The 72,089-nt window shown below is 36.3% G+C and overlaps 1 protein-coding gene across 1 annotated transcript; it reads right to left on the bottom strand.

Annotated features, from left to right (window-relative positions):
• Positions 1–37,953: 37,953 nt before the first annotated feature.
• Positions 37,954–38,916, bottom strand: LOC123597745 (olfactory receptor 2T29-like). The gene has a single exon (XM_045477039.1). It carries the CDS (start codon positions 38,914–38,916, stop codon positions 37,954–37,956), a length of 963 nt encoding a protein of 320 aa, XP_045332995.1.
• Positions 38,917–72,089: the final 33,173 nt, after the last annotated feature.

Below are 72,089 nucleotides of genomic sequence, written 5' to 3'. Positions count from 1 at the left end.
CATTAAGTAGGAAGATAGAGTCATTTTCAGACATTAAAGTCTCAAAAGTTTTCCTCACATGCACATGTTTTAGGAATCTATTGAAATATATGCTCCACTAAGAGGGAGTAAATCAAGAAAGAGGAAGGATCTGGATATAGACATCAAGGGATGCATAGCAGAGGGGTGATGGTGAAGGATTCTTTGAAAACATCTGTATAGCTAAGGCCCAGGTAAGTAATCTGAGCAGGAGAAACAGAACAGAAGCTGCAGGTCAGATGGCCTAGAAAGAAATTTGGATAAAAATCCTGAAGTATTCACAATTTACAGAAGATATTTTTCAGGAAGGTATGTACATTTATGGCAGAGAAGCAAATTAAAAACACAAACACACACATACACGTAATGTGGTTTGAAGTGGGGTTTGTGAATCAAGAAGAGCCAAGAAAAAAATTTTGAGTATCTTTTTGGTGCAAAAAGGTGTTTTTATTATAGCACAGGGACAGGACCTGTGGACAGAAAGAGCTGCATTTTAAGGGTGAGGAGTGACTCACTATAGAAGAATTTCTATCCTGTGGAAGGAAGGGTGATATTAGGGTTCCAGAAAATTAAGTCTATAGGTTTTTGAGAGTCTTGCTATTGATAAGATTGCTTTTTTTTTCTTGTAAATTATTAAGACAATTGCAATCTGATGGAGACTCATGTCCTGCATGATTGTAATCTGTATTGGTTGACATGTGTTTTTCCCTTTCCTTTGTTCTTGGACTGCCTGAGGAATGTCACCCATACCCCACCCAGAGAGGGGTTGTGGGGTGTGAGTTTGTATTTTGCCCTCAGCTCCCTTTGCCACCTCATCATTTCCCCCCCGAGAAAGTTTGACCCTTAAATATCTAAGGCTGTTGAAGATGGAAGGTTTCATCTTTGGTAACTTCTTGTTGCTGAGTAGGAATATGGAAATGTTCCTATCTATGGGACAATGTTTGTCACTCAGGGGATGTATATGGAGTTACAAAAACAGAGGCCACTAAATTAACTGAAGATGATAAAGTAGTATCTCTGTAGGTCGTAAGAGTGAGCTGTCCATTCTGTCTATGTGAAGTCATTGTAGCAATGGAGTGTAGGCACCAAGCAGAGACATTAAAAAAGGCAACATATTAAGATTAATATGGCTATAAGAAGGAGAAATCAAAGAGACCTTTAATAGTTGACCATAATCCCCCTACAAGCAAGGAACTAAACCAATAATTGACAGAGAAGGAAGGATTTTATAGACCCTCAGTTTGTGTATTCATATCTTTTTTTAAAATTATTATTATTATTGTTTTAATTTACATGCAAAATAGTTAGTACATAGTGCAACAATGATTTCAGGAGTAAATACCTAAGTGCCCCTTACCCATTTAGCCCATCCCCCCTCCCAAACCCCTCGAATAACCCTCAGTTTGTTCTCCATATGTACAAGTCTCTTCTGTCTAGTCCTTCTCCCAGTTTTTATATTATTTTTGTTTCCCTTCATTTATGTTTATCTGTTATTTATTTTCAAGTCCTCATATGAGTGAAGTCATATGATTTTTGTCTTTCTCTAATTTCACACAGCATGATAACCTCCAGTTCCATCCACGTAGTTGCAAAGGGCAAGATTTCATACTTTTTGATTGCCAAGAAACTCTCCATTGTGTATATATATGTATGTATGTATGTATATATATATATGTGTGTGTGTGTGTGTGTGTGTGTGTGTATAAATATAAACACACACATATATATGTGTATATATATATATAAATACATACAAACACACATATATATACATATCTGTGTATATATATAAATATATACAACACATCTTTATCCACTCATCAATCGATGAACATTTGGGCTCTTTCCATACTTTGGTTATTGTTGACACTGCTGCTATAAACATGGGGTGCATGTGTCCCTTGGAAACAGCACACCTGTATCCCGTGGATAAATGCCTAGTAGTGCAATTGCTGGGTCATAGGGTAGTTCTATTTTTAGTTATCTGAGGAACCTCCATAGCGTTTTCCACAGTGGCTGCACCAGCTTGCATTCGCACCAACGATGCAAAACAGATCCTCTTTCTCCGCATCCAAGCCAACATCTGTTGTTGCCTGAGTTGTTAATGTTAGCCATTCTGACAGGTATAAGATGGTATCTTACTGTGGTCTTGATTTGTATTTCCGTGATAATGAGTGATGTTGAGCATTTTTTCATGTGTCAGTTGGCCATCTGGATGTCTTCCTTGGAGAGGTGTCTATTCATGTCTTTTGCCCATTTCTTCACTGGATTAGTTGTTTTTTGGGTGTTGAGTTTGATAAGTGCTTTATAGATTTTGGATACTAAGCCTTTATCTGATATGTCATTTGCAGATATCTTCTTCCATTCTGTCGGTTGCCTTTTAGTTTTGCTGATTGCTTCCTTTGCTGTGCAGAAGCTTTTTATTTTGATGAGGTCCCAGAAGTTCATTTTTGCCTTTGTTTCCCTTGCCTCCGGAGACGTGTTGAGGAAGCAGTTGCTGTGGCCAAGATCAAAGAGGCGTTTGCCTGCTTTCTCCTTGAGTATTTGATGGCTTCCGGTCTTTCATCCATTTTATTTTTGTGTAGGGTGTAAGAAACTGGTCCAGGTTCATTCTTCTGCATGTCGCTGTCCAGTTTTCCCAGCACCACTTGCTGAAGAGACTGTCTTTATTCCATTGGATATTCTTTCCTGCTTTGCCAAACATTAGTTGGCCACACGTTTGTGGGTCCGTTTCTGGGTTCTCTATTCTGTTCCATTGATTGGAGTGTCTGTTCTTGTGCTGGTACCATACTGTCTTGATGATTACAACTTTGTAGTACAGCTTGATGTCTGGGATTGTGATGCCTCCTGCTTTGGATTTCTTTTTCAAGATCACTTTGGCTGTTCGGGGTCTTTTCTGGTTCCATACAAATTTTAGGATTATTTACTCTAGCCCTGTGAAGAATGCTGGTGTTATTTTGATAGGGATTACATTGAATACGTAGATGGCTTTGAGTAGTATTGACATTTTAACAAAATTTGTTCTTCCTATCCAGGAGCATGGAATCTTTTTCCATTTTTTTTTTTCTGTGTATTCTTCAGTTTCTTTCATAAGCTTTCTATAGTTTTCAGTGTATAGATTTTTCACCTCTTTGGTTAGATTTATTCCTAGGTATTTTATGGTTTTTTTGTAAACTGTAAATGGGATCGATTCCTGGATTTCTCTTTCTGTCACTTCATTGTTGGTGTATAGGAATGCAACTGATTTCTGTGCATTGATCTTATATCCTGCAACTTTGCTGAATTCATGAATCAATTCTAGCAGTTTTTTTTGGTGGAATCTTTTGGGTTTTCCATGTAGAGTATCATGTCATGTGCGAAGAGCGAAAGTTTGACCACCTCCTGGCCGATTTGGATTTCATTTATTTCTTTGTGTTGTCTGATTGCAGAGGCTACGACTTCCAACACACTGTTGAATAACAGTGGCGAGAGTGGATATCCCTGTCTTGTTCCTCACCTTAGGGGGAAAGCTCTCAGTTTTTCCTCATTGAGGATGATATTAGCGTTGGGTCGTTCATATCTAGCTTTTATGATCTCGAGGTATGCTCCTTCTATCCCTACTTTCTTGAGGGTTTTTTTTTTTTTTTATCAAGAAAGGATGCTGTATTTTGTCAAATGCTTTCTCTGTATCTATTGAGAGGATCATATGGTTCTTGTCCTTTCTTGTATTGATGTGATGAAACACGTTGATTGTTTTGTGGATATTGAACCAGCCCTGCATCCCAGGTATAAATCCCACTTGGTCGTGGTGAATGATTTTCTTAATGTATTGTTGGATCTGGTTGGTTAATATCTTGTTGAGGATTTCTGCATCCATGTTCATCAGGGAAATTGGTCTATAGTACTCCTTTTGAGTGGGGTCTCTGTCTGGTTTTGGAATCAAGGTAATGCTGGCTTCATAGAAAGGGTTTGGAAGTTTTCCTTCCTTTTCTATTTTTTGGAACAGCTTCAAGAGAATAGGTGTTGCTTCTTCCTTACATGTTTGGTAGAATTCCCCTGGAAAGCCATCTGGCCCTGGACTCTTGTTTTTTGGAAGATTTTTGATTACTAATTCAATTTCCTTACTGGTTATGGGTCTCTTCAAATTTTCTGTTTCTTCCTGTTCCAGTTTTGGTAGTGTATATGTTTCTAGGAATTTGACCATTTCTTCCAGATTGCCCATTTTATTGGCATATAATTGCTCATAATACTCTCTTTGTATTGTTTTTATTTCTGCTGTGTGGCTGTGATCTCTCCTCTTTCATTCTTGATTTTATTTGGGTCCTTTCCTTTTTCTTTTTGATCAAACTGGCTAGTGGTTTATCAATTTTGTTAATTCTTTCAAAGAACCAGCTTCTGGTTTCATGGGTCTGTTCTACTGCTTATTTATTTTTTTATTTTTGGTTTCGATAGCATTAATTCCTGCTCTAATTTTTATTATTTCCTGTCTTCTGCTGGTTTGGGGTTTTATTTGCTGTCCTTTTTCCAGCTCTTTAAGGCGTAAGGCTAGGTTGTGTATCTGAGATCTTTCTTCCTTCTTTAGGAAGGCCTGGATTGCTATACACTTCCCTCTTTTGATCACCTTTGTTGTGTCCCAGAGGTTTGGGGTTGTGGTGTCATCATTTTCATTGACTTGCATATACTTTTTAATTTCCTCTTTAACTTCTTGCTTAGCCCATTCATTTTTTTAGTAGGATGTTCTTCAGTCTCCAAGTATTTGTTACCTTTCCAAATTCTTTCTGGTGGTTGATTTCGCGTGTCATACATAGCGTTGTGGTCTCAAAATAGGCACAGTATGATCTCAATCTTTTTATACTTACTTAGGGCTGATTTGTGTCCCAGTATATGCTCTATTCTGGAGAACGTTCCATGTGCACTGGAGATGAATGTATATTCTGCTGCTTTAGGATGAAATGTTCTGAATATATCTCTTAAGTCCATCTGGTCCAGTGTGTCATTCAAAGCCATTGCTTCCTTGTTGATTTGTTGATTAGATGCTCTGTCCATTGTTGTGAGTGGGGTGTTGAAGTCTCCTACTATCATGGTATTAGTATCGATGAGTTTCTTTATGTTTGTGATTACTTGATTTATATATTTGGGTGCTGCCACATTTGGCGCACAAATGTTTACAATTGTTAGGTCTTCTTGATGGATAGACCCCTTGATTATGATATAATGCCCATCTGCATCTCTTGATACAGTCTTTATTTTAAAGTCTAGATTGTCTGATATAAGTATGGCTTCTCCAGCTTTGTTTTGTTGACCATTAGCATGATAGATGTTCCTCCATCCCCTTATTTTCAATCTGAAGTTGTCTTTAGGTCTAAAGTGGGTCTCTTGGGGCGCCTGGGTGGCGCAGTCGGTTAAGCGTCCGACTTCAGCCAGGTCACGATCTCGCGGTCCGTGAGTTCAAGCCCCGCGTCGGGCTCTGGGCTGATGGCTCAGAGCCTGGAGCCTGTTTCCGATTCTGTGTCTCCCTCTCTCTCTGCCCCTCCCCCGTTCATGCTCTGTCTCACTCTGTCCCAAAAATAAATAAACGTTGAAAAAAAAAATTAAAAAAAAAAAATAAAGTGGGTCTCTTGTAAACAGCAGATAGATGGATCTTGTTTACTCATCCATTCTGTTGCCCTATGTCTTTTGATTGGAGCATTGAGCCCATGGACGTTTAGAGTGAGTACTGAAAGATATAAATGTATTGTCATTATGTTTCTTGTAGAGTTGGACTTTCTTGTAGTGTTCTCTGGTCCTTTCTAGTCTTTCTTGTTTTGGGTCTTTTTTTTTTTTTTCCTTTTTTCATCTATTCTCCCCTCAGAGAGTCCCCCTTAAAATTTCTTGCAGGGCTGGTTTAGTGGTCACAAACTCCTTTAATGTTTGTTTGTCTGGGAAACTTTTTGTCTCTCCTTCTATTTTGAATGACAGCCGTGCTCTATAAAGAATTCTTGGAGGCATATTATTCTGATTCAGCACACTGAATATATCCCGCCACTCCTTTCTGGCCTGCCAAGTTTCTGTGGATAGGTCTGCTGCAAACCTGATCTGTCTTCCCTTTTAGGTTAGGGACTGATTTTCCCTTGCTGCTTTCATGATTCTCTCCTTGCCTGAGTATTTTGTGTATTTGACTATGATATGCCCTGTTTTTTTTTTTTTTTATTTAAAATTTTTTTTTTTTCAACGTTTATTTATTTTTGGGACAGAGTGAGACAGAGCATGAACGGGGGAGGGGCAGAGAGAGAGGGAGACACAGAATCGGAAACAGGCTCCAGGCTCTGAGCCATGAGCCCAGAGCCCGACGCGGGGCTCAAACTCACGGACCGCGAGATCGTGACCTGGCTGAAGTCGGACGCTTAACCGACTGCGCCACCCAGGCGCCCCTGATATGCCCTGTTGATGGTCAGTTTTTGTTGAATCGAATGGGGGTCCTCTGTGCTTCCTGGATTTTGCTGTCTGTGTCTTTCCCCAGGTTAGGAAAGTTTTCTGCTATGATTTGCTCACATAACCCTTCTACCCTTATTTCTCTCTCTTCCTCTTCTGGGACCCCTCTGATTCTGATGTTGTTCCTTTTAATGAGTCACTGATTTCTCTAATTCTTAAATCATGCTCTTTTGCCTTCATCTCCCTCTTTTTTTTTTTTCTGCTTCATTATTCTCTTTAAATTTGTCCTCTATATCACTGATTCTCTGTTCTGCCTCATCCATCCTTGCTGCTGCGGCATCCATCCATGATTGCAGCTCAGTTACAACATTTTTTTATTTCATTCTGACTAGTTTTTACTTCTTTTATCTCTGTAGAAAGGGATTCTAATCTATTTTTGACTCCAGGTAGTATTCTTATCGTGATTCTAAATTCTGATTCAGACATCTTGCTTGTACCTGTGTTGGTTAAATCCCTGACTGTCGTTTCTTCATGGTCTTTCTTTTGGGGTGAATTCCTTCGTTTTGTCATTTTGAATGGAGAAAAGGAATTAATGAGATAGAAAAATCAAAATTACAAAAATATTAAAATTGAAATTAAAAAATTAAACACACACACACACACACACACACACACAAATCGAAGAAATGATGCTCGATCCTTGGTGTGTTTTGGTCTGGGTGTTGAGAGTGGTTGGGCAGATTAGAGAAAAAAAGGGGGGGGAAGGAAATCGTTTGAGAATTTGAAAAAATGAATACACTGAAAAATGAGATGATGGGAGTAAAATAGAATTGAAAAAAATTCACACAAAAGTAAGGGATATAGTAGAAAAAAATTAAAGAAAAATATTTTTAATTAAAATGAAAAATAACAATGATTTTCATCTCTTTCCACATTCAAGAAAAAGAAAAGACATGAAAAAGAGAAAAAGAAAAGAAAAAGGAAATCATTTGAAAATTTGAAAAAGTGAGTACTCTGTAGTAGACTAAAATAAAATGATGGATGTAAAATATAATTTGAAAAAAATTACATAGATATAAAAAATATTGTAAAAAATTAAAGAAAAATAGTTTTAATAGAGATTGAAAGTAAAAATGAATTTTTTCTCTTTCTGCATTCAAGAAAACGAAAAGAAACGAAACAAAGAAAAAAGAAAAAGGAAAAAAGGAAATCGTTAGAAAATTTGAAAGAGTGAACACACTGAAGTAGACGAAAATAAAATGATGGAAGTAAAATAGAATTTGATAAAATTTATGCAAAAGTAAAAAATAGAGTAAAAAATTAAAGGAAAATATTTTTAATAAACACTTAAAATAAGCATGAATTTTTTCTATTACTGTATTCAGGAAAAAGAAAAGAAATGAAAAAGACAAAAAAAGAAAGAAAGAAAATTGAATAGATGGACCTGCTAACAGATTGAAATAGAACTGAAATTACTTTGTTTTTCCCCTAGAAGTCAGACTATGAGTGCTTTATAGTCCATAAACTAAGCAGGTGGTGACACTTGTGTTCTTGAAGAGCAAGGTTGGCCCAGTTGGGCGGGGCTCAGTGTAACAGCTCCATTCTCCACTACATGGTGCTGCTAGCCTACTGGGGTGGAGTGTTGTGGCGCTCTTAGGTGCATATGCCCATGCGCGGGAGTGGTAAAAATGGCGTCAGCAGCTACACAGTCTCTAGTATCGGAACTCTGTTCTCCCCGATCAGCAATCGTGCACCCATCCTCTGTCTTCAGCTTTCGTCCACTCCCCGCTTTTTCACTGTCTGTGACCAAGCCCCAGGCAGTACCTCTCTCCCGAGTTTTGTCTCAGATGCGGCTGTTTTCCCTGGCCCTTTACTTCAGAAGGACTGTGGCTTTGACTCGTTCTCCTCCTCTGTGGGAGGGTCTCACCGAGCAATGTCCGAATGAGCAATGGGCCGAATGTCGGCTGCACCCAGAAACACTTTCTGGACCCTGCTGCTGCCGGTGCCCCGAGACTGCAGTCAGGTGCCAGCCTGCCCCAGAAAAAGTTCACGAGATAGTGTACCAGCAGCTTTTCAGGGATTATGGAAAATCACAACACACATCAGGCACTAGGCTTCACCCTTAACCACCTTGTTCCAGCACCAAAGAATGTGGCTGTTTTCTGGGGTCTGCTGGGACCAGGTGGCTTCAACAGTCTCTACCAAATGTTCTTCCAGCAGTGGAACCGCTTTTCCCTGTGTGGCCTGAGAACCTCCCGGACCCCACTCTGTTCCTGGGGATTCGCCCTTACCACCAGAGCACCGCTAGGTATGGAGCTGCGGAGTTGCAGACTTTGTGCTTCCCTTGTTTGCAGTCTTAATGGAATTTAATCCCTCTCCTTTCTCCTTTCTCCCTTTTTAGTTTAGTCCCTTCAGCTGTTTCCAATTTTCCACTTTCTCTCCAGCTGCTTTTGGGAAGGAGTGCTTTTCCCATATTCTCCCCCCACCCCCGTCTCTGTCCTCTCTCCACCCGCAAAAGCACCTCCCTTTCCGCAACTTCTCGCTCCCCAAGGTCACCTCTCCATGCCATGTACCTGCTGAATTCTGTGGTTCAGGCTGTGCAGATTGTTGTGTTAGTGCTCCAGTTTTCTATATGTTTCGGCTGTATTTCATGACGTGAGACACAAAAAACTTCCATGCTGTTCCACTATCTTAGGTTTTCATATCTTTTAATAGCCCTCTGACATGTTTGTTATCTCCTGAAGTGTATACATAGCATTCAATTTTAATAATGGTACTTGTACATACAACCTGCATCTTTGTTTTAAGAGGATGTTGAGATCTTCTATACGTTCACAGGAGTAAGAAGGCACAATAAAATAGTTTGCTCATTGGTTTCCTGTGAATAAGGTAAGCTTATTTTAGATATATGAGTCCACTGAAGGGTACCCCTGTCATTTTATTGCAGTGGGAGTACATATTAATATGACCTGATATAAACCTTTCCATTTTGGATTTAAGTCTCCTGCTATATTTGACTTCTAAGCAGGAGCCATCCTCAGTGCAGATTCTGATACAGAGCTTAATCCCATGAACTTGGGATCTTGACTTGAGCTGAAATCAAGAATTGGACTTTTAACAGATTGAGCCACCTGGGCACTCTTTGACTTCAAATCTTTTAAATAAACCATATACCCAGGAGTTACATGTGGTGGACTTTCAGTTATAGTTAAATCAGGTTTGGGATCATGTGATAAGTATATTCATTAAGTAACTTATGAATTAAACCAGCCTCTGGTGAAAAATTTAATAAAGTATTACAGTATTCATCTATAAACAGGTCCATTGTACGAAATGACCTTCTATACAGAAACTCAAAAGGTCTGAGTCCTAGAGATTGTTTTAAAGCAGTTCTTATTCAGAGGAGTTCTACTGGTTAGAAAGTGACCCAGATTTCCTGGGTCTCTAGACTAAATTTAGAAAGTGTTGTATTAAAGTTTGATCAGCTTTCTCTACCTTCCCAGAGGATTTTGGATGCCAGGGTGATGAAGTATCGTGAAAAGGCAAAATAGAAATAATTTCTCACAACAGAACTTTGGTTACTTCCTTGCCTCTTTCAGTTTTATATGGAAAGGGTTGGATCCACTCAAAGAAAGTACAAACAAACTCTAGTAGGAACTTATAGCCTTTGTAAGGAGACATTTGTGGGATATCAAGCTGCCAGTCTTCTGGATATGTTCCATGTTTTTGGACTCGTTTTAAAGGGGGAGGGTGAAGTGCACCTTTTGGATTTACTTGTGCACAAACAATACAGGATCAGTAGACCTGTTTTATTGTAGCTGTTAAATTTACTCCATCAAATATATTTTTAATTAAATTTTTTAAAGAATTTTTGCCCAAGTGAGTACCCTGGCATAAAACCTTTATTATCTTCAATTGGTTATTTTGGGGCATAAAGATTTTTCCCATGAGGTGCCTAGGTTTCTCAGTCAGTTTAGCGTCTGGCTCTTGATTTCACCTCAGGTCACCATCTTACGGTTGATGAGAGCAAGCCCCACATTGAACTCTGTGCTGACAGCAAGAAGCCTGCTAGATACTCTCTCTCTTGTCTCTCTCTGCCCCTGCCCCCCTTACTCTCTCAAAAATAAATTAACTTAAAAACATTTAATGTGTATTTATTTTTGAGAGAGACAGAATGCAAGTGGGTTCGGGGTAGAGAGAGAAGGAGACATAGAATCCTGGACACAGAGAAGTTCCAGGCTCTTACCTCTCAGCACAGAGCCCAATGCGGTGCTTGAACTCACAAGCCATGAAATCATTACCTGAGGCAATGTCGGATGCTTAACCAACTGAGCCACCAGGGACCCCATCAAAATAAATAAATAAATAAATAAATAAATAAAGGAAAAAAAAGATTTTTTCCTCATTATTAAAAAAACAGTCCTGCACATTTTTTGAATATCCTTGTTCCTGGGCTATGAAAATTTCATGGTCTGAATAGACTAGAGTTATGGACTGTATTGGAATTAAGACTGGTATAAGACTTAATATTTATTTTGTCCTGCCTGTTTGGCTGCAAAGTTTGCCAAATTGTTTCCTTTAGATTCTAAAGTCATATTCTTTTGGTGTCCTTTGAGGTGAATTATAGTTACTCCTGTAGGTAGGTGTACAGCCTCCAGAAGAATAATTTCAGGCTCACATTTGATTGGAGAATTATGGCTTGATAACAATCCCGTTTCTTTCTAAATTGCTCCATGGGCATGTAGCAACAGAAAAACATGCTTGGAGTTATTTTAGGCTTTTTTTGCCAGTTGAAGAACACGGGTAAGTACTATTAATTCAACCTTTTGAGCAGAAGTATTTATTGGGAGGGCTTTTGCCTCAATGATCTTAATTAAACTATAACATATCCAGCTTTTTCTCTCTCCGTTATCCACGAAGCTACTGCCATCAGTAAACCAATTATCATCTGCATTTTCAATAGGGGTATTTTTTAAATCTGGTCACAATAAATAAGATCAATAATCTCTGAGCAGTCATGTTTTAACATAGATGTATGATGGTCAGGTCCAGGCATAATGGTAGCTGGGTTTAAAGTGACAAGTTTTAAGTATTACTTCAGAGAGAAGGCTGTGCAGCTGCTGTCAGTGCTGCTATTTCTCCTTGCGGAAGACCACATCATGCAGCACCTGTCGGTCACCCTCAGAACCCTGCACCAGACCTGTGCCAACCACAAGAGGGCAGTGGTGAGAAACTTGTACCATATCCACAGAACTGTTCAGGGTGTTCATCAGCCTAGAAGCGTTTCTGAAGCTGATCTTGTCTGCACTGAAGAAGTCACCCTGCCACTCCAGGCTCCTGGTTCTTGCTTCCAGCACCTGAGGCTGCCCAACAGAGGGCCTCAAGCCCCACCTGAAGGTCATCATTGCAGAGCAGGCCCAGTCCCAAATCTGTCAAGGGTCTGAAAACCACCTTTACAGGCAGCACCTTCTTCTCTGTGTGGGGACTTCAGTTTTCTTGTATCAGGAAGACTGCAGAGGGTCTACCATGCAAGTCATGGAGGTGCTGGTGACCATAATAGCTCTCTTGGTGTCATGGGCCTCGGTGACAAGGTTCAGGATACCATGGATGTGCTGGCCACCATGCAGGATGCCACTGGCAGCAGAGATCTCTACTGAGAGTACTTGGGTCAACTCACAGAGTAGCTGGTGGCATCATACCACCACTGGACTGACCACTCCACAGAGCTTTTGTGGTTCAATGTGGTGGCTACCCGTGCAGGCCCTGCACTGGGAGAAATGCTGCCACATCTCTTATAGGTCCTCAGGAGCTGCCTCCAACTGGCTGGAGACCACAGATGTGCCTGATGTTCTCTTCCCTGTTGCAGGTGCTGCTGAGTGCAAAGCCAACTGTCGACTCCTGATGGTATTTTCACCACTACCTCGACACTGTGACAAAGGACATCTCTCTCCCCAATATTCACTGGCATGTGGAAAAGATGGCCTCAGCCACCTGCATTGTGGCTGTGTCCTGACTCTGGGCATTCATCAACAATGGGGTCCAGTCAGACTAGCAGATACAGGAAGTGTAGGAGATGTTGATAATGGAGGGTAATTTGGTGCCAAATCATTAATATACTTTTAAAAACCTCCCCTGGAAAAAATAAATAAATAAAACAACCTCCCCTGATATGATTGATCCAGATAAGCTCATCAAGATTTATCCTGAGCTCCTAAAATTCTTGGACGACATTTACAATGAAATGAGGCTAGTGGCACCTCCATCTGGGTCACCTGGCTGGTGTGTATCAGAAAGGAAGACGGTAAGTCCTACTACAAAAGCAACACTCAGTTCCTGTAAATAGAGCTCTTCATGTACCTTGAGTACCCTGAGAGGGTGCAGTTTTAGGTGTGCTGCTGCTTTGAGCACCTCTAAAGAGAGCGGGAGGGGTAGAGAGTGAGAGAGAGAGAATCCCAAACAGTGTCTGCACTGTCAGTGCAGAGTGCAATGTGGGGCTTGAACTTGCCAACTATGAAGTCATGACCTGAACTGAAAGCAAGAGTTGAATGCTTAATCCAGGTTCCCCAAAGCATTCTGCTTTTCAATTTCAATCTATATTACAGTCTATGATAAATTAAAAATAGTATGAACCTGGAATAAAACAGATGCATAAATAAGTGGAACAGAATTAACAGCCCAGAAATAAACCCATGTGCATGTTCAAGTAATATTTGACACAGAAACCAAGAATACACAATTAGAAAAGGATAATTTTCTATAAATTGTGTTAGAAACTGGATATCCACATACAAAAGAATGAAAGTGAAACTTTATCTTAGAGTTCCAGTTCAAGATGGATATGCAGGAAGACTCTAAACACACTTCCTCCAGGAATACAGCAAATTAGACTTCTTAATAAAAGAATTTCTCCTGAAGAAGAACTGGGGGCTGACTGAACAGCTATTAAAGAGAACAGCAAGAGAATAGTAAGAGAGATGGAGACATGGCAAAAAAGGAAATACCACCTCAAAACTGGTAGACAGCAATGTGGAGGGATAGTGCTGAGGGACCAAGAACAAATCCTGCCCTTGGACACAGAAAAAAAGAAAACTCATGGGTTGAAAAGCAATTTAGAACACTACCAAGTGGTGGAAAAGCTGCAGGAAAGCTCTTCAGGTCAGAGGGATCAGAGAACAACATGGTTTATAATCTCACCCCACCTTAGAAGTCTAGACTAGACCAGAGTCCAGACACCATAATGGACAGGTCAGGCCACCTCAATGAATTTGTGACTTCAGCAATCCCAGTTTCCACAAGCCCACAGAAACCCTAGATGTACTGGGACATAGAAAAAAAATCTATGCTTTAACAGGACTGAGTAACTGTGACAACACTTTCTCCCCCTCCCCCTTGAAAGCATATCTGGAGCAAAGTCCAACTCAGAGTGAGCTTACAACCTTAGCCAGACCAGGGTCCACAACCTTGTGCTAGCCACCCTGTGCTGCTGGGACACAGAAAACAAGCCATAATATTGCATCTAAAAAATTAATTTTTATTTCATCTTTATTTACATATATATGTGTATATATATATGTATATATATGTATATATATATATATCAGATATAAATATCATGTTTCATATATATATATATAATTTGTCTTCTCTTGTTTTGTTTTGTTTCTTATTGGTTTTGTTCTTTCTTTCAAGTTCTCTTTTTTCTTTTTTTTTTGTTTTCTTTTTCTTTTCTTTTTAAATGACTTCTCCTTTTCCTTATTTTATAAATTTTCTTTTCAAATTTACTATTGTTTTCTTTTTTCTCTCTGTGAATAGACAAAGTTTAAAAGAATAACTAGCATATACCACCACAGTTTCAGTCAGCCAGCAAAAGGAACCAAGCACTCATAGACTACACAATGAAGAGTATACATAAAACCACTCCTTAAACTTGAGAAGTAGCCATTTCCCCTAATCCATAAGGGGAAAAGAACATAGAAAATCAAGCAAAATAGGGGACACAGGAATGTTCTCCATAATAAAAAACAAGAAAAACCTCAGAAATAGAATTAAGTATAACAGAGATAAGTAATATTCCTGATAAAGAATTTAAAGGAATGATCATAAAACTACTCAGGGGCTGGAGAAAAGAATGGAAGAACTCAGTGAGAATTTTAATAAAGAGACAAAAAATAATAAAATTAATCAATAAGAACTGAATAATAAATAACTGGGTAAATAAATAACTGAAATTAAAAAATACACTAGCAGGAATCAACGATAGATTAGACGATGTAGAACATATCAGTAATCTGGATGACACAGTAGTGGAAAACACAGAAATTGAACTGTAAAATGAGAAAATCATTTGTCAAAATGAAAATAGATTAAGAAATCACTTGGACAATACCAAGTGAACATACATTTACATTATAGGGGTCCCAGGAGAAGAAGAGAGAATGTAAGACATAGAAAACTTATTTGAAGAAACAGTAACTGAAAACTTACCTAACCTAAGGAGGGGAATAGATCACAGAGAATCACAGAGAATTGCAAACAAAATGAACCCAAGGAGACCCACACCATGATATATAATAATTGAAATGTCAAAATTAAAAATAAAGAGAATATTAAAGCAGCAAGAGAGAATCTAAATTATCTACAAGAGAAAATTTATAAGTATCAGCTACTGTTTCAGCAGAAACTTTTTAAGAAAGAAGTGAGTGGCATGCTGTATTCAAAGTGCTGAAATGAAAACAAAACAAAATAAAACAAAACAAAAACCTACAACCAAAAAACTCTACCCAGCAAAATTATAAATCAGATGTGAATGAGATAAGGAGTTTCCCAGACAAACAAAATATACAGAATTTTATTACCACTAAATCAGACTTGAAGAAATTTTAAAGGGATTTCTTATAATGGAAAATAAAGGGCTATAATTAAATATTAGAAAAATATAAATAAAAAATAAAATGTCAGGGGTACCTCGGTGCCTCAATCAGTTAAGCGTCTGACTTGGCTCAGGCCATGATCTCGTGGTCTGTGAGTTTGAGCCCCACATTGGGCTCTGACAGCTCAGAGCCTCGAGCCTGCTACAGATTCTATGTCTCCCTTTCTCTTTTCCCCTTCCCCACTCACTTTGTCTCTCTCTCTCTCTCTCTCTCTCTCAAAAATAAACATTTGAAAAAGATAAAATAAGTCAATAAATATATAAAATGCTAAGAAGAGAGGGAAAAAAAGGAAAGAAAAGAATTTTTTCTTTTTTTCAGAATATGTTTGAAGTTAAATGGTCATCAAATTAATAATTAATATGAAATATTAGTTATTTAGGATGTTATATATCAATTTCATAGTAACCACCAACTCAAGACTTATAATGGAAAAACAAAAAATAAAGAGAAAAAAACAAAATTATATAGATACTAATTGAATAAAAAGAAAGAGAACAAGAAAAGAAAGGAACAAATCACTACAAAAATAACCATGAAACAAATTTTAACAATGGCAACTAGTACATACCTATCAATGATCACCTTAAATGTAAATGACCAATGTTTCAATAAAAATATACAGAGTGGCAGGATAGATACAAAACTGGGACAGATCTATAGGCTGCATACAAGAAACTCACCTCTGATGGTCACACAGACTGAAAGTGAAGGTATGGAAATACATTCATCATGCAAAAGGGTGCCCCCACCCCAAAAAAAGCCAGTATAGCAATACTTATATTACATGAAATATAATTTAAAATAAAGACTGTAACAAGAAATAAAGACGGACATTACATAATGATAGAGGAATTAATCCATCAAAAAGATATACCAATTGTAATATCTATGCATCCCAAATTGAAGCACCTAAATACATAAAACAGTTAACAGACATCAAGAGAAAAACTGATGGTAATACAATAATAGTAGTATCCACTTTCAACAAAGGATACATCATCCAGACAGAAAATCAATAAGGAAATACTATCTTTGGATGACACATTGGACTAGATGGGCATTACAGATATGCAGAAAATTCTATTCAACACTAACAGAATACATATTCTTTTCAACTTCCCATGGAATATTCTCCACAATAGGTCACATATTAGGTCATAAAATAGGCCCCAATAAAGTTAAGGTGATTAAAATCAAACCATGCATCTTTCCAACCACAATGCTATGAACCTAGAAATAAATCACAAGAAAAAACATTGAAAATGCAAAACATGGAGGAAAAACAACAAAATACTAAACAAACAATGGGTCAAAAAAATGCAAACAAAAACACAAAAATACATACAGAAAAGTGAAAAGAAATCTCAATGTTTCAAATCTCTTGGACAGTGGAAACAGTTCAAGATAGGAAGTATAGAGCAATATAAACCTACTTCAAAAAACAAACAAAACATCAAATAAAAAATCTAATCTTAAACCTAAAGGAACTATAAAAAGAAGAACAAAGCCCAAGGGGAGTAGCAGAAAGGAAATAATGAGGACAAGAGAAAAATAAATTAAAAAATGTAGACACAAAATCAGAGACTCATTGAAACCAAAAGTAAGTTCTACAAACGATAAACAAAATTGACAACATTTAGCAAGACTCACCAAGTGAAAAAAAAGGACAAAATTAAATAACACCAGAAATGAGAGAGATGAAATAATTACTGCTACCACCAAAATACAAATGATTATAAAAACATTAGGAAAAAGTATATGCCAACACACTGGACAACCTAAAGAAATGGATAAATCCTTAGAAAATTTCAATATTCCAATATTGAACCAGGAAGGAATAGATATTCTAAATACACTGATTAAAAATAATGAAATTGAATAGGTAATCAAAACCTGTCAAAAAATAAATGACCAGGACCAAAGAGATTCACAAGTAAATTCTAACATTAAAAGGAGATAATATATATTCTCATGAAAATATTCCAGGAGGAGCCAAGATGGCGGAATGTCATGGATGTTTTTTGGGTCTCACGTCCATGAAATACAGCCAGATCAACACTAAAGCATTCCAGAACACATAGAAAACTGGAGCACTAACACAACAATCTGCACAGCCTGAACCACAGAATTCAGCAGGTACATGGCATGGAGAGGTGACCTTGGGGAGCGAGAAGTTGCGGAAAGGGAGGTGCTTTTGCGGGTGGAGAGAGGACAGAGACGGGGGTGGGGGGAGAATATGGGAAAAGCACTCCTTCCCAAAAGCAGCTGGAGAGAAAGTGGAAAATTGGAAACAGCTGAAGGGACTAAACTAAAAAGGGAGAAAGGAGAAAGGAGAGGGATTAAATTCCATTAAGACTGCAAACAAGGGAAGCACAAAGTCTGCAACTCCGCAGCTCCATACCTAGCGGTGCTCTGGTGGTAAGGGCGAATCCCCAGGAACAGAGTGGGGTCCGGGAGGTTCTCAGGCCACACAGGGAAAAGCGGTTCCACTGCTGGAAGAACATTTGGTAGAGACTGTTGAAGCCACCTGGTCCCAGCAGACCCCAGAAAACAGCCACATTCTTTGGTGCTGGAACAAGGTGGTTAAGGGTGAAGCCTAGTGCCTGATGTGTGTTGTGATTTTCCATAATCCCTGAAAAGCTGCTGGTACACTATCTCGTGAACTTTTTCTGGGGCAGGCTGGCACCTGACTGCAGTCTCGGGGCACCGGCAGCAGCAGGGTCCAGAAAGTGTTTCTGGGTGCAGCCGACATTCGGCCCATTGCTCATTCGGACATTGCTCGGTGAGACCCTCCCACAGAGGAGGAGAACGAGTCAAAGCCACAGTCCTTCTGAAGTAAAGGGCCAGGGAAAACAGCCGCATCTGAGACAAAACTCGGGAGAGAGGTACTGCCTGGGGCTTGGTCACAGACAGTGAAAAAGCGGGGAGTGGACGAAAGCTGAAGACAGAGGATGGGTGCACGATTGCTGATCGGGGAGAACAGAGTTCCGATACTAGAGACTGTGTAGCTGCTGACGCCATTTTTACCACTCCCGCGCATGGGCATATGCACCTAAGAGCGCCACAACACTCCACCCCAGTAGGCTAGCAGCACCATGTAGTGGAGAATGGAGCTGTTACACTGAGCCCCGCCCAACTGGGCCAACCTTGCTCTTCAAGAACACAAGTGTCACCACCTGCTTAGTTTATGGACTATAAAGCACTCATAGTCTGACTTCTAGGGGAAAAACAAAGTAATTTCAGTTCTATTTCAATCTGTTAGCAGGTCCATCTATTCAATTTTCTTTCTTTCTTTTTTTGTCTTTTTCATTTCTTTTCTTTTTCCTGAATACAGTAATAGAAAAAATTCATGCTTATTTTAAGTGTTTATTAAAAATATTTTCCTTTAATTTTTTACTCTATTTTTTACTTTTGCATAAATTTTATCAAATTCTATTTTACTTCCATCATTTTATTTTCGTCTACTTCAGTGTGTTCACTCTTTCAAATTTTCTAACGATTTCCTTTTTTCCTTTTTCTTTTTTCTTTGTTTCGTTTCTTTTCGTTTTCTTGAATGCAGAAAGAGAAAAAATTCATTTTTACTTTCAATCTCTATTAAAACTATTTTTCTTTAATTTTTTACAATATTTTTTATATCTATGTAATTTTTTTCAAATTATATTTTACATCCATCATTTTATTTTAGTCTACTACAGAGTACTCACTTTTTCAAATTTTCAAATGATTTCCTTTTTCTTTTCTTTTTCTCTTTTTCATGTCTTTTCTTTTTCTTGAATGTGGAAAGAGATGAAAATCATTGTTATTTTTCATTTTAATTAAAAATATTTTTCTTTAATTTTTTTCTACTATATCCCTTACTTTTGTGTGAATTTTTTTCAATTCTATTTTACTCCCATCATCTCATTTTTCAGTGTATTCATTTTTTCAAATTCTCAAACGATTTCCTTCCCCCCCCTTTTTTTCTCTAATCTGCCCAACCACTCTCAACACCCAGACCAAAACACACCAAGGATCGAGCATCATTTCTTCGATTTGTGTGTGTGTGTGTGTGTGTGTGTGTGTTTAATTTTTTAATTTCAATTTTAATATTTTTGTAATTTTGATTTTTCTATCTCATTAATTCCTTTTCTCCATTCAAAATGACAAAACGAAGGAATTCACCCCAAAAGAAAGACCATGAAGAAACGACAGTCAGGGATTTAACCAACACAGGTACAAGCAAGATGTCTGAATCAGAATTTAGAATCACGATAAGAATACTACCTGGAGTCAAAAATAGATTAGAATCCCTTTCTACAGAGATAAAAGAAGTAAAAACTAGTCAGAATGAAATAAAAAAATGTTGTAACTGAGCTGCAATCATGGATGGATGCCGCAGCAGCAAGGATGGATGAGGCAGAACAGAGAATCAGTGATATAGAGGACAAATTTAAAGAGAATAATGAAGCAGAAAAAAAAAAAAGAGGGAGATGAAGGCAAAAGAGCATGATTTAAGAATTAGAGAAATCAGTGACTCATTAAAAGGAACAACATCAGAATCAGAGGGGTCCCAGAAGAGGAAGAGAGAGAAATAAGGGTAGAAGGGTTATGTGAGCAAATCATAGCAGAAAACTTTCCTAACCTGGGGAAAGACACAGACAGCAAAATCCAGGAAGCACAGAGGACCCCCATTCGATTCAACAAAAACTGACCATCAACAGGGCATATCAGGGGCGCCTGGGTGGCGCAGTCGGTTAAGCGTCCGACTTCAGCCAGGTCACGATCTCGCGGTCCGTGAGTTTGAGCCCCGCGTCGGGCTCTGGGCTCATGGCTCAGAGCCTGGAGCCTGTTTCCGATTCTGTGTCTCCCTCTCTCTCTGCCCCTCCCCCGTTCATGCTCTGTCTCACTCTGTCCCAAAAATAAATAAACGTTGAAAAAAAAAAAAATTTTAAATAAAAAAAAAAAAAAACAGGGCATATCATAGTCAAATACACAAAATACTCAGGCAAGGAGAGAATCATGAAAGCAGCAAGGGAAAATCAGTCCCTAACCTAAAAGGGAAGACAGATCAGGTTTGCAGCAGACCTATCCACAGAAACTTGGCAGGCCAGAAAGGAGTGGCGGGATATATTCAGTGTGCTGAATCAGAATAATATGCCTCCAAGAATTCTTTATAGAGCACGGCTGTCATTCAAAATAGAAGGAGAGACAAAAAGTTTCCCAGACAAACAAACATTAAAGGAGTTTGTGACCACTAAACCAGCCCTGCAAGAAATTTTAAGGGGGACTCTCTGAGGGGAGAATAGATGAAAAAAGGAAAAAAAAAAAAAAGACCCAAAACAAGAAAGACTAGAAAGGACCAGAGAACACTACAAGAAAGTCCAACTCTACAAGAAACATAATGACAATACATTTATATCTTTCAGTACTCACTCTAAACGTCCATGGGCTCAATGCTCCAATCAAAAGACATAGGGCAACAGAATGGATGAGTAAACAAGATCCATCTATCTGCTGTTTACAAGAGACCCACTTTATTTTTTTTTTTTAATTTTTTTTTTCAACGTTTATTTATTTTTGGGACAGAGAGAGACAGAGCATGAACGGGGGAGGGGCAGAGAGAGAGGGAGACACAGAATCGGAAACAGGCTCCAGGCTCTGAGCCATCAGCCCAGAGCCCGACGCGGGGCTTGAACTCACGGACCGCGAGATCGTGACCTGGCTGAAGTCGGACGCTTAACCGACTGCGCCACCCAGGCGCCCCAAGAGACCCACTTTAGACCTAAAGACAACTTCAGATTGAAAATAAGGGGATGGAGGAACATCTATCATGCTAATGGTCAACAAAACAAAGCTGGAGAAGCCATACTTATATCAGACAATCTAGACTTTAAAATAAAGACTGTATCAAGAGATGCAGATGGGCATTATATCATAATCAAGGGGTCTATCCATCAAGAAGACCTAACAATTGTAAACATTTGTGCGCCAAATGTGGCAGCACCCAAATATATAAATCAAGTAATCACAAACATAAAGAAACTCATCGATACTAATACCATGATAGTAGGAGACTTCAACACCCCACTCACAACAATGGACAGAGCATCTAATCAACAAATCAACAAGGAAGCAATGGCTTTGAATGACACACTGGACCAGATGGACTTAAGAGATATATTCAGAACATTTCATCCTAAAGCAGCAGAATATACATTCATCTCCAGTGCACATGGAACGTTCTCCAGAATAGAGCATATACTGGGACACAAATCAGCCCTAAGTAAGTATAAAAAGATTGAGATCATACTGTGCCTATTTTGAGACCACAACGCTATGTATGACACGCGAAATCAACCACCAGAAAGAATTTGGAAAGGTAACAAATACTTGGAGACTGAAGAACATCCTACTAAAAAAATGAATGGGCTAAGCAAGAAGTTAAAGAGGAAATTAAAAAGTATATGCAAGTCAATGAAAATGATGACACCACAACCCCAAACCTCTGGGACACAACAAAGGTGATCAAAAGAGGGAAGTGTATAGCAATCCAGGCCTTCCTAAAGAAGGAAGAAAGATCTCAGATACACAACCTAGCCTTACGCCTTAAAGAGCTGGAAAAAGGACAGCAAATAAAACCCCAAACCAGCAGAAGACAGGAAATAATAAAAATTAGAGCAGGAATTAATGCTATCGAAACCAAAAATAAAAAAATAAATAAGCAGTAGAACAGACCCATGAAACCAGAAGCTGGTTCTTTGAAAGAATTAACAAAATTGATAAACCACTAGCCAGTTTGATCAAAAAGAAAAAGGAAAGGACCCAAATAAAATCAAGAATGAAAGAGGAGAGATCACAGCCACACAGCAGAAATAAAAACAATACAAAGAGAGTATTATGAGCAATTATATGCCAATAAAATGGGCAATCTGGAAGAAATGGTCAAATTCCTAGAAACATATACACTACCAAAACTGGAACAGGAAGAAACAGAAAATTTGAAGAGACCCATAACCAGTAAGGAAATTGAATTAGTAATCAAAAATCTTCCAAAAAACAAGAGTCCAGGGCCAGATGGCTTTCCAGGGGAATTCTACCAAACATGTAAGGAAGAAGCAACACCTATTCTCTTGAAGCTGTTCCAAAAAATAGAAAAGGAAGGAAAACTTCCAAACCCTTTCTATGAAGCCAGCATTACCTTGATTCCAAAACCAGACAGAGACCCCACTCAAAAGGAGTACTATAGACCAATTTCCCTGATGAACATGGATGCAGAAATCCTCAACAAGATATTAACCAACCAGATCCAACAATACATTAAGAAAATCATTCACCACGACCAAGTGGGATTTATACCTGGGATGCAGGGCTGGTTCAATATCCACAAAACAATCAACGTGTTTCATCACATCAATACAAGAAAGGACAAGAACCATATGATCCTCTCAATAGATACAGAGAAAGCATTTGACAAAATACAGCATCCTTTCTTGATAAAAAAAAAAAAAACCCTCAAGAAAGTAGGGATAGAAGGAGCATACCTCGAGATCATAAAAGCTAGATATGAACGACCCAACGCTAATATCATCCTCAATGGGGAAAAACTGAGAGCTTTCCCCCTAAGGTGAGGAACAAGACAGGGATATCCACTCTCGCCACTGTTATTCAACAGTGTGTTGGAAGTCGTAGCCTCTGCAATCAGACAACACAAAGAAATAAATGAAATCCAAATCGGCCAGGAGGTGGTCAAACTTTCGCTCTTCGCACATGACATGATACTCTACATGGAAAACCCAAAAGATTCCACCAAAAAAAACTGCTAGAATTGATTCATGAATTCAGCAAAGTTGCAGGATATAAGATCAATGCACAGAAATCAGTTGCATTCCTATACACCAACAATGAAGTGACAGAAAGAGAAATCCAGGAATCGATCCCATTTACAGTTTACAAAAAAACCATAAAATACCTAGGAATAAATCTAACCAAAGAGGTGAAAAATCTATACACTGAAAACTATAGAAAGCTTATGAAAGAAACTGAAGAATACACAGAAAAAAAAAAATGGAAAAAGATTCCATGCTCCTGGATAGGAAGAACAAATTTTGTTAAAATGTCAATACTACTCAAAGCCATCTACGTATTCAATGTAATCCCTATCAAAATAACACCAGCATTCTTCACAGGGCTAGAGTAAATAATCCTAAAATTTGTATGGAACCAGAAAAGACCCCGAACAGCCAAAGTGATCTTGAAAAAGAAATCCAAAGCAGGAGGCATCACAATCCCAGACATCAAGCTGTACTACAAAGTTGTAATCATCAAGACAGTATGGTACCAGCACAAGAACAGACACTCCAATCAATGGAACAGAATAGAGAACCCAGAAACGGACCCACAAACGTGTGGCCAACTAATGTTTGGCAAAGCAGGAAAGAATATCCAATGGAATAAAGACAGTCTCTTCAGCAAGTGGTGCTGGGAAAACTGGACAGCGACATGCAGAAGAATGAACCTGGACCAGTTTCTTACACCCTACACAAAAATAAAATGGATGAAAGACCGGAAGCCATCAAATACTCAAGGAGAAAGCAGGCAAACGCCTCTTTGATCTTGGCCACAGCAACTGCTTCCTCAACACGTCTCCGGAGGCAAGGGAAACAAAGGCAAAAATGAACTTCTGGGACCTCATCAAAATAAAAAGCTTCTGCACAGCAAAGGAAGCAATCAGCAAAACTAAAAGGCAACCGACAGAATGGAAGAAGATATCTGCAAATGACATATCAGATAAAGGCTTAGTATCCAAAATCTATAAAGCACTTATCAAACTCAACACCCAAAAAACAACTAATCCAGTGAAGAAATGGGCAAAAGACATGAATAGACACCTCTCCAAGGAAGACATCCAGATGGCCAACTGACACATGAAAAAATGCTCAACATCACTCATTATCACGGAAATACAAATCAAGACCACAGTAAGATACCATCTTACACCTGTCAGAATGGCTAACATTAACAACTCAGGCAACAACAGATGTTGGCTTGGATGCGGAGAAAGAGGATCTGTTTTGCATCGTTGGTGCGAATGCAAGCTGGTGCAGCCACTGTGGAAAACGCTATGGAGGTTCCTCAGATAACTAAAAATAGAACTACCCTATGACCCAGCAATTGCACTACTAGGCATTTATCCACGGGATACAGGTGTGCTGTTTCCAAGGGACACATGCACCCCATGTTTATAGCAGCAGTGTCAACTATAATCAAAGTATAGCAATTCTCCCATATAGGAGTATTACTCAGCAATCAAAAAGAATGATATCTTGCCATTTGCAACTACATGGATGGAACTGGAGGGTATTATGCTGAGTGAAATTTGTCAGAGAATCACAAAGATTATATGATTTCACTCATATGAGGACTTTAAGGAGAAAACAGGTGAACATAAGGGAAGGGAAACAAAATAATATAAAAACAAGGAGGTGGGTAAAACAGAAGTGACTCATAAATTTGGAGAACAACTGAGTTTTACAGGAGGGGTTGTGGGAGCAAGGATGAGCTAAATGGTTAAGGGGCACTAAGAATCTACTCCTGAAATCATTGTTGCAGTTTATGCTCACTAATTTTGATGTATTTAAAAAAATTAAAAAAATTAAATTAAAAAAATAAATGCAAACTATTTGCACAATGTAAAAAAAAAATTCCAAAAAATATGAGAAAGGAAAGCTTCCAAATACATTCTAGAATGTCAGCATTATCCTGCTATAAAACCAAGGACACAAAACACACAGACACTGACACACACAACACACACACACACACACACACACACACGCACACACACCACAGACCATAACCCCGATGAGCACAGATTCAAAATTTCACAACAAATATTAGCAAATCACATACAATAATACATTTTAAAGATCATTCACCATGATAAGGTAGGATTTATTCCTGGGATTCAAGGGCAGTTCAATGTTCAAATATCAATCGACATCATACACCATGTAAACAAAATGAAGGATTAAAAACCACATGATAATTAAATAGATCCAGAAACAAATATTTGACAAATATACATCCATTTGTGATAAAAAGTCTCAATAAAATGTGTTTAGTGAGAACATACCTCACGATAATAAAGGCCATACATGAAAAAAAAAACACAGGTATCATCATATTTAATGGTGAAAATTGAGAGCTTTTCCTCTAAGGTCAAGAACAGGAGAGGAATATCAACTCTTGATACTTTTATTCAATGTAGTACTAGAAATCTTAGCCACAGCAATCAGATGAGAAAAATAAATAAGAGGTAGAAACATTGGTAAAGATATTAAACTTTTGCTATTCACAGGTAAAATGATACTATACATAGAAAATCCTAAATATTACACACACACACACACACACACACACAAACAAACAAAAATGAAAACAAAAACACTAGAGGTAATCATCTAATCCAGTAAAGTTGCAGTATATAAAATGAATACCCCCAAATTGGTAACATTTCTATACAATAAGAAGAAAGTAACAGAAAGAGAAATTTAAAAATTTCACAATTGCACAAATAGAATAAAATACCTAGGAAAAAACTTAGCCAAAGAAGTGAAAGATCTGTTCTCTGAAAACTATAAAAAATGATGAAAGAAATTGAAGGTGACACACACTAATGAAAAAGAAATATTCCATGCTCATGGATTGAAAGAATTAATGTTGTCCCAATATCCATAATAACCAAAGAAATCTACAGATTCAATACAATTACTATCAAAATACCAACAGCACTTTTACAAAACTAGAACACATAATACTAAAATTTGTATGGAATCACAGAAGGCCTCAAAGAGCCAAAGCAATACTGGATAAGAATAAAGCTGAGATACCACAATTCCAGATTTCAAGATTTACTACAAAGCAGTAGTATTCAAAACAATATGGAGCTAGCACAAGTGTAGGCACATAGAACTTGTAGTTCTATGGTCAGTTTATCTGTGACATAGGAGGCAAGAAGTAAATCTAGACATTCTATGTAAAAGAATGAAACTAAACTACTTTCCAACACAATGCAAACAAACACAAAATGGATTAAAGATGTCAATGAGAGACCTGAAATCATAACAATCCTGGAAGGGAATACAGGTATTAAGTTCTCTGCATCAATCAAAGTAACATTGTTTTTTTTTTTACATGTGTCTGCTGAAGCAAGGGAAACAAGATAAAAAATAAACTATTGGGACTATAATAAAATACGTTTCTGAACAGTAAGGAAATAATCAACAAAATAAAAACACAACGAACTCAATGGGAAAAGATCTGTTTAAATGATATATGAGATAAGGGGTTCATGTCCAAACTATAGAAATAACTCATAGAACTCAACACCAAAAAAAAAAAAAAAAAAAAAAAGATGATTCAATTTAAAAATGGGCAGAGTACCAAGGGCTCCTGGGTGGCTCAGTTGGTTAAACGTCCAACTTTGGCTCAGATCATAATCTCATGGCTTGTGGGTGTGAGCCTCATGTTGGGTTCTGTGCTGACAGCTCAGAGCTTGGAGCCTGCTTCAGATTCTGTGTCTTTCTTTTGCTCTGACCCTCCCCCACTCATGCTCTGTGTGTCTGTCTCTCTCAAGAAAAAATAAACATTAAAAAACTTTAAAAAATGGGCACAGTACCTGAATATACATTTTCTAGAAGAAGACATACAGAAGGCCAACAGACACATGGAAAAATGTTTATCATCACTTATGATTAGTGAAATGAAAATCAAAACTACAATGACCTATCATCTCATACCTGTCAGAGTGGCAAAAACAAAACAAAACAAAACAAAACAAAACAAAAAACCAAGAAACAACAGGTGCTAGCAAGAATTGGGAAAAAAAGGAACACTTGTGCCCTGTTGAGGGAATGCAAACTGGTGCAGCAACTATGGAAGACATTATGGAAGTTACTCAAAAAGTTAAAAATAGAACTACCACAAGATCCAGTAATCACATTATTGGGTATTTACCCAAATATTCAAAAAAATTAATTCAAAGGGATACATTTTCCCTGATATTTATAGCATCCTTATTTATAATTGCTAAGATATGAAAGCAGCCCAATTGTCCGCTGACAGAAAAATGGATAAGAAAATGGATAAGTAGTGGATTATTACTCAGAAATAGAAAAAAAAATGAAATTTTGTCATTTGTTATAATAGGGATGGAACTGGAAAGTTATGTATTATTCTAAGCAAAATAAGTCAGAAAAAGACAAATACAATATTATTTCACTGATATGTGAAAATTAAGAAAGAAAACAAATGAGCAAAAGGAAAATACACAGATCATAACTATAGAGAACAAACTGGTGATTTGCAGATTATCATAAGGAGGTGGGAAGAGGGATGGATTAAATAGGCAATTGGGATGAAGGAGTGCACTTGTTGTGATGAGCACCAGGTGTTGTATGGAAGTGTTGGATTATTATATTGTGCAATAGAAGCTAATATTACAGTGTATGTTAACTAACTGGAATTTAAATAAAAATTAGAAACTACAAAAAATAAACTACACAGTGCCAACAAATAAATTTAAAATTTTAAAATTTAAAAATGTTTAAAAATGAAATAGAAAATTTGAAAAGAATGATTACTAATAAAGACATTGAGGGGCGCCTGGGTGGCGCAGTCGGTTAAGCGTCCGACTTCAGCCAGGTCACGATCTCGCGTTCTGTGAGTTCGAACCCCGCGTCGGGCTCTGGGCTGTTGGCTCAGAGCCTGGAGCCTGTTTCCGATTCTGTGTCTCCCTCTCTCTCTGCCCCTCCCCCGTTCATGCTCTGTCTCTCTCTGTCCCAAAAATAAAAATAAAAACGTTGAAAAAAAAAATTAAAAAAAAAAAAAAAGACATTGAATCAGTAACCAAAACTTCTCAACAAATAAAAGTCCGGATGAAAAGGCTTTCCTGGTGAATTTTACCACTTAAAGAAGAATTAATGCCAATCCTTCTAGAAGCCTCCAAAATATAAAAGAGGAGGAATCACTTCCAAATTCACTTTAGGAGGACAGTATTATCTTGATACCAAAACCAGGCAAGGATACCACAAGAAAATAAAATTATAGGTCATTATCTCTGGTGAACATAGGTTCAAAACTCTGAAACATGATAGGAGCAAACCAATTTCAGTAATACCATAGAAGATACAGTAGAGGAATCAAGATGCATTAGAAAAATCAAACACCATGAGTTGGTGGAATTTATTACAGGGATAAGATATGGTTGAATCTGCAAATCAATGTGATAAGTCACATTAGAAAAATGAAATATAAAAAACATTATCATCTCAATAGTTGCAGAAAAATCATTTAACAAAATTCAACATCCATTTATGACTAAAATTCTCAACAAAATGGGTATAGAGGAAATATGTCTCAACATAATAAAAGCCACATATGTCAAGATCACAGCTCACATTATATTAAGAGGCGATAAGAGCTTTCCCCTAAAATCAGGAACAAGATAAGGGTGCTCTCTGTCATGACTTTTATTAAATGTAGTATTAGAAGTCTGAGCCATAGCAACTAGGCAAGAAGAATAAATAAGTTTTCCAAATTTGTAAGGAAGAAGCAAAGCAATGAATATTAGCCGACAGCATGATATTACATTTAAAAAACCCTAAAGACTGCACCAGGGGCGCCTGGGTGGCTCAGTCAGTTAAGCGTCCGAATTCAGCTCAGGTCATGATCTCACAGTCCGTGAGTTTGAACCCCTGGTTGGGCTCTGTGCTGACAGCTCAGAGCCTGGAGCCTGCTTCAGATTCTGTGTCTCCCTCTCTCTCTGCCCCTCCCCTGCTCATGCTCTGTCTCTCTTTCTGTCTCAAAAATAAATAAAAAAAACATTTAAAAAATTTTTAAAAAAGACTGTACCAAATATCTACTAGAACTAATAAATGAATTCATAACGTTGCAGGATATAAAGTAAATACTCAAATAAATATTGCTGTTTATTCACTAGCAGGGTAACAGAAAGAGAAATTAAGAAAAAAAAATCCATTTATAATTGCATCAAAAAGAACAAAATACCAAGAAAACATTTAAACAGTTTTAACAGCTGTGAACTGCAAACTATAAGACATTTATGAAGGAAATGGAAGAACACACTAACAAATGGAAAAATATGCCATTTCTATTGGTTAGAATAATTAATATTAAAATCCCCACACTAACTCAAGCAATCTATACATTCAAAGAAATCCTTCCTAAAATTCCAATGATAAATTTCACAGAAAGAGAACAATCCTAAAATTTTTATGGAATAACAAAAGGTCCTGAATAAGCAATCTTGAGAAAGAAGAGTAAAACGAGATATCATGTTCCCAGATTTCAAATTGTATTATAGTCACTGTTCTCAAAACATTTTGGTATCGGCATGAAAACAGACACACCATTCAATGGAATATAATAGAGAACCCAGAAATAAATCCATGTATATACAGTAAATTAATTTATGACAAAGAATCCATGAATATACAATGGGGAAAAGACAGTTACAATTAATAATGTTAGGGAATCTGGACAGTCAACTGCAAAACAAATAAATAAATAACTCCTAGGGGCATCTGGGTGGCTCAGTCAGTTGAATGTCTGACTTTGGCTCAGGTTATGATCTCATGGTTCGTGGGTTCGAGCCCCACGTTGGGCTCTGGGCTGACAGCTCAGAGCCTGGAGCTTGCTTTGGATTCTGTGTCTACTGCTGTCTCTGCCCCTCCCCTGCTCATACTCTCTCTCTCTCTCTCTCAAAAATAAATAAACATTAAAAAAAAATAACTCCTATATTTCACCATATACAATACTTAACTCATGGTAGATTAAAGATTTGAATGTAAAACCTGAAATCTTACCATTCATAGAAGAGAAAAAAATAAGCAGTAATCTCCTTGTCATCAGTCTTGGTGATGATTTTTTTTATTTGACATGAGAGCAAAGGTAAAAAAAGAAAAATAAATAAATAATTGGCACTACATCAAACTTACAAGCTTCTTCACAACAAAGGAAAATATCAACAAAATGAAAAGACAACTGCTAAATGGGAGAAAATGTTTGCAAATTATTTTTCTGGTAAGAAGTTAATATCCAAAATATATAACAAACTCACACAAGTAAGCAACAACAACAACAACAACAACAATCATACAATCTGATTTATAAATGAACAGATCTGAGTAGACATTTTTCCAAAGAAGATATAGAGATAGCCAACAGGTAACATGAAAAGGTGCTCAATATCACTAATAATAAAGGAAATACAAATCAATATGTCCCTGAGGTATTACCTCAAACTTGTGAGAATGGCTATAGTAAAAAGATATATAGATATAGATATATCTATATATCTATATCTATAGATATATAGATATGTCTTATATATATCTATATATCTATATCTATATCTATATCTATAGATATATCTATATATATCTATATCTATAGATATATCTATATATATCTATATCTATATCTATAGATATATGTTATATCTATATTATCTATATCTTATATATATATCTATATCTATAGATATATAGATATATCTTATATATATCTATATCTATAGATATATCTTAGATATATCTATAGATATAGATATATAGATATAAGATATATAAGATATATATATATCTTATATCTATATATATATAGACATGAAAAGGTGCTCAATATCACTAATAATAAAGGAAATACAAATCAATATGTCCCTGAGGTATTACCTCAAACTTGTGAGAATGGCTATAGTAAAAAGATATATAGATATAGATATATCTATATATCTATATCTATAGATATATAGATATGTCTTATATATATCTATAGATATATATCTATATCTATAGTATATCTATATATATCTATATCTATATCTATAGATATATCTATATATATCTATATCTATATCTATATCTATATCTATATCTATATCTATATCTATAGATATATGTTATATCTATATTATCTATATCTTATATATATATCTATATCTATAGATATATAGATATATCTTATATATATCTATATCTATAGATATATCTTAGATATATCTATAGATATAGATATATAGATATAAGATATATAAGATATATATATCTTATATCTATATATATATAGATATATATATGTATATATATATGTGTATATATATATGTATGTGTATATACACACACACACACACACACCCCTCCATACTTATTGAAGTATTATTTACAATAGCCAAGATATGAAAACAATCTGGGGCACCTGGATGGCTCATTCAGTTAAATGTCATATGTATGCTCAGGTCAGGATCCCATGGCTCATGAGTTTGAGCCCTGCATCAGGATCCTCACTGACAGTGCAGAGACTGCTTGGGATTCTCTCTCTCTCCATTTCTGACTCTCTCTCTCTCTCTCAACCTGTCTCTCTCTCTCCCTCTCTCATAATAAATAAACTTTAAAAAAAGGAAACAACCTAAGAGTTCATAGATTAATGAATTATTTTTAAAACTATAATACACACATACACAAACATATGCATACACATAAACGTACATACATACAATGGAGTGTTATTCAGCCATGAAAACAGAAACTCATTTGTGACAATATGGGTAGGCCATGAGAATCTTATGCTAAGTGAAATCAAGTCAGATAAAAAGAGAAAAATGCCAAATTATCTCATTTATATGTGGAATTAAAAAAAATCAATCCCATAGATACATAGACCATTTTGCTTGTTACCAGAAGTGGAAAGTCGGGAAGGTGAAATGGGTGAAGGTAGTCTTAAGGCACAAACTTCTAGTTATAAAATAAAGCATTCAAATGAAATGTACTGTTGGGGACTATTATTAGTACACAGTATTGCATACTTGAAAGTTGCTTTCAGGTAGTAGATCTTACAAGTTCTCATCAATAGAAAAATATTGTTACAATGTATGGCAATTCTTGTTAACTAATCTTATTGTGATCATTTTGCAATATATACAAATACTGAGGATTATGTTCCACACCAGAAGGTATATAACGTTATGTCAATTATATCTAAAAAATATACTTAAACATAAGCTCTAAAACCATAAATTCTGGACACTGTACTGGACAAAGAATTCTTGGTATAATACCCAAAGTCCAAGTAACAAAAACTAAAATAGCTAAGTGTCACATTAACCTAAAAGTCTTATTTATGGCAAAGGAAACAATTAAATAAAAATGCAACAAGGGAATGGGAGAAAATATCTGCAGACCTCATTTTAGACAAATTGTTAATATCCAAAATATATAAGGAACCCATATAACTCAGTAACAAAAAAAGTTCCCTAACAACTCAATTAAAAATAGGCAAAGGAAGTGAGTAGATACTTCTCAAAAGGAGACACATGGTCAACAGATATATAAAATTGTGATCAGCATCACTAATCATCAGGGAAATGCAAATCAAAACTGCAATAGATATCACCTCCCACTTGTTAGAATGCTTATTATTAATAACAACAAAGAAGAAGAAGTGCTGGTCAGAATGTGCAGAAAAGGTAACCCTTGTATACCACGGGAATTTAAACTTGTGTAGTCACCTTGAAAAGCATATGTAGGATTCTCAAAAATTCGAAAATACAATTACAATTAGGGGTGCCTGGATGGATCAGTTAAGTGTCCGACTTCAGCTCAGGTCATGATTTCACAGTTTGCAAATTTGCACCCAGTGTTGGGCTCTGTGCTGACAGCTCAGAGCCCGGAGCCTGCTTCCGATTCTGTGTCTTTCTCTCTCTGTGCCCCTCCCCAGTCTCTCTCTCTCTCTTTCTCTCTCAAAAATAAATAAGCATTAAAACATTTTTTAAAAAAAAGAAATTAGAATTGCAATTGGATTCAGCACCCCCACTTCTTTTTTTAATGTTTATTTATTTATTTTTGATATATAGAGCCCAACTGGGGGGTGGGCAGAGAGAGAAGGAGACAGAATTTGAAGCAGGCTCCAGGCTCTGAGCCATGAGCACAGAGTCCAATGTAGGGCTTGAATCCATGAACTGTGAGATCATGACCTGAGGCAAAGTCCAATGCTTATCCGATTGAGCCACCCAAGAGTCAACAACCCCATTTCTGGGTGTATATCTAAATTAATTGAAATGTGGATCTCAATAAGGTATCTGCACTCCCATGTTTATTGTTTCATCATTTACAGTAGATAAAATAAGGAAACAAATTAAATGTCCATCAACCAATGAATGAATAAAAAATGTAGCAAAATATGGAATGTGGTATATAATGGAATATCATTCAGCCTTAAAACGTAAGGACATTTTGCCATTTGCAATTACTTAGATGAGTCAGAAAGACATTAGCCTAAGTGAAATAAATTTGACTAAAACAGCTACCATATTATTTCAGTCATATTTGGAATCTCAAAATACACTTGAATAAACAAAAAGCAGAATCAGACCTATGAATGCAAAGAACAAACTGATGGTTGCCAGAGGTGAAACAGGTGGAGTAATAGACAAAATGGGTGAAAGAGAGTAGGAGATACTGTCTTCCAGTTATGTAATGAATAAGTCATAGGAATAAAAGGCACAGCGTAAGGACTATAGTCAATTATATTTAAATAGTGTTGTATGGTGACAAATGGCAGCTACAGTTGCAGTGACAATAGCATAACATATAAACTTGTCAAAGCACCACGTTGTACGTGAAAAACTAATGTAACATTGTATGTTATGTATACTAAAATAAGTTTTTAAAATATTAGTTGACAAAAAGTAAAAAAAAAAAATCTATAAAGTATTTAGCCCAGTGCCTGGTACACAGTAAACCTCAATAAATGAAAAAGCTAGACAAATATGCACATACAAGGTCAACATACATATGCTTGTATAAATATGTACATATATACATAGAAATGCATGGAAGTTAATTACTCATATAACATTCTGTCTTGCTTACAGAGTATTATTTACCATTCACAAATGAAACTAGTTACCATTTTATAAGTCAGCCTGAATTTTATGCCTTGTAGTCAATCTAGGGAACCACTTTTAACCAGATATCTTCTGCTCAAAGCCTAGGGTTGATGTTCTTTAATGTTTAACCAGTGAAATTAATTATTAGCTGGACAATTCAGAGCTTTGCTTAAGATGTTAACTGATATTTATCATTATCTCTAATATGCGCATGTGTGGTATACATATTTTCACAACTCAAATTTGAAATCTATAATCTAGCAATAACTTGTTATACCAAGCAACCGGAACTTCCTGGGAGGCTAACATCTATATAGAGGGAATATCCAATCCTTCTAAAACTATGGGAAAAAAAACTTCTGTGGTTATGATTTTATAACAATAATGCCTTATTTTGTCCTTTATATTGCAACTTTGTGGCATTTATGTTTATAGCATTATAAAATCATACCGTAATTAAAGTATAATTATTCACATTTGAGAAATAATTTGAAAACAATGTGTGACATCTTCTATATTCTCTCAGAAAATGTACAGTATCCATGAATAAATTGAATTCTAAGAAAATGATTTTCTCTAGAACTTAATACCACCAAGTTTTCAGTCTAGAGCAAAGATGATGGAAGTCACTATAACTGAAATACACCATTTTTCACTGTGGAAATGCCCAGTTACTCAACTATCTCTGAGTTCATGCTTATTAGCAAATATTGATTTGGACATTACTACCTAATGGCCTCAAACAAAACATTTAACCTGTTGGTGCCTTAGTTTCCTTCTCTGTAAAAGGGAGATAATAAAAACACCTTCCTTATAGTCAATAATACTATAGTGTACACTTAAAAATATTGTTGAAAGGTTTATCTCATGATAGATGTTCTTATCACAGTTAAACAAATTTAACCACCATCACCACCACAACAAAATATATCTGCTTCAAGAAGTTTAAAAGGTTTAAATAAGTTAATATATGTAACATCATTGGAACAGTGGCTGGCACACAGTGTAAGATCAACAACAAACAAATAAATGCAATATGCCCTAAAAAAATAAAAAGCAGAATATTTGTGAAAAACGATGCAAGCTTCTCCACCTAATCCATGGTTTACTACTAAATTTGGTAATAATTTAAATCATTGTATTTCATGTCTTTTGGAAAGTGCAGGAACACTGAGGGCTTGTTTTCATGGGTTAAAAATTATTTGTCTGGCAAGATGCTGGTGGAATCATGTTGCACATTTTAAACTACTTCAGTGCACAGCTACTTACGTAGCGCTGTAAGCAAGTGCATATGAGTTCAAGAAACTCTTTCCACTTGTTGCTTACATTTTAGATACAAGAAAATTGAAGCAGCAAATTTCCTCTATGTCTAGTAACTCTGAATATTAGGTATATTTTCTAACTCCACAGTTCTTGTAAATCATTAGTATAAACTATGAAAAATTGTATTTTGAACACTTTATTTAGGAAAGAATTCATCATTCTAAAATATTTTAATCTCATTATTTTTTGTTTGAGATAGAGTAAAGTCTATTTTTGAAAAAAAAATTCAATAACACATTTTGTTTTGTTTGACTAAATTTTGTTTCTCATGTTTACAGTGTTTTAAATTTTAAATGTGTGTGTTACAGTTCAAATTGAAGGAAGGGGCATATATACTACTCAGTTATTTTGGAATTAAAGGGTGTGCGTATTTTATGTATTTCATTTGCAACAAAAATATTGCAAAAAAATTTCTAGCTTCATTTCCCCAAATACTGCAAGATACCTATTTTACAGTCATGAAGGAACTGAGAGTATCAAGAGAAAAAGGGAATCTCTACTTTTTTAAAAAAAATTTGTTTAACGTTTATTTATTTTTGAGATAGAGAGAGACAGAGCATGAACAGGGGAGGGTCAGAGAGAGAGGGAGACACAGAATCTGAAACAGGCTCCAGGCTCTGAGCAGTCAGCACAGAGCCCGATGCAGGGCTTGAACTCACAGACGGTGAGATCATGACCTGGGCCGAAGTTGGACGTTTAACTGACTGAGCCACCCAGGCACCCCAAGGGAATCTCTACTTTTGAAACCACTTGATATTTCACAAGTTGTCACAGCTAATTGGAAACTGGTACACATGCAACCAAGTTTCTAGTTTTATGGAACAGATTTTACAAGACCCTGCTTACACCCCAAAGCCCATAATTCCAATTGGAATGGTCCATTCCACTTACATCAACACTATTCATCTTATTGTCCTCACACAACTTGTCTCCATACCTCCAGTGTTGCTCTTCTCCAATTGATTCCCCTAATTTCACTCTTCTTAATTCCATGTGTCATCATTTTATTATCATTTGTAAATACCTGGGTCGCAAAAGGAGAAGAATTGAGGCTATAAAGTGAGCCAGAAAGGAGGTGCCATTGGAGCATTCCTCTCCTTCTTGATCGACCACTTGAACTTTGTTCATAGTGATCCTTTTATGTGGCATCATGTCTTTGAGGAAGGTCCCGTGTCCCAGCCTCCTATACTCATGAAGGTAGTATCTAGTCACCATTCAACACTGAGTCTAGGGTCTCTTTTCAGACACTTTGTTTGGTTGAACTTATATGTCATAGGTAGAACTGGTGTGTCCTTATGAGTTGTACCTTTTCCACATGTGTCTCAAACCAGTTTGTGTAGTTTATTACAACTATTTACAAAAATTACACCTATGGATAAAATTCCCTTGAGACAGTAGACATTTGTTATGTACATGTGAAATTCACTTAGCTGTTAGTTATTATTTTCGTTTTAATATAGAATAAACCATGTTTTTTGACTAAGTGAAGGATTGAATGTTAGATGGACTTTACTTGTTTGTATGATAAGTTACATACTCCAGATCTCAGTGGCAGTACCAACCACCTTATGCTGGAAGGCTTCCCTAAGTCCTCCTTCTTGGGGCTAATATTGTTCCCACAGTACCTCCTACCACAATGTGCTAATGATTTTATAGAGGTACTCACCACTAGATATCTTCAGGTTTGGGACTAAAGAATAAATTTGCCCTAATTAAATTCATCCCAACAACTGAATTGTTGTAGTAAAGATCAGCCATGATCACATGAGCATGATTTCTAAGATTTGTTATTTACACGACCAACATCCAGTAAAGACAACTTTTTAAAATAGACAAAAGTCTGATATCTTACGTTTTATTCTTAAATAATTTCAAATTTACAGAAAATTAGTATGAATAAAGGTAATAGTAAATTCGTATAAATATTAATAATAGTACAATAAACAATTAATACACCCTTTGCCTAGATTCACTTATTAACTTTATACCCCGTTTGCTTTAGCATCTCTCTCTCCATCTCTCTCCCTTTCTCTCTCATCAGTTGCACACATTATGATCTTTGTTTCTAAATATTTAATTATGTATTTCCAAAGAATATGCATATTTTCTCACAGAATCACAGTGCAGCTATGAACTACAGAAAAATATAGCATGAATACAATACAATTGTACAAATATTTGAGTACAGAAGTGTAAAAATGAAGAGCATTCCATTATAGGGAAACGATGCCTTCAAAAAGGATGAACAGGTAATGACACATCATGGTATGAGAATCTAAGGGAAAACATTGGCATTGGATCCTACTTTTAATTTGTACAGTGAAGAAAAAAAATTAGTACAAATATTTCCTATTTTATACTTTCCTGAGAGACAGACTTAACATTCAACATTTTTTTTAGAGCCCTTGTAACATCCTTATTCCTAAGACTATAAATTAAAGGGTTTAGAACAGGAGTGAGTATGGTGTAAAAGACAGATACAATCATGTCCTTCTCAGGGGTGTGGTAGGTGTTGGGGAGCATGTAGGTGTAGACAGCAGCTCCATAGAAGAGGACGACCACGGTCATGTGGGAAGAACAAGTGGCAAAGGCCTTCTTCCGCCCCTCTGCTGACTTCATCCTGTGGATGGTGAAGAGGATGAAAGAATAGGAGCTTGAAATGACTGTCACAGGGAAGAGGAGTGAGATGACACAACAGAGGTACATAAATGTCTCATAGAGGGAAGTGTCTGAGCAGGAAAGTTTCATTACAGCAGGAACTTCACAGAAGAAATGATAGATCTCCCGAGATCTGCAGAAGGGGAAGGTCATGGTGATGGGGGTTATCATAAATCCATCCACAGATCCCAGAAACCAGGAAGAAGACACCAGGAGGAGACACACCCTATTGTTCATGAGGATAGGATAACGGAGTGGATGGCAGATAGCCACATAGCGGTCATAGGCCATAGCTGCTAGAAGGAAAAATTCTGAACCTCCTAGTGTCAAATAGAGAAACATCTGCATCCCACATTCGGGGGCTGAGATCTTATTCACACCCATGACCTGGTCCATGAGCATCTTGGGCACAGTGACAGAAATGTACATCACATCCATGAGAGACAACTGGGTGATAAAAAAGTACATGGGATTATGAAGGTGAGCATCAAAGTATATCAGAAGGATCAGGATGATGTTTCCAGACAAAGCCATCAGGAAATCCACTAAAATGACCACACAAAGGAGAGCTGGGTGCTTGGATTGACTGAAGAGTCCCACTAGGTCAAAATCTGATTGTCCAGTATGGTTGTTCACCCAAGTGTTGTTTTCCATTGGATATCACCTGGATCACCAAGGAAAACTATGGAGTTAATAGATCACTAATGGGATATGATCACCTGAAATAAATTTTTAGTGAGCTTGTGTGTGTGTGTGTTTATGTTTACACATGGCAACCCAGTATAGTAATAAGGGGACTTTCCAAGGGCTACTGTATATTAGGATTAAAAATTACCTGTAATTGAACAAATTTAATTGAATTCTAAGAATTCACAAATGTGAATCAAAAATACTTGTTCCCCAAAGATAACAAAAACACAAATCAAAAAGATATATGCACCTCTAGGTTTATTATTTTTTTCAAATCTTTATGACATTTATTTTTTCATGTTTTTCTTTCAATTCCACTTAGTTAACATATAGTGTAATATTAGTCCCAGGTGCACAATATAGTGATTAAATACTTCCATATAACAAGTGCACTCCTTAATCCCCATCACTTATTTAACCCATCCCCCATCAACCTCCTCTCTGGTAACCATCAGTTTGTTCTCAGTAGTAAGAGCCTGTTTCTTGGTTTGCCTCTCTCTCTTGTTTTCCCTTTGCTCATTCTTAAATCCACATATGGGTGAAATCATGTGGTATTTGTCTTTCTCTGACTGACATCTTTTGATTAACATAATACTCTATAGCTCCAAACGTGTCGCTGCAAATGGCAAGATTTTATTATTTTTCATGAGTAATATTGCATTATAAATTTATATATACACCCTTATGCTTATGGCAGCATTATTTACAACAGCCAAGATATGTATTTACATATCTTGACATGGGCACTTGAGTGTCTGTCAATATATGGATGCATAATTTAGGAGTGAATGTGTGTATGTGTATATGCACAGAACACACACACACAATGGAATATTATGCAGTTATAAAATCGTTAAGTTTGTGCCCTTTTTGACAACATGATGGGCCTAGATGGTACTATGTTAAGTGAAATAAATCTGGCTGTGAAAGACAAATACCACATGATTTCAATCCCATATGTAGAATGGAAAAATACAAATTAATAAACAACAAAAAAGGGGGGGGCGCCTGGGTGGCTCAGTGGGTTGAGCATCTGACTTCTGCTCAGGTCATGATCTCGCGGTTCATGAGTTCGAGCCCCACATTGGGCTCTGTGCTGACAGCTCAGAGCCTGGAGCTTGCTTCAGATCCTGTGACCCCGCTCTCTCCACCCCACCCCTGCTTATGCTCTGTCTCTCTTTGTCTTTCAAAAATGAATAAACATAAAAAAATTTTTAAAAAGCAGAGTCAGACCTATAAATACAGAGGAGTAACTGATGGTTGCCAGAGAAGAAACTGATGGACCAATGACAAAATGGGTGAAGAAGAATGGGAGATACTGGCCTCTAGTTATGGAATCAATAAGTCACAGGAATAAAGGCAAAGCATAAGAAATATAGTCCATGACATTGTGTTTTCTTTCATTTTTGTGTTTTTTTTCCTCCTTAAGCTCAGTATTTTGAAATTTCCTGATCATAGTGTTGTTTATCAATGAGTATGGGAATTTGCAGAATCACTGCCCTACAAAAATACAAAAAGTGAATCACTGTCCTAAAGAATAAAACCCCTTATTTCTAGACTTTTTTTTGTTATAGAAGTTAAAATGGAATCAACTTCTCTGGTTTAAGTATCCAACTGGATCTTAAAAACTCTGAGAGATACATTCCATATAAGCAAGATTTAGAAAATAACTGAAACATAATTTGGAGAATACTCATAACAAAAGTTTGAATACCCTTTGCCTGAACAATCAGGCAGAATGTGATCTCTGATGTTCTGTGGAGTAAGCCATGCATCCACAGGAACAGTCCTCACCAATGGCCAACCCCTAAGATATGATAGGGACATCAATTTAGGAGCTAACACTTTGAGTCTGGACTATAACTGTAGGTCCAGATTATCTTCTACTTACCATTCTTTTGTCCACTTTACATAAAAGAGGATAAGGTTAAATCTTAAGTATATTCCAGATTAAAATAGTAAAAGTGCTTAGACATTATTAGTTACAGATTAATGAGTCCATATATTGTTAACGAGTTAAGATCTTCAATAATTATTGTGTAGATTCTCTGTAAGAGATGGTTGTTATCATTTTTTGTTTAATAATATAAGATGAATTTCTTTAGTTTGCTTAATTTTAGTATCTATTCATACACATAAGAATTGGGGTTTGGTGGGGCGCCTGGGTGGCGCAGTCGGTTAAGCGTCCGACTTCAGCCAGGTCACGATCTCGCGGACCGTGAGTTCGAGCCCCGCGTCGGGCTCTGGGCTGATGGCTCAGAGCCTGGAGCCTGTTTCTGGTTCTGTGTCTCCCTCTCTCTCTCTGCCCCTCCCCCGTTCATGCTCTGTCTCTCTCTGTCCCAAAAATAAATAAAATGTCGAAAAAAAAATTTAAAAAAAAAGAATTGGGGTTTGGTAATTTCTATAGTCCCAGACTACATATATGTATTTCTTACTTTAACTTTGGTTCAACAGATCTTTATGGGGAGTCCTACCTTAATTTTTTCTAGTATATACTCATCCAGCTTCATTTATTTAAAGTTCCTACTATTTATTTTAAATTTAAGGAGGAAAGCTCTGGCATGTAGGAGATCATTTCCATTTACAAGACTAGGCTTTAGTTGTTTCCATAAGCATTATCTACCTTATTGTCTATAGAAACATATTTTTTCATGGAAGCTGAGATGCATGGAGAAAAACTGAACAAGACTGAGTTGTTTCTAACTCTAATTCCTTTCCCCTCTTATATCTGGCTACTCAAACCCTACATCTTTGTTAAATGCTAAAGACAAATAAGAGAAAATTTAAATTGGTTACACTGAAGGAGGTCACAGTCCATCTATTCAGGCAAAACTATTGTGTGTGTGTATGTGTGTGTGTGGGTGTGTGTTAGTGTGAGTGTGTGTGCGATTTAAAGTAGAATTTTAAAATAGCTCAAAAAAAGAAAACAATAGTCGTAAAATATATCTTTCCTTTCTTAATAGAATCACTAACAAATTATTTTCCATATTCTCTTATGAATATAAACATTTGCAGCTTTTCAATTTCTGACATGTTAAACGTTAAATTTTCAAAGTACTCACCACCAACAACAAAAAAAGGAATATTGTTTCTTCTCTCCAGAAAAAGTTGAGAAGTGGTTATGGTACAGGAATATTTCAGGAATAATATCCAACTTTCGAAGCATTCTATACTCTTATGATTCCAAAGACTAATTACAATATTCAACTTAGTAACAGTTCCTAGTTTTGGGGTGCTAAAGCAGTAGACAACAGTGGAAATTATTTTACACCTTAAATAAATATCCAGAAAATCTGGTACACATTAGATTTAAAAATATAATCTGCCGGGGCGCCTGGGTGGCTCAGTCGGTTAAGCGTCCGACTTCGGCTCAGGTCACGATCTCACGGTCGGTGAGTTCGAGCCCCGCGTAGGGCTCTGGGCTGATGGCTCGGAGCCTGGAGCCTACTTCCGATTCTTTGTCTCCCTCTCTCTCTCTCTGCCCCTCCCCCGTTCATGCTTTGTCTCTCTCTGTCTCAAAAATAAATAAACGTTAAAAAAAATTATAAAAAAATATAATCTGCCAAAACCACACCTAATGGCAGATGAAACTGTAAAATTAAAAACAGCCCAATAGGAGCAAAATATACCTGCTTTCTTTTTTTTTTTAATATTTTAAAATATTTATTTATTTTTGAGAGAGAGACAGACAAACAGAGCATGAGAGGGGGACAGGCAGAGGGAGAAGGAGACACAGAATCTGAAGCAGGCTTCAGGCTTTGAGAGGTCAGCACAGAGCCCAACGTGGGGCTCAAACTCACAAACAGTGAAATAATGACCTGAGCCGAAGTTGGAAACTTTACTTACTGAACCACTCAGGTGACCCAAAATATACCTGATTTCTGAGTCAATATTTGTGGTCAGAGTGAAATAAATCTTTATTGCAATTTGGTAAATGATAGTGACTGTGATCAAGTCACTGAAGAGTCCACCTGGCACACCAGACAGACAATAGAATGCTGTCTGTACCATGTAAGGTAATTGGCCTCCATGTTTATTCCTACGTTTCTGAATCCAATTTCTTTAGTTTAATATAAACAGAACAGTGCACTATTTAATTTGGGAGAATTATTAATAGTGGTAACAGAATAGCATCAAATCTTTATTTGAGGTGACAGCATCCCAGAAATTGTTCTCTTGCTTTACAATGTTTTATCTTCCCCAAGAGTCACTGAGGTACTTCCTCACCTTATTTTCTCCTTTTACAAATTAAATGATTCAGATTCCTAGGGCATCTGCCTAGCACAACATAATTTATCTCAGGGAGGATTTGTGTCTCAATTCAGAGATTGGGGCTCAGAGCCTACAATGCTGTCTTAGCTCTCTAAAATACTATCTTCCTTCCACAGTCTACAATTCGGAATAACCCCTCAATGTTAGTTTCATCAAAGAAAATAAATATGATTGAGACATTTGTTTCAGTTTTTAACTCCCAGAAATAATTCCCACTCAAAGAAGAGTCAGTCTTAGTTATTCTGTAAAATTTCAGCTTCAAGAAAACAAAATCATCATTCAATATTATAGAAGGAATGTGTAGTCTTTTGTCCCTACATAATGGAAATAAAAGCCTGTTTCTTAACATGTTGCAGTAAATTATTGTTATATTAGATATTCAATCAAAAAAGAGAAATTAAGAGTACACTTATCCTGATGAGCACTGAGAAATGTATAAATTGTTGAATCAATATATTGTACAATGGAAACTAATATAACACTGTACATTAATTATACTTGAATTTAAAAAAAAGCATTTGCTTTTCTACATAAAAATACATGATGGGGAAAAGTTGAGAAAATATGTTCAAGAATTAATAGTATGCATCAGAAGGAGAACAAGTCAAAAACAATAATTACCTTTTTGCTTTTGCAGTTCTTTCTATATGATTGAACTCAGCATCAGATGATGCTGCAACCCTTATCCATATGAGTAATGGAGTGTGGCCATGGTTAACTGCATAAAGATAAACAGGAAAGCGAGTCTATCCTGGTTTTATTATGCCCATCATGGGAGTTGATGAACTTTGCTATTGCAGAAATTCCTTCTGGAGCTTTGAAGAAGAATGCAATTAAGAGACCGAAAAACAACCACAAAAGGTAATAGGTATCTATGTTGCACTCTTCTGTGTCTCTCCTCATGTCTTTTTAAAATCTTTTGTTATTAATAAACTGGAAATCTTAACCAATATAATCTAAAACTTCACCATCAGCTATAAACTCTTATCTGTGAAATAGAGGACAGTTTATAAGTAGCCTTTTTCACATTATAAAATATTTTTCTTATATTGTATATATGTACCCTCACTCCATTTCAAGAGTATTGTGTGAGATATTGATATAGTTCTCTTTCAATGATGCAGCCTCTGAAGCTGATAGACTAAATGATATGTCAACCTCTTTGGTTAAGTTTATTCTTAGGTATTTTGTTATTTTTGGTGCCATTGTAAATGAGATTGTCTTCCTAATTTCTTTCTGTTACCTGATTAATAGTTTGTAGAAATGCAACAGATTTCTGCATATTGATTTTGTATACTGTGACCTTACTGAGTTTATTTAGCAAATCTAGTAGGTTTTTGGTGGAGTCTTTAGAGTTGTCTGTATATGGTATCATGTCATCTACAAATAGTGAAAATTTCCCTTCTTCCTTACCAATTTGGATGCCTTTTATTTCTTTTTGTTTTCAGATTGCTGTGGCTGGGATTTCCACTACTTTGCTGAATAAAAGTGATAAGAGTGACTTTGCCTTGTTCCAGATCTCAGGGGAAAAGCTCTCAGTTCTTCGCCATTAAGTATTAAATTAGCTATCAATTTTGATATATGACTTTTATTTTGTTGAGGTATGTTCCCACTAAATTACTTTTTAAAAAAAATATGAGTGGACGTTATACTTGGTGAAATCTTTTTCTGCATCAATGGAAATGGTAATTTAAAAAAATCTTTCTTTTGTTGAATGATGTCACATTGATTGATTTGCAAATATTGAACGACTGTTTCTAGAGAATTTTTGCATCTGTATTCTTAAAGGATACTCAACACCGTGTCTCTTTATTTTTGGAATCTTTCATTTTGGTTGGTATCTGGGTAATGCTGGCCTCATAGAATGAATTTTGAAACTCTCTTTACTCATTTTTTTGAAGAGTTTGAGAAGAATAGGATTAACTCTTCTTATTTTTTAATATGAAATTTATTGTTAAATTGGTTTCCATACAATACCCAGTGCTCATCCCAACAGGTGCCCTCCTCAATACCCATCACGCACTTTCCCCTCCCTCCCACCCCCCATCAACCCTCAGTTTATTCTCAGTTTTTAAGAGTCTCTTATGGTTTGCCTCCCTCCCTCTCTAACTTTTTTTTTCTTCCCCTCCCCCATGGTCTTCTGTTAAGTTTCTCAGGATCCACATAAGAGTGAAAACATATGGTATCTGTCTTTCTCTGTATGACTTATTTCACTTAACATAACACTCTCCAGTTCCACCCACATTGCTACAAAGGCCATCTTTCATTCTTTCTCATTGCCAAGTAGTATTCCATTGTGTATATAAACCATAATTTATTTATCCACACTGAGATATTACCTCACGCCAGTCAGAGTGGCTAAAATGAACAAATTAAGAGACTATAAATGCTGGAGAGGATGTGGAGAAACAGGAACCCTCTTGCACTGTTGGTGGGAATGTAAACTGGTGCAGCCACTCTGGAAAACAGTGTGGAGGTTCCTCAAAAAATTAAAAATATTTCATTCTTTCTCATTGCCACGTAGTATTCCGTTGTGTATATAAACCACAATTTCTTTATCCATCCATCAGTTGATGGACATTTTGGCTTTTTCCATAATTTGGCTATTGTTGAGAGTGCTGCTATAAACATTGGGGTACAAGCACTCCTGTATCCCTTGGGTAAATTCCTAGCAGTGCTATTACTGGCTCATAGGGTAGATCTATTTTTCATTTTTTGAGGAATGTCCACACTGTTCCAGAGCGGGTGCAACAGTTTGCATTCCCACCAACAGTGCAGGAGGGTTCCCATTTCTCCACATCCTCTCCCGCATCTAGTCTCCTGATTTGTTCATTTTAGCCACTCTGACTGGCGTGAGGTGTTATCTCAGTGTGGCAATGAGAAAGAATGAAATATGGCCTTTGTAGCAATGTGGATGGAGCTGGAGAGTGTTATGCTAAGTGAAATCAGTCATACAGAGAAAGACAGATACCGTATGTTTTCACTCTTATGTGGATCCTGAGAAACTTAACAGAAGACCATGGGGGAGGGGAAGGAAAAAAAAAGAGGTTAGAGAGGGGGAGAGCTAAAGCATAAGAGACTCTTAAAAACTGAGAACAAACTGAGGGTAGATGGGGGGTGGGAAGGGGGTAGGGGGGGTGATGGGTATTGAGGAGGGCACCTTTTGGGATGAGCACTGGGTGTTGTATGGAAACCAATTTGACAATAAATTTCATATTCAAAAAAAATTGAAAATAGACCTACCCTATGACCCAGTAATAGCACTGCTAGAAATTTATCCAAGGGATATAGGAGTGCTGATGCATAGAGGCACTTGTACCCCAATGTTTATAGCAGCAGTTTCAACAATAGCCAAATTATGGAAAGAGCCTAAATGTCCATCAACTGATGAATGGATATTAATTCTTCTTAAACGTTTGGTAGAATTCACCTTTGAAGTCATCTGGTCCTGGTCTTCTGTTTTTTGGTAATATTTTCTTTACTGATTCAATTCATTGCTGGAAATGAGTGTGTTCAAATTTTCTATTTCTTCCTTATTTAATTTTGGAAGGTTTTGTGTTTCTAGGAATTTGTCTATTTCTGCTGGATTTTCCCCTTTGTTGGCATATAATTTTTCTAACTACCCTTTTATAATTCTTTGCATTTGTGTGCTATTCGTTGTCATTTCTCTTCTTTCATTTCTGATTTGTTTTTGAGTCTTGTCTCTCTTGTTTCTAATGAGTTTGGCTAAGAGTTTATCAGTTCTGCAGGTCATTCAGAGAATGAGCTTTGCATTTAATTGATATGTTCTATTGTTTTTTTTCTTTGTTTTTGTTTTTATTTTCTGATGTGTTCATTTCAGCTGTAATCTTTATTATTTGCTTCCTTTTACTGGTTTTGGATTTTGTTTGATTTTATTTTTCTAGCTTCTTTTTTTCATAACATTAGGTAGTTTCTTTATTTTTTTTTGCTTTTTGAAATCTTTTTTTGCCTATCACTTCTTACTTAGAAATGTTTTGTTACCTACCAAATATTTTGGACTGTTGTGTTTTTATTTTCATTATCTTCAAGTATTTCTTTATTTCATCTTTGATTTCATTGTTTAGTAACATATTGTTTAACCTTCATAGTTTTGTGTTCTTTCAGGTTTTTCTTGTTCAGATTTTTTTGTGCTCTTCCAGATTTCCAATTTCATAATGATGTGGTCAGAAGAGATGCATGGTATGACCTCAGTATTCTTGTGATTGTTAATCTTGTTCTGTGGCTTAATAAATGTTTTATTTTGGAGAATGTTTTATGTGCACTTGAAAATAATGTGTAATCTGCTATTTGAAGATGAAAAATTCTGAATGTATCTGTTAGTTTCATCTGTTCCAAAATGTCATTCAAAGCCACTGTTTTCTTGTGAATTTTCTGTTTGATCTATTCATTGATATAAGTAAAATGTTAAATTCTCCTATTATTTTTTTTAATTTTTAATTTAAATTCCAGTTAGTTAATATAAAGTATAAAATTAGGTTCTGGTATAAAATATAGTGATTTAAAACTTCCAAACAACACCCAGTGCTCATCATAAGTGTATATTTAGTCCCCATTACCTATTTAACCCATCCCCCACACATCACCTCTGGTAACAATCAGTTTCATCTCTATAGTTAAGGTTCCGTGTTATGGTTTGCTTCTCTGTTTTCCCCTTGCTCATTTCTTTTGCTTCTTTAATTCCACATTACTGGAATTATGTGGTATTTGTCTTTCTTTGATCTATTTCACTTACCATAAATCCTTCTGGCTTTATACATTTCATGGCAAATGGCAAGATTTCATTCATTTTATTCCTGAGTAATATTCCACTGAATATGTACACTACTTCTGGTTTAACTATGCAGTTGATGGACACTTGAACTATTTCCATAATTTGACTATTATAGGTAATGCTGTTATAAGCATCAGGGTGCATGTACCCATTGGATTAGAACTTTTGAATTATTTGAGTAAATACCTAGTAGTTCAATTGCTGGGTCATGGGGTAGTTTTATTCCTAATTTTTTGACGAACCTCCATACTGTTTTCCAGAGTGGCTGCAGCATTTTGCATTCCCACCAGCAATGCAAAACAGATCCTGTTTCTTTGCATCCAAGCCAACATCTGTTGTTGCCTGAGTTGTTAATGTTAGCCATTCTCACAGGAGTAAGGTGATATCTCATTGTGGTCTTGATTTGTATTCCCCTGATGATGAGTGATATCGAGCATTTTTTCATGCCTTGGTAGGCCACCTGGATGTCTTCTTTGGAGAAGTGTCTATTCATGTCTTTTGCCCATTTCTTCACTGGATTAGTTGTTTTTGGGTGTTGAGTTTTATATGTTCTTTAAAGATTTTGGTTACTAAGCCTTTATCTGTTATGTCATTTGCAAATATCTTCTCCCCCTCTATCATTTGCCTTTTAGTTTTGCTGATGGTATTCTTCACTGTGCAGAGGCTTTTTATTTTGATGAGGTCTCAATAGTTCATTTTGCTTTTGTTTCCCTTGCCTCCAGAGACATGTTGAGTGAGAGGTTGCTGCGGCCAAGATCAAAGAGGTTTTTGCTTGCCTTCTCCTCAATGATTTTGATGGCTTCCTGTCTTACATTTAGTCTTTCATCCATTTTGAGTTTATTTTTGTGTTTGGCATAAGAAAGTGGTCCAGGTTCATTCATCTGCATGTCGCTGTCCTGTTTTCCCAGCAACACTAGCTGAAGAGACTGTCTTTATTTCATTGGATATTCTTTCCTGCTTTGTCAAAGATTAGTTGGTCATACGTTTGTGGGTGCATTTCTGTTCCATTGATCGGAGTGTCTGTTCTTCTGCTGGTACCATACTGTGTTGATGATTACAGCTTTGTAGTACAGCTTGAAGTCTGGGATTGTGATGCCTCCTGCTTTGGTTTTCTTTTTCAAGATTTCTTTGGCTATTTGGGGTCTTTTCTGGTTCCATACAAATTTTAGGATTATTTTTTCTAGCTCTGTGTGAAGAATGCTGGTGTTATTTTGATAGGGATTGCATTGAATATGTAGATTGCTTTGGTAGTGTCGACATTTTAACAATATTTGTTCTTCTTACCAAGGAGCATGGAATCTTTTTCCATTTGTTTGTGTCTTCAATTTCTTTCATAAGCTTTCTATAGTTTTCAGTGTATAGATTTTTCACCTCTTTGGTTAGATTTATTCCTAGGTATTTTATGGTTTTTTGTGCAACTGTAAATGAGATCGATTCCTTGATTTCTCTCTGTCACTTTGTTTTTGGTGTATAGGAATGCAACCGATTTCTGTGCATTGATTTTATATCCTGCAACTTTGCTGAATTCATGAATCAATTCTAGCAGTTTTTTGGTGGAATATTTTGGGTTTTCCATGTAGAGTATCATGTCATATGCAAAGAGCGAAAGTTTGACCACCTCCTGGCTGATTTGGATTCCATTTATTTCTTTGTGTTGTGTGATTGCAGAGGCTACGACTTCCAACACAATGTTGAATAACAGTGGTGACAGTGGACATCCCTGTCTTCTTCCTGACCTTAGGGGGAAAGCTGTCAGTTTTTCCCCATTGAGGATGATGTTAGCATTGGGTCGTTCATATCTGGCTTTTATGATCTCGAGGTATGCTCCTTCTATCCCTACTTTCTTGAGGGTTTTTATCAAGAAAGGATGCTGTATTTTGTCAAATGCTTTCTCTGCATCTATTGAGAGGATCATATGGTTCTTGTCCTTTCTTGTATTGATGTGATGAAACACGTTAATTGTTTTGTGGATATTGAACCAGCCCTGCATCCCAGGTATAAATCCCACTTGGTCGTGGTGAATAATTTTCTTAATGTATTGTTGGATCCTGTTGGTTAATATCTTGTTGAGGATTTTTGCATCCATGTTCATCAGGGAAATTGGTCTATAGTTCTTTTGAGTGGGGTCTCTTTCTGGTTTGGGGATCAGGGTAATGCTGGCTTCATGGAAAGAGTTTAGAAGTTTTCCTTCCTTTTCTATTTTTTAGAACAGATTCAAGAAAATAGGTGTTAACTCCTCCTTAAATGTTTAGTAGAATTCCCCTATAAAGTCATCTGGTCTTGGACTCTCGTTTTTTGGAAGATTTTTGATTACTAATTCGATTACCTTACTGGTTATGGGTCTGTTCAAGTTTTCTATTTCTTCCTGTTTCAGTTTTAGTACTGTGTATGTTTCTAGGAATTTGTCCATTTCTTCCAGATTGCCCATTTTATTGGCATATAATTCCTCATAATATTCTCCGTATTGTTTTTATTTCTGCTGTGTTGGTTGTGATCACTTCCTCTTTCATTCTTGATTTTATTTATTTGGGTCCTTTCCTTTTTCTTTTTGATCAAACTGGCTAGTGGTTTGTCAATTTTGTTAATTCTTTCAAAGAATCACATCTGGTTTCATGGATCTGTTCTACTGTTTTTTTTTTTTTTATTTTGATAGCATTAATTTCTGCTCTAATTTTTATTCCTTCCTCTCTTCTGCTGCTTTTGGGTCTCATTTGCTGTACTTTTTCCGGCTCTTAAAGGCGTAAGGTTAAGTTGTGCATCTAAGATCTTTCTTCCTTCTTTAGCAAGGCCTGGATTGCTATATACTTCCCTCCTTTCACCACCTTTGCTGAATCCCTGAGGTTTGGGGTTGTGGTGTTATCATTGTTATTGGCTTCCATGAGGTTTTTAATTTTCTCTTAAATTTATTGTTTGGACATTCATTCTATAGTAGAATGTTCTGTAGTCTCCAAGTATTTGTTAGCTGTCCAATTTTTTTTTTCTTGTGGTTGATATTGAGTTCATAGCGTTGTGCTCCTAAAATATGCATTGTTTTGTCTCAGGCTTTTTGTACTTGTTGAAGGCTGATTTGTGTCCTATTATGTGGTCTATTCTAGAGAACGTTCCATGTGCACTGGAGAAGTATGTATATTACGTTCCTTTAAGATGAAATATTCCGGAGTGCTGAAAATGGCGTCCCCATCTCCCCAGTCTCTAGTATCCAAACTCTCTTCTCCCTGATGAGTAATCAAGCACCCGTCCTTTGTCTTCGGCTTCTGTCCACTCCCTGCTTTTACACAGTCCATGACCACACTCCAGGCAGCACCTCCATCCTCAGTTTTGTCTCAGATGTAGCTGTTTTTCCCTACCCCTTACTTCTGAGGGACTGAAGCTTTGACCTGTTTTGCCCCTCTGCAGGAGAGTCTCACCAAGCAATGGCTGGGTGCTGGCTACACCCAGGCATGTTTGCTGGACTGTGCTGCTGCAAATGCCCAGAGACTGCATTCAGGTGCCAGCCCGCCCTAGAAAAACTTTGCAAGATAGTGTAGCAGAAGCGTTTCAAGGATTATGGAAAATAACAGCACACATCTGGCACCAGACTTCACCCTTAATGACCTTGTTCCAGCACCAGAAAATGTGGTTGTTCTCCTGGGTCCACTAGGGCCTTGCCTTTGTGGGACCCACACAGCCTCTACCAGGTGTCCTCCCAGCAGGGGAACCAGCTCTCCCCGTGTGGCCCTAAGACCTCTGGACTCCGCACTTCTCCCGGGGATTCACCCTTCCCACTAGAGCACCACCAGGTATTGAGCTGTGGAGTTTTAGACTCTGTATTCCTCCTGTTTATAGAGTCTTAATGGAATTTAAACCCTCTCCTTTCTCCCTTTTTAGTTCAGTCCCTGCAGCTGTTTCCACTTTTCCACTTTCTCTCCAGCTGCTTTTGGGAGGGGGGTGTTTTACCATACTCTCTCCCCATCTCCATCCTCTCCCTGCATGCAAAATCAGCTCCCTGCCCTCCACAGCTTCTCACACCCCCAGTTAACCTCTCTGTGCTGTGTACTTGCTGAGTTCTGTGGTTCAGGTTGTGCAGATTGTTGTGTTAATCTTCAGATCAGTTTTCTAGGTGTGCAGGATGGTTTAGTGTTGGTCTGGCTGTATTTCATGGATGTGAGACACATAAAAATCTCCCATGCTGTTCTGCCATCTTGGCTCCTCCCAACACCAGTATTCTTCACAGATCTAATGAACTATCCTAAATTTTGTATGGAACCATAAAAGACCCTGCATAGTCAAATAATGTTGAAAAGGAAAACCAATGTTAGAGGCAACTTTATTCTGGACTTCACACTGTATTACAAATCTACAATCATCAAGACAGTATGGTACTGGCACAAATACAGACACATAGATCAATGCAACAGAATGTAGAACCCAGAAATGGACCCACAGATGTATGACCTGCTAATCTGGGACAAAAAGGGAAAGAATATCCAATGGAAAAAAGAAAGTTTCTTCAACAAATGGCGCTGGGGAAACTGGACAGTGACATGCAGAAGAATGAAACTAGACCACTTTCTTACACCATACACAAGAATAAATTCAAATGGATGGAAGATCTAAATGTGAGACAGGAAACCATCAAAATCCTACAGGAGAACTCAGGCAGCAACCTCTTTTACTTCTGCTGCAGCAACTTCTTACTAGACACATCTCTGGAAGCAATGGAATTAAAAGCAAAATGAACTATTGGGACCTCATCAAGATAAAAAGCTTCCGCACAGCAAGGGAAACAATCAACAAAACTAAAGGCAACTTACAGAATGGGAGAAGATATTTGCATATGACATATTGGATAAAGGGTTAATATCCCAAATCTATAAAGAATTGATAAAACTCAACACCTAAAAAAAGAACCCAAATAATCCAGTGAAGAAATGGGCAAAAAAACATAGACACTTTTCTAAAGAAGACATCCAGATGGCTAACAGACACATGAAAAAACATTCAATGTGACTCATCATCAGGGAAATACAAATCAAAACCACACTGAAATATCACCATACACAGATGTTGTTGAGGATGTGGAGAAAAGGGAAATCTTTTGCACTGTTGGTGGGGATGCAAACTGGTGCAACTTCTCGGGAAAACAGTCTGGAGGTGCCTCAAAAACTTAAATACAGAACTATGCTACCACCCAGCAATTGCACTACTAGGTATTTATCCAAAGGATACAAAAATGCTTATTTGAAATGGCACATGCATGCCAATGTTTATAGCAGGGCTATCAATGATAGTCAAATTATGGAAAGAGTCCAAATGTTCATCATCTGATAAATGGATGAAGAAAATGTTGGTATACATATACGATGGAATATTACTTGGTGATAAAAGAATGAAATCCTGACATCTTCAACAAAGTGGATAGAATTAGAGTGTAGTATTATAAGTGAAATAAGTCAGTCAGAGAAAGACAAACGTATGATTTCACTCACATGTGGAATTTAAGAAACTCAACAGATAAACATAAGGGAAGTGAAGGAAAAATAAGATAAAAACAAAGGGGAGGCAAACCATAAGAGACTTTTAAATACAGAGAACAAACTGGGCATTGCTAGAGGGGATGTGAGGGAATGGGCTAAATGGGTGATGGGCATTAAGGAGGGTGCTTTTGGGGATGAGCACCAAGTTTTATATGTAAGTGATGAATCACTGGGTTCTAATCCTGAAACCAATACTACACTGTATGTCAAGAAACTTGAATTTAAATAAATAAATTTAAAAAGGAAGAATAATTTTCTAACTTGTTTTTAGATGCCAGAAGTAGAAGTCCATATCTGTTGATTGTTTGTTTGTTTGTTTGTTTATTTATTTATTTATTTATTTATTTTGGAGAGAAGCAAATCATGAAACAGACTCTTAACTATAGAGAACAAGCTAAGAGTTTCTGGAGGCAAGGTTTGCAGTGTTAAATGGGTGATAGGTATTGACAGCAGTTGTGAACGTGTGTGTGTGTATATATATATATATGTATATATGTATGTATATATAATATATATTATAAATATATTTGTATATTAAATTATATGTTATATATATTTATTATGATTATATATTATATTTATGTTTTTAACTTACTTTGAGAGAGAGAGAGCAAGTGGGTGAAAGACAGAGAGAGAGGGAGAGAAAGAATCCCAAGCAGGCTCCGCAGTATCAGCACAAAGCATGATGCAGAACGTGAGCACACAGTCCATGAGATTATGAACTGAGCTGAAATGAAGTCAGACACCTAGCCTACTGAGCCACCAGACACCCCTATATTGTATTTACAAATATATATTTTTGGTTCAAATTTGTGTGTGTATGTGTGTGTGTATATACATATATGTATATATATATATATATATATATATATATATATATATATATACACAGAGAGAGAGAGAAAGAGAGAGAGAGAGAGACCATCTCAATAGATTTAGGAAAAGCACTTGACTAGTGGCATATGTATATAATTTAAGTTTTATTTAAAATCAATGAGTTAAATACCTTTACAAAAAATACAAAAATACACAAAAGAACAGCAAATGAAATGTTAAATATGTGATATATGTCAGTGATGAATCACTGAATTCTACTGCTGAAACTAATAATATTAGATTATTACAGGTTTGAAGTGAAATCACATTGTAGTTTTGATTTGCATTTCCCTGTTGATGAGTACTGTGAGCATCTTTACATGGGCCTGTTGGTCACCTAGATGTCTTCCTTGGAGAAATATCTGTTCATTTTTCTGCCTATTTTTAATTGGATTGTTTTGGGGGGTTTTGATTTGTAACAGTTCTTTACATATTTTGGATTCCAACCTTTTTATCAGGTATGTCATTTGCACTTGTTTTCTTCCATTCAGTACGTTGCTTTTTTTGTTGTTCATTTTTACTTTGCTGTTCTGAAGTTTGTTGTTTTGTTTTGTTTTTTTTAATTTTTCATAGTCCATAGTTTGTTTTTGTTCTTATTTCTCTTGTCTCAGGGGACATAATTAGAAATATGTCTGTAAGAAATTACTGTCTGTGTTCTCTTCTAATATTTTTATGGTTTCAGGTCTCACACTTAAGTCATTAATCCATTTTGAGTTTACTTTTGTATGTGGTGAAAGAAGTAGTCCATTTACATTGTTTCATATGTAGCTGACCAATTTTCCCCATACCAGTTGTTGAACAGATTGTCCTTTTACCATTGAAAATTAGTTCCTGGTTTGTTGAAGATTATTTTAAAATAAAGTTGTGGCTATATTTCCGGGTTTCCTATCCTGTTCCATTGATCTATGAGACCATTTTTGTGTCAGTACCTTACTGTTTTGATTACTACAACTATAATATAACTTGAATTCAAGAATTGTGATACCTCCAGTTTTGCTCTTCTTCTTCAATGTTCCTTTGGCTACTCAGGGTCTATTGTGGTTCCAAATAAATTTTAGAATTCTCTGTTCTAGTTCTGTGAAAAATTCTGTTGGTATTTTGATAGGGATTAAATAAAATGTGTAGATTGCTTTGGGTAGTATATACATTTTCATGATATTTGTTCTCCCAATCCATGAGCATTTCCTTGTGTCATCTTTTATTTCTTTCACTAATGTCTTGTAGCTTTTGAGTACAAATTTTTCACCTCTTTGTTTAAGTTTATTCATAGGTATCTTATAATTATAAATGAAATTCTTTTTAAATTTCTCTTTCGGCAGCTTCATTATTAGAGTATAGAATGCAACAGATTTCTGAACATTGATCTTGTATCCTGCAATATTACTTAATTCATTTATCAGTTCTAGTAGTTTTTGATACAGTCTTTAGGGTGACACACACACACACACACACACACACATATGGCACCATGTAACATGCAAATAAGTGAGTTTTATTTCCTTTTCTTTATTTTTTGAAAGTTTTACTTGATTTTTACCAATTGGGATGCCACTCTTTTTTTTATTGGTGTGACTAGCACTTCCAGTACAATGTTGAATAAAAGTGCTGAGAGCGGATATCCTTGTCATGAGAACTTTAGGGTTAAAGCTCTCAGTTTTTCCTCATGAGTATGATGCTCACTGTGGGTTTTTCATATAGGACTTTTATTATGTTGATGAATGATCTTTCTGAACCTATTTTGTGAGGGCTTTTACCATGAATGAGTGTTGTACTTTGTCAAGTGCTTTTTCCTTTTTTTCTTAAACTTTTTAATATTTATTTATTTTTGAGAGAGAGAGACAGCACAAGTGGGGGAGGGACAGAGAGAGAGGGAGACACAGAATCCAAAGAAGTCTCCAGGCTCTGAGCACAGAGCCCGACATGGGGCTCAAACCCATGAGCTGTAAGATCATGACCTGAGTCAGAGTCTAATGCACAACTGAGCCACCCAGGTGCCCCGAGTCAAGTGCTTTTTCTAAATCTATTGAGATGGTCTTATGATTTTCATCCTTCCTCTTATTGATGTGATGTATCATGTTTATGGATTTGTGAATATTGAACCATACTTGTAACTCAGGAATAAATCCCACTTGTTTGTGGTTAATGACTTTGTTTCCTTAAGTTTATTTATGTATTTTGAAAGAGAGAGAGAGTGAGTTGGGGAAATGAAGAGGGAAAGGAGGAAAGAGAGAATCCTAAGCAGTCTCCATGCTGCCAGCATAGCGTGTCCTGTGAATGATTTTTTTAATGTATTGTTGAATTTGGCTTGCTAATGTTATGTTGATGTTTTATGGACCTATGTTCATCAGGTCTATTAACCTGTATTTCTCCTTTTTTGTGGTATATTTATCTGGCTTTGGTATCAGAGTGATATCTCATACAATGAATTTTTAAGATTTCTTTCTAATATTTTGTAGAATAGTTTAAGTAGAACAGCTACTAATTCTTCCTTAAATATTTGGTGAAAATTCCCTGTGAAGATATCTGGTCGTAGGTTTTGTTTGTTGAGAATGTTTTGATTACTGATTCAATTTCAGTGCTGGTAATTCGTTTGTTCAAATTTTCTATTTATTTATACTTTAGTTGTGATAGGTTACATCCTTCTAAGAGTTTATGCATTTATTCTAATTTTTTGGCTTAGACATTTTCATAACCTTTTATCGTACATTTCATTGTATTTTTGTGGTGTTGGTTATTTATGCTTTCACTGGTGATTTTTTTTTCTTTAATTTCAGCCTTCTCTCTATACATACATCCTTTTGATGAGTCTGGCTAGAGATTTATCAATTTTGTTCATCTTTTCAATGAACAAGATCCGGGTTTCCTTGATATGTTTTATTTTTTGTTTTATGGTTTTTGTTTTCGTTTCTATGTTATTTTCTTTTTCTCCTCTAAGCTTTAGTATTTCTGCCTTCTACTGATTTTGGACTTTGTTTATTGTTCTTTTTATACCTCCTTTAGGTGTAAGTTTTGATTGCTTACTTGAGTTTTTTATTGCTTCTTGATATAGGCCTGCCTTGCTATAAACTTCCTTCTTAGAATGGCTTTTGCTGCATCCCAAAGCTTTTGGACCATAATGTTTTCATTTGTGTTTGTTGCTATGTACTTTTCGATTATTACAATTATTATTATTATTATTTCTTGGCTTATCCATTCATTTTTTTGGTAATACATGTTATTTAACCTCCATGTTTTTGTGTTCTTTACAGATTCATCTGGTGGTTTATTTATGATTTCATACTGTTGTGTTCATAAAAATGCATGAAATTGCTTCAATGTTTTTGAATTTGTTGAGACTCGTTTAGTGGCCTAATGTGTGATCTATTTTGGAGAATGTTTTATGTGCACTTGAAAGGAATGTGTATTCCAGTATTTTAGCATGGAAGGTTATGAATATTTGTGTTCAATCCATTTGGTCTAGTGTGTCATTCAATCTACTGTTTCCTTCTTTTATTGTCTGTTTGGATGATCTCTCCATCAATGCAAGTGGAGTGTTAAAGTCCTCAACTATTATTGTGTTACCATCAATTAGTTCTTTTATGTTTGCTATTAACTGTTTTATGTATTTGGATGTTCCCATGTGGGTGTATATATATTTACAGTTGTTATATCATCTTGTCAAATTGTCCCTCCTATTATTATATGGTATCTTTTGTCTTGCTGAGAACTCTGTTTTAAAGTGCATTGTTTTGTCTGATAGAGATATTATTACTTCAACTTCCTTTTGACATCCATTTATATGATAAATATTTTCTATTCCCTCACTCTCAATCTGTAGTTGTCTTTAGGTCTTAAATGAATCTCTTATAGGTAGTGTATAGATGAGTATTCTATTTTTATCCACTTTATTATCTATTTCTTTTGACTATTTTGTTCATTTGAATTTAAAGCAATTATTGATAGATATGTATTCACTGCAATGTTTTATTTGTTTTGTAAGGTTTTATTTATTTTGTTTTTCTCTGAACCTTTCTTCTTTTTCTCTCTTTAATGGTTTGCCTATTTTCTTCCATGATATACTTGGATTCCATGCTCTTTATGTTTTCCATATCTATTACTATTTTTTGGTTTATAATTACCATTCAGTTTATATATAACATCTTCTGCATAGAGTAGTCTATATGAAGCTGATGGTCCCTTATTTTTGAGCTCATTCTTTACTCTTCTCCCTTCCATGTTTCAGATATTTCGTGTCATCTTTTATATCTTTTTATTTTGTCTTTCTTATTTTTCTTATTCTTAGTTATTTTTTTCCACTCACAGATTCCTCATTAACAGTTCTTATAGGGTTAGTTTAACGGTCATGAATTGTTTTAAATTGTTTGTCAGATAAATTCTTTATCTTTCCTTCTATTATTAAATATATCCTTGCTGTGTATATTATTTTTGGATGGAGATTTTTCCCTTTTATAACTTTGAATACACCATGCCAGTCCCTTCTGACCTGAAAAGTTTCTGCTGAAAAATCAACTGATAGCCTTATGAGGTTTCCTTTGTATGTAATTTTCTTATTTTCTCATTCAACCTTTAACATTTTTTATTACTTTTTTTTGCCATTTTAATTGCTATGTGTCTTTGTGTGGACCTCATTGGATTGAATTTGTTAGAGGATCTCTGTACCTCTTGAATCTGGATATCTATTTCCTTCCCCACATTCAGGACGTTTTCAGCCATTATTTCTTCAAATACATTTTCTGTCTTCCCCCTTTTGCCCCCCACCCCCAACACACACACATTTTGTCTCTCTCTTCCTTCTTGAATCCTTATAATGAAAATATTATTACGCTTGATCAAGTCACTGATTTCTCTGAGGTTAATCTCATTATGCAGTATTTGTTTTTCTCTCACCTATTCAGTTTGTTTTCCATTACTCTATTCTTCAGGCCCTCGATATATTCCTATGCTTCCTATATCCTACTATTTATTCAATCTGTTGTACTTTTAATATCATTTATTGAGTTCTTCATCTCAGATTTTTATTTTTTTAACCCTTTGTCAAGATTCTCACTGCTATTTCCATCATTTTCTGAAGTCATATGAATATGTTTTATGATTGTTACTTTAAATTCTGTATCAGTTATATTACTTATTTCTTTTTTTCATTTCAGATCTCCTACAGTGATTTTGTTCTGTTCTTTTATTTGGGACATATTTCTCTGTCCCTTCCTTTTGTATACCTCTGTGTGTGTGTTTCTGTGTACTAGGAAAATTAGCTGCATTATCTGCTTTTGAAAGTAATTTTTATGAAGAGGAGGTCCTGTAGTCTTCTGTAGTGCATTGTCCTGTGTTCATTAGAATCTGACACTTCAGGGGAGACTCCTATGTGTGTTTCTTATTTTTTGCTATTGTATCTTTTATTCAGTGCAGACATCTGCAACAGAGTCTTTGCCTGCTGTGGGCTGTGCTTGCTCTCTGTGATCTTAATGAGATCCAGGCAGAGCAATTCTGAAGGAGTATGACTGCAGAAGATGCTGTTAGTAAAATTTGCACTGTGATGTTAATCCTAAACTGGATCCCCCACAGCTGGGTGGCCAAAGGGGGGCACCAAACAAAAGGGTAGTGGTGGTGGTAGGGGGTGTGAAACATTGTGGGCAGAGGCTGAACAGGGTATATGCACAGCATTACCAAACTTTGCCTTGAGCCGCTAGTCCTGGGCTGGCTCTCCTGAATTATGGTGGTGGCCTGGGGCTCTGTGTGCATCACAATCAAGGGCTAGGGGCCGTTGGCTTCTGTGCACTAGCCAGCTAGACAGGGCACACATGCACCATTAGTAAGATTTGCAGAGCCACTAGTCCTAGGTTGATTCCCAGTAGTATGGTGGCCAGGGGTACATGGTGCCTGTGCATATAGTTATTGAGCAGAGCATCTGTGTGCCTGGTGGCTTGGCATGGTGACTTGTGTCTGTGTGTGCAGCAGCTGGGCAAAGAGAATGGCTGGTGGGACAGATGGCAGATGAGTGATGTGCACACAGCATTAGCAAAATTGGCACCAACCCAGAAGTCCTAAGCAGGATCCCCAGAAACACAATGGTCATGGGGTTGCAATCCACAGAGGCAGCAGCTTGGTTGGACATGTGCAACAATAACAAAATTTTTGCTGAGTCCTGGGCGGAGGTCAGTAGTCTTGTTGTGGGTGGTCTTTAGAACTCCTGGTTGGGGCACACTGCAAGAAAGCTATGTAGCAAGTGTCAGTGCAATCTTGCCTCTGAAAGTGGTTCTGTGTTTATGCTGGGGGACAAGGGAAGAAAATGGAACAGATCCTTTGTTCTCAGAGAATTACCCCAACATGCCTCAAATTCAGTATAAATATCTTCCCCTCCCATTGTAAAAAGTGTGGTTTCTGTGTTGCATCTACTCATACTCTTTAAGGGTAGGGACCCTGTTATCACTTGCCCTGCCAGCTTTCCCAATGCTGAGTTGGTTGTTAAAGCTCCAGGCTGCAAGATCCACCAGTTATACAAACTCATGGAGCTCAGCCCTTCTGGTTTTCAAGGCCAGGCATTATGGGAATTCATTTTCCGTATGTGGGCTCCCTAGTACTTTCCCCTTTCGTCTATCCCTTCTGGGGGCAACTTCCAAGCAAGCATCTTTTCTGTCCTTCCTAACTTTTCCATACAACTTCTTCCCTATATTTAGTTGTGGTCTGTTCTGCCAGTCTTCATATCACTCTCCAGTTTGTTGATGTGGATGTGAGTGATATCTAGTTGTAAACATGAGACATGGTGAGTTTAGAGTACTCCTCTGCCATCTTGCTGGAACCCCCCCCAAAATGCTAAAATTATTTAATTAAAATTTATTAACAGCCATTATAAAATTTTCACCAAAAATTATAAACACCCTTGAAACAAATGTATTAGCAACAATTTAACAAGTAAATAGAAATTATTAGCATAAGCAAGAAAATATATGAAAAAAACCCAACATGTAAATCTTAGAGCCAAAAAATACACTAACCACATAAAATCTCATGGATGGACTGAACAGCAAAGTAGAAGGTACACAAAAAGTGTACTTTAAAAAATTGCAATGCAAATTTCCCAATTAAAAAATAAAATGAACTAAAAGTAAATGAATGTATCCTCATAAACTATGGGATATATATTTATTTTATCAAAGTGTGGTGAGGAGAAGTACAGAGAGATGAAAAAGTAACAAAATTAATAGTGACTAAAAATTTCCCAACTTGGCAAATGACATAAGACTACAAATTCAAGCAGATTGATTAAATATGAAACAGATTAAACTAAAATAGCTTCCAACCAACAAATATCATATACAAAATTGTGAAAACTTAAGACAAAAATTCATTTTTTAAGATTAATAATAACTTGGTCACACTTATTGCTAAATAGTGAACTCTAAATCTGGAGATACCAAATAAGATTATAAAGTTGATTAATTCATGTGATCAATCTGAAACTATTGAATGATGAATGTACACTGTGTTATAAATACTGACTTGGTCTGTTGTCAGCATTCTTTTTTTATGTTTTTATTAAAATTCCAGTTAGTTAGCATACAGTACAATATTAGTTTCAGGTGTATAATATAGTGACTCATTTCCATACAATATCTGGTGCTTATCACAATTAAGACAAAAATTCATTGAAAATAGCAGGAAAGGAACAAAAATTTACCTTTTGGGGAAGACCATCTCAAATGCCTGAGTTCCTTATCATAAATAACCTAGCTAGACAAAGAGAAAGGAAGCAAGGTATATCACTCCAAAAACAAAAATCACAAAATAAAACAGTGAGAGAAATGAAGGAAAAATGGAACTAAAAACAGTCAAAAAATTGACAAAAAGATAATAATAATTACTTAAATATCATTAATTACTTTAAATGTAATTTAAAGACCCAGCGTAGCTGAATGGAAAAACAAAACAAAACAAAACACATACACAAATTCTGCATACAAGAGATTCAGTGTAGCATTAAAGGTACATAGGAGTAGAAAGTTAAAGGACAGAATAAGATATTATAGGCAAATAGTAGTCAAAATAGAACAGAGGCGATTAAATTTAAAACAGATAAAATATTACAGCCCAAATCTATTATTTTGATAGACTGTCACTATATAATCACTTGACAATCATTTGACAGATTGTCACTATACAATAATAAATTTGTTAATTCATCAAGAAGATTTAACAATAATAATTAATCTATACACTGAACATTGGTGTGCCTGAATACATGAAAAAATACTAACAGATTTGAAGTGAGAAACATATAGCAATAAAATAATTGTAAGTGACATCAATACCCTACTTTCAATAATAAATACATTATCTATACAAAAATATAACAATGAAACAACAGTCCAAATAGCATTATAAATCAAATGGAACTAAACAGACATATGCAAAACACTTCATCTAATAGCAACAGAATACATTTTCTTCTGAAGTGCACATAAAACATTGTCCAGGATAGATTATATGTTAAACCGCATAACAAGATTTAATTTTAAGACTTTCAAAATCATATCATGTATATTTTCTGAGCACAGTGGTATGAAACTAGAAAATAGTAACAGGAGTAAAATGGAAAATTTCACAAATATGCGTAAATAAAACCACAGTTTACTGAATAATAAGAAAATCAAAAGGGAAATCAAAATGAATCTTAAGAGTGATGGCAGCATCATGGTATCCTAAGTCATAATACCTTTCTACCTACTTTTTTTTAAAACAACTAATTAGACATCCATATGTAAACAAGCGTACCTCAGCACCCTATTCCAAGGGATCATAAAGAACTCCTGCCCACCATTGCATCCAAAAATAAGATCTTAGTAAGGGCTGTGGACAAGATCTTAGTAACTACACACACACACACACACACACACATACACACACACACACACACCTGTCACCATGGTACTGTTTCCTTCTCTGAAGGCCCATAGTACTTCACCTGTTCTTCTCTTGGCAAACCTGCCCCACAGAGGTGAGTTTGGATGGAAAAGAGAGGGAAAAAATGTGCCAGAGCTACCCACTTTCCCAGGTCAAAAAATGCACAGGACTAAGTTTTCCAGCACCAATAGTGATGACTTCTCTCACGGAGAAGGTTGAAAGTGGTAAGTGAATGCCTGGATACCTCAGTTGTGTAGGTTACAGCTAGAGAAACCTATTTTTATCCATCAGAACCGTTATTTCTAAGAAAGGAACTTCATAACTGTGGTGAGGCAGAAGAAAGAGATAAAAGCAGTTAAGAATATCAAAGGGCATTAAAGGAAAATAGTTCCTACTGTTTGCCTCAGGACTTCAGTAGTAAGTCTGCCAATAACACTTTGAAAATACCCCACTTAAGGAGAATCTCCTTAGTAAGGGAATGAGCATATATGCTGAATGAGCATATATGCTGAATGAGCAAATCATTAAGCATATGACTCTTGATTTGGTTTAGGTCATGGTCTTATGGTTGCGGAGTAAAGACCCATTTTAAGCTTTGTTGTGACAGTGCAGAGCCTCCTTGGGATTCTCCCTTTGCTTCTCCCTCTGCCCCTCCCCTGCTCATGCACATGGTTGCATGATGTATCGGACTCACTCAAATAGCCAAACACAAGAATAATTGGAATTCCAGAAGGAAAAAAAAAAGAAAAGGGGGTTGAAAATTTATTTTTAAAAAATAGCTGAAAACTTCTCTAGCATGTCTAAACACATTTATTCTAAGCCCAAGAAGCTAAAAGCTCACTTTATTATAGCAATGCCAAATCTTTCTCCAGATACATTATAGTGAAGCTATATAAAATAAAATATAAAGAATACTAAAAGCAACCAGGGAAAAACAATAGTTTAAGTTACAAGGGAAATCCATTGGGTTGTAAGTGGATTTCTCAGCAGAAACCTCACAGGCCATGATAGATGCTAAAGGTTAAAAACTTTTAGCCAAGAAAGACTTCCACATATGAACAAAGGTTGATCAAGATCAGATTACTAGATCTACCTTACAAAAAATGCTGAAAGGGGTTCTTCAAACCAAAGTAAAAAGATGCTAATCAGTGACATGAAAACATATGCAAATATACAACACACCAGTAAAGGTGAAAAATATAGCCAGATTTAGAAAATTAATTGTATAGGATGGTATATTAACCACTTAACAATAGTATAAAAGTTAAAAAAAATTTTTAAATGTAATTTTTAACAAATAAACAGAATAAAAAATAAACAATAACTGAGTTACTTTTTCACATCAAAAATATAAAGGGGGGAGTAAAACAATAGATCCTTAAGGATGAATTAAAATAAGTTGCTATCAGTAAAAAATAAATAAAGAAATACAAAACAAAACACAAACTGTTATCTATGACACTTTTTAATGTTAACTGTATGGTAAATCACAAAGAAAAATCTAGAGTAAAATTAAGAAAAATAAAGGGACAACAGAGAAGAACTCTATGGAAAATCACCAAATTAAAAAGGTAGGCAGGAACAGAGAGAAAAAGAAACAGTGATATACAAAGCAATGAGTAAGCAGTCAATAAGATATTATACTTACTCCTTACATAACTATAATCATTCCAAATGTAAATAAATTGAATTCAGTATTCAAAGGCTCTGCCAAATGCATATGTTATTACATAAAAGATCACAAAAATATAACCTAATTTATACTTCAAGAAAATAGAAAATAAAGAACACTGTAAGTCCAAAGTTTTCAGAAGAAAGGAATAATAAACATCAGAGCAAAAATAAATGAAATGAGGCACATAAAACAATAGAAAGGACCAATAAAAATAAGAGCTCTTTTTTTCAAAAAAATAAATGAAATTGAAGAGAAAATAGCTAGACTAAGAAAAAAAGAAAGAAAACTGAAATTAAAAAAAACAAATGAAATTAGAAATGAAAGGAAAAATACAATTGATAACTAGAGAATCACTAAACTCTACACCTAAAACTAATAATACACTGTGCATTAACTAACTGAAACTTAAAAAAAAGTTTTAAAAAAGTGATAATTAGAGAAATACATAAGATCATGAGACTACTATGGACAAATATGACTTCTAAAGGATTTACTGGTGATTTCTACCAAATATTTAAGATATAATGAACACCAATCCATTTCAAAATATTCTAAAGAGTTGAGGAAAGAGCACTTCTAAACTCTTTTTATAAGGCCAAAATTGACATAATACCAAAGCTACATGAAGACACACAAGAAAAATAAACTATAGATCAATATCCATGTTGAACTTAGATGCAGAAATGCTCTATAAAACTACCTAATTAAATTCAACAGCACACAAAAATAATCATACATCATGATAAAGTAGATTTCTTTCTGAGATGCAAGAATGATACAACATGGACAAAGCAAAAAATGTGATATATTACAATAACGTAATAAATAACATTTATATAATCATCTGAATAAATTCAGAAATAACATTAGAAAACGTCAACATACTTCAATGATAAAACTCTAAAAAAGTAGGAATAAAAGGAATATACTTCAATATAATAAAGATCATATATGGGGGTGGAGTCAACATAGCAGAGTAGTAGAGCAGACCAAAGTTCCCTCCTCCCTCAAACACAGCGGTACTGAGGCCAGAAGACTTCGAATTCCAGTAATCCTGGCTAAAATTTCACAGAAACATCTCCAGGGGTTCACAGGGACAAAATGGAAGACCATAGGTGCATGATTACAAACCAGGACACATAAAATGCGGAGTGTAGGAACAGAAGGGAGAGATCCCTTCTGTGGAAAGACAAAAGGAAGAGAAAGAAAGACTGTGGAAATGTAGGATTGTATTTGGACAAGAGAAAAACCACAGGGAACAGAAAGAAAAAAAACGAGAAAAAAACAATTTCTGACTGCAGGCCTTTCTCCACCCTATTCCAGCACCTGGAGAGGACAGGAGCCAGTTCTGGGCTTGGTAGCTAGCTCCCAGATGCAGTTGGAGAGAGCAATTCTCTTTCTTGAGTGCTGTAGTAAGAAATCAAATACCCATTCCAAGGACAAAAGACCCTGAAGGCTCCCCACCACCCAGAGTCCCTTTGCCAACTGGCTGGCCAAGTGACAGAACCTTGGAACTGGGGCATATGGAGTGGGATCCTTTAAGACATCAGGGTTTGAATCCCAGCTTGGCACCAAGGAGGCATGGGAATGGTGGAGTGGGAGATAGCAACCTGCTAGTGCCCGCTTGGCACTGTAAGTTTCCAGAAGCCCTTTGTTGGTGGGCTGGGTGGAGTGGTGCTTCCCCCAGAATCAGGGCATGTGGAGCAGGATACTTTAAGACATAAGGGTTTGAATCCCAGTCAAGCACCTGGGAGGCATGGGAGACTGTAGAGCTTAACAGAACCAGCCTGCTCATGCCCTCCTGACACTGTGAGGATGGCCTGAATGGAGTGGTTTGGGACACCTGGTCTGGAGAGGAGAGACTGGGATGTCACCATTTTTCTCCAATCGCCAACAAGGTAGGGTTTCAGGGAACAGACAATGGGCACACAGTGAAAAGGGGACATGCTTACATCAAACCACACCCATCCATACCTGGTAACTGCATACCTAACAGAACAAGATTGACGTGACAGAACCAGACAGTCCTTCCTCCAGACCAGCACAGGCACCAGTTTCAAGGCAGCATCAGATATCTGTCCAGTGGTTTTGTATTCTCTGACTTGATTCTTGATCAATTCTTGTGTGTGTGTGTGTGTGTGTGTGTGTGTGTGTGTGTGATTTTTCTTCCTCTTATTTCTCCCATTCTCTAGTCTGTTATTCTGATTGTTGGTTTGTTTAAGCAGACATTTTTAATCTGTTTTTTTTTTACATCTCTTTTGTATCTCATTCTTTATTTTCCTCTCTCTCTTTCTCTGGACTAATTCATATACTTTCTCCGATTCTCTGACTGGACAAATTAGTTTTTTTCTTTTCCTTTTATCCACCCCTGTCATTTCTCTCTTTGCATGGGATAAGGCCTCTTCCACAGCCATCCCCCTCTTTTAAATTTGTTTTCCAGAAATACTTCAATGAAAAAAATCAAAGCACACCTTATGGAACATCCAAAGCAACCAGAGTCTCAACAACAGAGAGCATGAAACACATTCCAAAAACACCTCCTGAAGGTCCAGGACCTGGACAGCATTATAATATACTAGTGTATAGTAGTGATTGCAGGCGCAGAATTCATAAGAACCTATTATAACACTAAAGGGGAATGCTTGGATGGCTCAGTTAGTTGAGCGCCCAACTCTTGGTTTTGGCTCAAGTTATGATGTCATTGTTTGTGAGTTTGAGTCTCACATCAGGCTCTGCACAGACATCACAGACCCTGCTTGGGATTCTCTCTCTCCCTTTCTCTATCTCTTCCACTTCCCCTCACGTGATCACTTTCTCCCTCTCTTTCTCTCGCTCTCTCTCTCAAAAAAAAAAAAAAAAAAAAAAAAAAAAGGAAACTAGCCAATATGACTAAACTGAAGAATTATCCTCTAAGGAAATTCCAGCAAGAAATGACAGCTAGAGAATTGCTCAAAACAGATACAAACAATAAACTGAGCAAGAATTTAGAATAATCATCATAAGATTAGTAGTTGGGCTTGAAAAAAGCATAGATGACAGCAGAGAATCTATTGCTGCAGAGATCAAGTAACAAAGAAATAATCACAATGAATTAAGAAATGTTGTAAATGAGTTGCAAAATAAACTACACGCAGTGAAAGCAAGAATCCAGAAAGCAGAGGTGAGATTAAGTGAAATAGAACACAAAATTATGGAAAATGATGAAGTCAAGAAAAAGAGATATGAAAATACTGGACCATGAAGGGAGAATTAGAGAACTAAGTGATTCAATGAAACATAATATCCATATAATAGGAGTTCCAGAAGAAAAATAGAGAGAAAGGAGCAGAAGGTTTACTTGAACAAATCACAGTTGAGAACTTCCCTAATCTGGAGAAAACAATTGATCTCCATGACATATCATAGTGAAACTGGCAAAATACAAAGATAAAGAGAGAATTCTGAAAGCAACTACGGACAAACAGGCCTTAACCTACAAGGATAGACACATAGGTTAGTAGCAAACCTATCCACTGAAACTTGGCAGGCAAGAAGGTAGTGGCAAGAAATATTTAGTGTGCTGAATAGAAAAAATATGCAGACAAAAATGCTTTATCCAGCAAGGTTGTCATTCAGAATAGAAGGAGAGATGAGGCTTTCCAAGACAAACATAAAACTGAAGGAGTTCATCTCCACTAAACAATCCCTACAAGAGATCCTTAAGGGGGAATCTGAGTGGAACACTGAAAAGACTATAAAGGTCCAGTGACATCACCACAAGCATTAAACCTACAAATAACACAATGACATTAAATCCATATCTTTCAATCATAACTCGGAATGTAAATGGACTAAATACCCTAACCAAAAGACCTAAGGTATCAGAATGGATAAAACCACAAGATCCATCTATATGCTGTCTAAAAGAGACTCATTTTAGACCTGAGAACACCTTCAGATTGAAAGGGAGAGGATGGAGAGCAATCTATCATGCCACTGGAAGCCAAAAGAAAGCTGGAGTAGCCATACTTATATCAGACAAACTAGATTTTAAACTAAAGACTGTGTCAAGAGATGAAGAAGGGGATTATATTATAATTGTTAGCTCTAGCCATCATTAAGAGCTAACAATTGTAAATGTTTATGCTCCCAACTTGGTGGAACACAAATACATAAATAATCACAAACATAAAAAATCTTATTCATAGGAATACTGTAGTTGCAGGGGACTTTAAGACTACACTTACAACAATGGACAGAACATCTAGGCAAAAAATCAATAAAGAAAAAGTGACTTTGTATGATATACTGGACCTGACAAATATATTCAGAATTTTTCATCCAAAAGCAGCATAATACACATTCTTTTTGAGTGCAAATGGAACAGTATCCAAAAATAGATCACATACTGGGTCACAAAACAGCCCTCAATAAATATAAAAGACTTCAGATCATACTATGCATATTTTCTGATCACAATGCTATGAAACATGAAATCAACCCAAATAAAAATTGGAAAGCCGCCAAATTCATGGAGGTTAGAGAGCATCCTTCTAAAGAATGAATGGGTCAACCAGGCAATTAGAGAAGAAATTTAAAAATATATGGACTCAAATGAATATGAACACACCAGACAGTCCAAGCCTTTTGGGATGCAGCAAAGGCGGGCCTAAGAGGAAAATACATTGCAATCCAGGCCATCTCAAGAAACAAGAAAAATGCCAAATGCAAAATCAAACAGCACACCAAAAGCAAGTAGAAGCAGAAGAGCAAAGAAACCCCAAACCCAGCAGAAGAAGATAAAAAATAAAGTTTAGAGTGGAAAAAAAATATAGAACCCAGAAACATAGTAGAACAGATCAATGAATCTAAGAGATGTTTTTTTAAATAAACAAAATTGATAACCCCCTAGCCAGACATCTCAAAAAGAATAGAAGACCCAAAATAGATAAAATCATGAATGAAAGTGGACAGATCACAACCAACACCACAGAAATACAAACAATTGCCAGAAAATACTATGAAAAATTACATGCCAAAGAACGGGACAAGCTGGAGGACATGGACAAATTCCTAGACAATCACACACTACTAAAACTCAAACTAGAAGAAATAGAAAATTTTAACAGACCCATAACTAGCAAAGAAATTGAATCAGTTAAAAACCTCCCAACACATAAGAGTGCTGGACCAGATGGCTTCCCTGGGGAATTCTGCCAGATATTTAAAGCAGAATTAATACATATCCTTCTCAAGCTGTTCCAGAAAATAGAAACGGAAGGAAAGTTCCAGACTCATTCTATAAAGCCAGCATTACCTTGATTCCCAAAGCAGACAGATACCCCACAAAAAAAGAATTACAGGCCAATATCCCTGATAAACATGAATGCCAAAATTCTCAACAGATACTAGGAAACCAAATTCAAAAATATATCAAAAGAATTATTCTCCACCACCAAGTGGGATTCATTCCTGGGTTGCAGAACTGGTTCAATATTTGCAAATCAATATGATACATCATATTAATAGAAAAAAAGATAAGAACAATATGATTCTGTCAATAGATGCAGAAAAAGCATTTGACAAAATACACCATCCTTTATTTTTTTACTTTTTTACATCTATTTATTTTAGACAGAGACAGAGTGTGAGTGTGGGAGAGGGCAGAGAGAGAGAAGGAGACACAGAATCCGAAGCAGGCTCCAAGCTAGAAACAAGCTTTCAGCACAGAGCCCAACATAGGTCTTGAACCCACAAACTGTGAGATCATGACCTGCGCAAAAGATGGATGCTCAACAAACTGAGCCAAAAAAGCACCCCAAACATCATTTCTTGATAAAAACCCCCAAGAAATCCGGATAGAAGAAACATACCTGAACATCATAAAAGTCATATATGAAAAGCCCACAGCTAATATCATCCACAATGGGGAAAAACTGCGAGCTGTCCTCCTGAGATCAGAAACATGTAAGGTAGTCCACTCACACCACTGTTGTTTCAAATAGTGTTGGAAGTCTTATCCTCAGAAATCAGAAACAAAATGGCATCCAAATAAAAGGCATCCAAATTGGAAAAGAAGGAGTCAAACTTTCACCTTTCACAGATGATGTGACACTCTATATAGAAAACTTGAGAGACCAAAAAGCTGCTAGAACTGAGTTGAGCAAAGTTGCAGGATACAAAATCAATGTACAGAAATTGGTTGTATTTCTATACACCAATAATTAAACAACAGAAAGAGAAACCAAGAAATAGGTCTCATTTACAATTGCACCAAGAACAATAAAATACCTAGGAATAAACTTAACCAACGAGTTGAGAAATCTATACACTGAAAACTATAGAAAGCTTATGAAAGAAATTGAAGAAGAAACACAAAAAAGGAAAAATAATCCATGCTCCTGGATTGGAAGAACAAATATTGTTAAAATGTCGATACTACCCAAAGCAATCTACATATTCAATACAATCCCTATTAAAATAACAGCAGCATTCTTTACAGAGCCAGAACAAACAATCCTAAAATTTGCATTGAACCAGAAAGACCCCCAGTAGGCAAGTTAATCCTGAAAAAGAAAAAGCTGAATGCATTCACAATCCAGGACTTTAGCCTCTACTACAAAACTGTACTGAACAAGACAGGATAGTATTGTCACAAAAACAGACACATAGACCAATGGAATAGAATAAAGAACCCAGAACTGGACCCACAAATGCATGCCCAACTAATCACTGACAAAGCAGGGAAGTATCCAATGGAAAAAAGACAGTCTCTTTAGCAAATGGTGCTGAGATAATTGAATAGCAACATGAAGAAGAATGGAACTAGACCACTGTCTTACACCATACAAAAAAAAATCTCAAAATGGATGAAAGACTGAAATGCGAGACAGGAAACCATCAAAACCCTAGAGGAGAAAACAAGCAGCAACCTCTTTGACCTCAGCTGCAGCAATTTCTTGCTCAGCTTATCTTGAAAGGCAAGGGAATTAAACGCAAAAGTGAACTATAGGGACCTCATCTAGATAACAAGCTTTTGCACTGCAAAGGAAACAATTAGCAAAACTAAAAGGTAACTGGCAGAATGGGAAAAGATATTTGCAAATGACACATCAGATAAAGGGTTAGT

Source organism: Leopardus geoffroyi, chromosome A1, assembly GCF_018350155.1.
Source record: "Leopardus geoffroyi isolate Oge1 chromosome A1, O.geoffroyi_Oge1_pat1.0, whole genome shotgun sequence".
Taxonomy (NCBI): Eukaryota; Metazoa; Chordata; class Mammalia; order Carnivora; family Felidae; genus Leopardus; species Leopardus geoffroyi.
This window is presented reverse-complemented; position numbering and strand designations above follow the sequence as displayed.

What these genes read in the sequence shown, in the direction of transcription:
- LOC123597745 (XM_045477039.1), bottom strand. Translation starts at nt 38,916, where the DNA reads ATGGAAAACAACACTTGGGTGAACAACCATACTGGACAATCAGATTTT.